Source organism: Hyla sarda, chromosome 2 (genome assembly GCF_029499605.1).
Source record: "Hyla sarda isolate aHylSar1 chromosome 2, aHylSar1.hap1, whole genome shotgun sequence".
Taxonomy (NCBI): domain Eukaryota; kingdom Metazoa; phylum Chordata; class Amphibia; order Anura; family Hylidae; genus Hyla; species Hyla sarda.
In genome coordinates, this window is record NC_079190.1 from 276,487,524 (window position 1) to 276,559,612 (window position 72,089).

The 72,089-nt window shown below is 44.1% G+C and overlaps 1 protein-coding gene across 4 annotated transcripts; it reads right to left on the bottom strand.

Annotated features, from left to right (window-relative positions):
* Positions 1–18,378: 18,378 nt before the first annotated feature.
* Positions 18,379–59,980, bottom strand: ADPRS (ADP-ribosylserine hydrolase). Of its 4 annotated transcripts, none has more exons than XM_056557182.1 (6): positions 59,791–59,980; positions 51,668–51,761; positions 51,189–51,396; positions 34,123–34,307; positions 33,279–33,379; positions 18,379–23,817 (listed from the first exon to the last, which is right to left on the bottom strand). In XM_056557182.1, exons 2-6 carry the CDS (start codon positions 51,754–51,756, stop codon positions 23,519–23,521), a joined length of 882 nt encoding a protein of 293 aa, XP_056413157.1. In that variant the 5' UTR covers positions 51,757–51,761; positions 59,791–59,980; the 3' UTR covers positions 18,379–23,518. The 4 variants fall into 4 exon arrangements, with proteins under 4 accessions (XP_056413157.1, XP_056413156.1, XP_056413154.1 ...); XM_056557181.1 differs by lacking the exon at positions 59,791–59,980 and adding an exon at positions 57,092–57,140; XM_056557179.1 differs by lacking the exon at positions 59,791–59,980 and adding an exon at positions 59,232–59,551 and having other exon boundaries at positions 18,380–23,817.
* Between the last annotated feature and the right edge of the window lie 12,109 nt (positions 59,981–72,089).

The window sequence follows — 72,089 nt, forward strand, 5'->3', positions numbered from 1 at the left end:
CAGGGGGTCCCAGCAGCTGGCTCCCCGCAATCAGACATCTTATCCCCTATCCTTTGGATAGGGGGTAAAATGTCTTTGACCGGAATACCCCTTAAACGGGTTAATCTCTTATCTGTATCTATTTACTGGCACGTACAGTATGTTATATATGGGTATGCATGGTGTGAGAGTATAATAGTCCTTGAATCTGTCCATGTGTGACTGTCAGAGTGACTGAAGCATACACCTGTCCTCGACTGTCCGTATAAATGAATTTCGCTGCAGAGTTTTTCATACGGCGTGTGATTAGGATTTCTATCAATCCTATACACTTGTATGGAAAATATTTATACAATGTGAGAACAGAAAAACTATAGTTTTCTTTTTAACCTATGGATGTCCTCTACCACCACCCTGCGGTGGGAATGGAGGAACCATTTTAAGCTTACCTCAACCAGTAGGAAAGTTACATGGACACCTGAGTGTGTATCCTATTAGTAGACAAGCTGCTAACAAAACTGTACACAAAACTGTACACCTATACACTACTGTGTTCTCACTTCATTATTTATTTTTTAAAGTTTTTTTTTCATTTTTTTATTAATGTATGAAAAAGTTCATTATTTGAAAGTTATATACACTAAATAGCCACTTTATTAGGGATGCCAATAGTAGTGCAATGGAACATCGCTGACCTTCAGAACTGCAACAATTCAGTATGGAATAGATTCAACTAGGGCAGTGGTCTCCAAACTGGGGACCTTCAGTTGCAAGACAGGCGTTGGCTGTCCGGGCATGCTGGGGTTTGTAGCTTAAAGGGGTTATCCAGAAATAGAAAAACAGAGCTACTTTCTATCAAAAAACACTCCCAGTCTGTCTCCAGGTTGGGTGTGGTTCTGCTGTTCAATTTCATTGAATGGAGCCAAGTTGTAAAACCACACCCAACCTGGAGACACACATGGAGCTGTTTTTGAAAGAAATTGTGTTTTTTCTATTCTTGGTTAAGCCCTGCAGGAATATTGGCTAATTTAGACAGGATAACTTAGTTGGAGGAACTTACAGTATATGCTTTCCCATCCATATAGCCCATCCTTTGTAAGGAACAACGAGTTGTGGAGCACCAAACTTGTATTTGGCTGTTATTTGTTTGACTGTGCACCGCCTGTTCATTAAAACAATTCTCAACATCCTCCTCTGAACCTTTTATTTGATTATTTGTTTATGAACAACACATCCCCTTTTGCTGTATGTTTTTCCTAAGTCACGTCATTCTCAATTATGACCATATCTTGTACAAAGTTGTTCAGCTCACTCACAATTATAATGTGTATTTACACTGAAACTGATCCACAGAAAACTTGTAAAAAAAAAAAATTGTATTTATTCATTTTTTTTTTATTTTTTTTTATTTTTTTTATGTACTCCAGGGTTGTGGGTCTAATTTTCATACAGGGAAGCTTAAATTGTAAAAGAGCAGGAGTTTCTAATAGCATTGCAATTTAAGGTACCTGTACTGTGTAGACTATATTATAGATGTCCTTTTCATAAAAAAAAAAAATAGTTAAAAGAAAAAAATTAATAATTAAAAATAGGAAATTAATATATATTGTTTCTAAAGATCAGTGACATATATTTTAGGAAGCCTAGAGTCTTGTCTTGTTCACAACAAATTGTTGTGTGAATGTATTTTATAGACAACAGGTACAACAAGGACATCTGCTGTTTAAAAAAGGGTACTGCTCAATTTCAGTGAACTGCTTTAAAATAAAAAAAAAAGGGGTTCCTTAACACACACATTTTTTGCAGTTTTAAACACTTGTAAAAAGAAATCCATAAATTGATGCATTTATTTATTTATTTTATTTTGTATCAAATCCTATGGGAAAATAAGTCATGGTCATATCATTGTATGGTGTTTTTTTCAAACATATATTTGATGTTACAAACAGTACTGAATAACAGTTTTAGGCAGGTGTTGAATAAATATTGAAAAGTAAGAATGATTTTTAAAAATAGAAGTGCTAATAGTTTATTTTCATCAGTTAAAAAATGTAAAGTGAATAAACAGAAGAGAAATGTAAACCAGATCAATATTTGATGTGACCACCCTTAGGTACACTTGCACAGTTTTTTAAGAAATTTAGCAGGAATGTTGTTCCAAACATCTAGGAAAACTAACCACAAATCTTTTGTGGGTGAAGGTTTGGTTAATGCCATGCACATAAAAAAAAAAAAAGGAAAAGTCCAGAACTGCATACTTTTTGTGACTTCATATATCAGAAAAAAAAATGAATAGAAACATAGAATGTGTTGGCAGATAAGAACCATTTGGCCCATCTAGTCTGCCCAATAATCTGAATACTATCAATCATCCCTGGCCCTATCTTATATGAAGGATAGCCTTATGCTTATCCCATGCATGTTTAAACTCCTTCACTGTATTGCAATAGGAGAGGAATAAAGACCCTGCAGTGCTGTAAGAAAATTTCCCGATTAATCAGATCTATAAGGCTCACTACTCTCCTCGTATTATCTCCACCCTCTCGACAGGGGATGAATCCCACTTGGTCTTTATGCACAAGGGAGGGAAGAAAACAGGAAAGGCGCCCCGCCAGGACTTTTGAAAAAAGTTGAGATCAGAGTTAAGGAGAGCAATGGGCCTATAGCTAGAGTAATCATGCAGGTCCTTATCTGGGTTAGGGATCAAAGTGATGAGTGAATGTAATAAAGATTGCGGGATCTCTCTCCCCCCCCCCCCCCCCCATGAAGGAATTACAAAGGCAAACAAGTGTAGGCAGAAGGGTAGAAGATAAAGTCTTGTAGTATAAGCAGGTGAAACCATCTTGACCAGGAGAGCACCCCACAGGGAGAGTCTTAAGGACTTCAAACAGTTCCTCCAAAGTAATAGGAGCTTTAAGTACTTCTCGATCAGACTCCGAGAGAGTCGGCAGACTGCATCGGGACAAGTAGGAGTCTAACACTGCAGCTCGCTCACCCGGGGCAGACAGAAGTTGCAAAGAGAGTGAATAAAGCTTGGAGTAATAGTCAAAAAAGGGTTGGGAAATCTTATCAGGATGATAATGTACCCCCGAGGAGTCTCTCAGAGCAGAGGGTGACTGGGCAGTCGCACAGAAATAGTCTACAAGGGTATGAAGGTTATGAAAGTGAGAATAGAAAGTAAAAGAATGATCCGTAGGGTTTTTAATACGCCAAACATCATAGAAAGAAGAGGCACAAATCATGCGCCGAAAGACAGTAGAAAGGCGCAACTGGGCAGGGGAAGGAGAGGAGGCTACAGTGGAGTAGTAGATGAAAAAACGAGATTAAAGTCCCCCCCTAGTAGCCACGCAGAGGGCGGTGAAGGCGAGAATGGAACCGATGCAAAAAAGGAATTCGGGAAGAGTTAGGGGCATAGAGATTACAGAGAAGGAGCTGCTTACCACCCAGAGAACCCTCAACTATAATAAAATCACCCAAGGGATCAGCATAATGGGAGGAAACCAGCAGAGGACAGGTGCGCGATATGAGAATAGCCACCCCAGCAACCTTCTGAGGAGCAGAAGCCATAAGGACCTGGAGATACAAGTGACGAAGGAATTGAAAGGAGCTTGAATGGTCAAAGTGTGTCTACTGAAGGTAAACAATATCGGCCAGCTGCATAACCAGCTCCCGCTGTAGAAAGCGCTGTGGAAGGCGCCGTTAAGATCCTTTACATTCAAGGAGACACACTTAGCCATGAGGAGTCAAGGGGAACAAACAAAGCATAGTTAGCACAGTACTCATGCAGAACATCAAAGGAGCCGCCCAAGATAATGAAGAGCACCACTAGCCCGACGTGATCAAGTGGCAACCACTTACATCCAATGCACCTAAAAAAGAAATAGAAAAAGAAAGGAGGAGTCATACAGAGAACACCTAGGGGGACATTTATCAATGTTTGCTTATGTATTCCTTTTTTTATTTATTTATTTTTTCTTACAATTTTTTTTGCTTATGTGCGACTTATTTATCAACTGCTTTCAGCCTGTTGATAAATGTCTTTCACGTAAGCAATCTTTCTTTTTTTGCTTTGGTAGTGGCTTTTTCTGCTCCATGTCTGAGCTGGAGTAAATTTAGTAGGTTTTTCATGCAATGCGACTTTTTAGCGACTTTCGCACTTGATAAATCTCTGACCACTGCAAGTCAAAAATCACTTTTTGCTTTGGTAAGCAAGATTTTTTTTTTTTGCTTAGGACACTGAACAAGCAAAAAGTTGCAGAAAAAAGAGCGTAGGCGCACGTGCAACTTTTTTGCGACAATTTTAAGCAAAAAAAAAACCTACTAAATGCTTTGAAAATGTCCCCCATAGAGAACACATAACTGGAGACCAGACAAAAAAAACTACGGAAATCGACAGAAAGGACAACACAAAAAGACAACATATTAAGAAACAAACCAAAGGTCAGAGTGGAGGCCAAAGAACAAAGGGGGAGTAAGGACAACAGGCATCCTAACCAAGACACAAGCATTGCCACAGGGGGAAACAGAGGAACGCACCAAAAAGAAACCACCAGGAACAAAGCGGTCCCCCCCCCCAGCCCCCTCCCTGGGGCTACACCGATGAAGCTATCAATTAACAGTGACCATGTAAAGACAAAATCAGCAAGTACAACATTAACAAGCTATTAATGTAGACATCCAATCGAACAAACACCGCCACCCCTGGGGAGTGAAAAGGACTGTCACAGCATTCCATGGAGGAAATCTTCAGGGTGGATCAGCAACAGGGCTCCGCTGATTCTGGGAGGCAATCCTCTGGCCAGTAGCAGGGCGCTTAGCTCGGACAGCCTGCCACACCAATCGACCAGTTGTGGAACAGGTAAGTCCAGGGTAGAACAGAAGGTCAGAATATGCCCGCAGAACATCAGAGCATCCATCTTTGCGGGCTTGTAGAGCAAACGTGAAGGACCACCTGTACAGAATTTGATGAGAGTGGAGGATCACTAGAAGAGGCTGGAGCATCCGTCGCTTCCGCAGGGTCACCCAAGACAAGTCCTGATATAGCTGTACAGGAGCTTCATTAAAGTCAAACTATCTCAGAGACCAGGCTTTAGCCATGATTGCCTCCTTCACCTGAAAGTCCGCAAGACAGCAAATGACATCTCTAGGGGGACCATGAGAAGGTTTATGGTGGAGGGCCCGGTGTGCACGTTCCAATTTAATCCGGTGGGACGGGGGTTCACCCAGAATCATATTGAATATTGCTTCCAGCATAGCAGGAAGGTCCTCCGATTGGGTCGCCTCAGGGAGACCACGGACCCATATGTTGTTACGTCGACCCCGATTATCCAAATCCTCCACATAATCATGAAGGTAGCTGAGAAAGTTCGACTGAGAAGCAATGGTGGACTGAAGGCGTGCAATGTAGTCTCTAGTAGTGTCATTCTCTTCTTAAAGCCCCTCAACCCTATCGGACACATGCTGGAGATCCTGACCGAGTGAGGAACACGTGTCTTTGACTTCAGAAATAAGGGAGCGAAATTCCTCTTTAGTAGGGATTTGCAAAAGGAACTGACTCCAATTAGGAGGAAAAGGCAAGGAGGCAGGCACACCCGAGCATTCCAGGCCGGGATCAGAGGCAGTATCCTGCAGAGGCCTATCCGTTGCAGGCCGGGTGGTCCCTGGGGAATGGCAAGCATCTGCGGGGCTCCTCTGCGGGGAGCCCCCATAGAATGCCTGGAGGTAATCATGAGCCTTTGGAGACACCGGGTGAAGGGGTGTCCCAGGGCAATCCCCACGGGGACAGAAGACAGGGGAGTCAGGAGTAGCTGCCCAATTCCCAGTCACTGCTGCAGGCAACAGGAGAGCGTCTGGAGCCTTAGTAGGGAAGGTAGGGGTTAATGCAGGGGTTAAGGCAGGCCCCTGAATATTCCCAGGAGCACCTTCTGCAGTGGTAGAGACGTCCCCCTTCACCAGGGCTGCCCAAGATGGTGGGGTGCAGCCCAAGAAGGATGTGGGTAGAAGACCAGTGGTATACTGAAGAGAAGGAAAATCACCCTCCAACAAAACCCCTGGAGTGCCACTCACCGGAGGTCCCAGGAGGCCAGCAGGAGAGTCCAGAGCGTGGTCCAGTGACGGAGGGGCCGCAGGGCTTGCTGGGGAGGAGAATGGCTCTGTAGTAGATGGCGGCCACACAGGGAGAGTTGCAGGAGCCGGGGGACCCTGGGAGGATGGCGAGGAGAGTTGCTGCCGGTATCCCCGTAGCAGGGCTGAGGGAGAGCCAGGAGGGATTTCATGCACGTGCATGGCCCGCGATAGCGCAGCGCCCACTCCGGGACCGGAGCAGGGGCAGCCCGCAGGTAATGGGCAATGGAGCCCGGAAACTAAGCAGCTCGAGGGCAGGCCAGGTGTTTCGGCCAACGGCAGGTGTTCCTCCCCCTGGAGGAAAGGCAGGTCCCCGCAAAATACAGCTTATAGAAGCCTCAGGGAGTTCAGCTTTCAGGTGCTCCAGTGGGATGGAAAATGTGGACACAGTCCTAGGAGAGAAAGCTGAACTCCTCTCTATTGACTACATGAAATTGCACTCTACACCTACAATACCAGATCTATTACCTGTGCAGTTAAATACAAGCTGAGCTGTGGGCCACACATTAGAGATGGGCAGTAGCTAAAGATGAAACATTTTCATGTATATATCTACAGGTCCTATCAATACCAGTGACACCTTATATTCTGGGGTTAGTGAATTGGATGATTTGATCATTTTCCCTGCTGCCTTTAGTTGTCCTTTGTATGAATATCATGTTGTTATCTCACACCTTGGATTTGGCAGCAAAATGCTAAATTTATATTATGTAAACTTGTTTTATGTTCTCCTGTTCTTAAAGAGGTACTCCGGTGGAAAACATTTCTTTTTAAACAAATGGTGCTAGAAAGTTAAACAGATTTGTACATTACTTCTATTAAAAAATCTTTATCCTTCCAGTACTTATTAGCTGCTAAATACTACAGAGAAAGTTCTTATATTTTTGGATTTCCTTTTTTTCTGTCCACAGTGTTCTCTGCTGACATCTCTGTCCGTATCAGGAACTGTCCAAAACAGGAGCAAATCCCCATAGAAAACCTATGTTGCTCTGGACAGTTCCTGATACAGACAGAGGTGTCATCAGAGAGCACGGTGGACAGAAAAAAAAAGAAATCCAAAAACAAAAGAGCTTTCTCTGTAATATGCAGCTGCTAATAAGTACTGGAAGGATAAAGATTTAATAATAGAAGTAATTTACAAATCTGTTTAACTTCCTGGCACCAGTTGATTAAAAAAAAAAGTTTTCCACCAGAGTACCCTTTAATACAGAAGTCTCTCTATGATGACAGCCTCCATCCAACTTCATGGAGCGAAAGCTTTTAGTGACTCCAAGGTTATTCCTTTTCCCTTTATAGGAAACAAATGGCAGTCAGGCAAATGCCTTAAGCGATAGAGAACCCAAAACTAGTTTGCATGTGGATGGAATCTGTTCCACCACTTGCCTTTGTTTATGTAACCCTCACTTTTATGCTTAGCCAAGTCTAGGGTCTGTCGCAATGACTTTGTGACTGTTCTGTGTTTTGTACATGTTACCAATATGTGTAACATGCATGAGCTCACAGTAATTTCATCCCTAAATATTCTACTGCCTTAAAAGGATTCTGTGGTTTAATATGACTTGAAAACCAAATGCACATAGTACTGTGTAAACAGGTCAAGGTTGAACAACAAGGTTGAAAAAGGGCAACAGTTTACGAAATCTAAACTTACTGTGTTGATCAAGTGTAAAGCAAAAAAAAAAAGTCTAATACCATGATTCCAAATATGGCTTCTTTATCCCATGCTTTAATTTGCCTCAGCAGCTGCCTGACATTGGTCACTAAAGGTTAGTTTACCTTCAAGTCTTTTTCAGTGGCAGTTTACTCAGTGTTTTACTATTTAGTGCATAGTCCCCCTGGACCCAACTGCCTAACCTTACATTTATCTACATTAAACTTAATTTGCCATTTTCTGCCAAGCCTCTGGCTTCCAGGCAGCATTAAGGTAGCACCTGTGAGGCCATGCACCTATATTGGCCAACTTAGGTGGGGCTTGCAGTTTGCCTCCCTCCTCCCATTGTTTGTGTGCTTAGCCACGCTGTAGGGTTCCTGGGAGGATGCTGTGAGTCGGCCTAATGCTGCCGTAATTGCCCACTGGCCCCTGTTTTGCTTATCACGCACAGGTAGGATTAGCGATAGGTCCCGTGCCATTTGAGAAACCTTGGCGTTGGTGTGCAGGCTCTGGTATGTCCTTCATATAAGGATATACTGGCGAATGTCTCAATTTTAACATCAGTGTTGAGGGATAGCCAATGTCATTGTATACATCTACCACAGTAGTGCACCCATATTCTTGTATTGTATTATTCTAATTGTTACACATCCACACCATCTATCTGGTGTAGGATTCTATTGTGGCACTTGTAGTCCGCTGCAGGCATCCTCCATTGAATGCATTTTTATGCTGGGGATCGCCCCTAGCAACGGACTACAAGGGCAGGATCTGCTACCCCAGTATAAATGCACAACCGCATTTGGGGTTGAGCTCCTCCAGCCATTTGAGACCACATTTTTTGTTGTTGTTTAAGCCTCTGGCTTCCCCAGATCCTACTATAGTGTGATATTATCCTCCTCTGTGATTATTTTCTTAAAGGGTTTGCCCAAGCATAAACATTAAATCACTTTTGTCGGATGACACAAAACATACATTCTTGAATTGGCACAATAGAAATGGCTTCTTCGCACCATATCTCGACACAGTGGAGAGAAATAATGGCACAAGGGCATTAATTTAGAGGGGGGAGGAATAATGGCAAAATCCCCCTGTGCTATTATTCCCCACTCCCTCTGATCCCCTTTTGCCATTATCCCTCCCCCCTCCATCTTAATGCCCTTGTGCCATTATTCCCCCCTCCCTCTGATCCCCTTTTGCCATTATCCCTCCCCCCTCCATCTTAATGCCCTTGTGCCATTATCCCCCCCTCCCTCTGATCCCCTTTTGCCATTATCCCTCCCCCCTCCATCTTAATGCCCTTGTGCCATTATTCCTCCCTCTCATCCCATTTTGTCATTATCTGATAATGGCAAAAGGGGATCAGATGGAGGTGGAAATAATAGCACAAGGGCACTAAGATGTAGGGGGAGGGGGGAATGATTATACCCCTCGATTTTAATCCCCTTGTGCCACTGTTCCCCCCTTCATCTTCATCCCCTTGTGCTGTTATTCCCCCCTCCCTCTGATCCCCTTTTGCCATATCGGATAATAATGGCCCAAGGGGATTAAGATGGAGGGGGGGAATAATGGCACAAGGGGATTATGATGGAGGGGGGTATGGGGTAATGATTACCCCCCCCCCCCCCCCCACTCCATCTTAATCCCCTTGTGTCGTTATTCCCCCCTCCCTCTGATCCCCTTTTGCCATATCGGATATTAATGGCACAAGGGGATTAAGATGGAGGGGGGAATAATGGCAAAAGGGGATCAGAGGGAGGGGGGAATAATGGCACAAGGGGATTATGTATTGCATTAGTATAAAGGTAAGCACACGCCATTATAAAAAATAAGTAATTTTATGATTTATTTTGTCTGCGGGTACTTCTCGTGCCAGGGGTACCCGTGAACATACTTTCCTATGGGGGGTACAGTCGCGAAAAAGGTTGAGAACCACTGTGATAGTCTATAATGTGAGATAGGGGACAGAAGTCTTTGTCACTGATCTATCACTTACTGCACTTATCTTGTGCTATGAGCAAGTGCAGTGATGAGGCTCTGCCTCTTTTGTCTCTGCAAAGCCAAAGTCACAAAGGGAAAAGAAAGCTGCATTAGGAAACAATATCAGTAATAACACAAAAAACGTAACCTTTAATATAAACCAAAACACAGAAAGAGCACAGAAGACACTGCACCAGTCTGTTCTGCCAGTCTGTCTGTTCAGATTGGCTGTGCGAGCTCAGGTAAGGTCATATCACAGTGGCACACCAAGGTTAGTGCAAGGTTAGTCACTAATGCATGAAATACCATTTATTTTACGAAGGGGCAGATAACTCCTGGAACGGGTGGACAGGGGACGAGAACGTCTATTGGATGATTGGCCTCTAATCCTGGTGTACCCTGTGGAATTACCCCCTATTCCTAGGCAGAGTTGTCATCATAAAAAACAATAACTTCTGTTATTGAGAACCTATAGTCAAAGCTATTCCTTTTTTTTTTAGTGTTCATTTCCTCAATAATAGACTGATAATGATGACTAAAACAGATAGCCCAGGTCCAATGTATATCCAGGTAACTTCTCCACAACACTACAAAATGGCAACCACTCTGCTAAAAATAATCCATAACACACATGTAATGAAATAAACCAAAGAACTTATTGTAGATAGGATGGCTGTCCCAAAGCACTTCACAGACCTCACTCTACAGGGGGACAATACATCCAAATTTAGATAAGACAGATGAGTGAAGCTCCTGGCATACAATTCCTGCCCACTGCAGTGAGAATCTCTGACTGTGCGCACTGTGTTTAAACCGGAAGTATAGCCCACCGGCACCCATGATATGCTAGGAAACCAGGCATAGTCATAGGAAAGGTGGGGGGGGGGGGGGGGGGGTTAATCCCCATAAGATAAGGTGATGTGCATGTGCAGAGGGATGCTGGCACACCATTTTGTTTATAGCGACATGTTGGACCACAGGAATACCACAACCATAACCAATGGACATATCCTACGGTTAAGCTCACTAAAGGTTTACCTACATAGTCCTTGGATCAGTTAGTGTTGTCATCCTATTTATTGACACCCAGCACACACCATCCGGGAGATGGTCTCAGTAGGACCATTGGTGCTTTTGATGACCAGACTTCCATGGTGTACCATTTCCTTAAAAAATAGATGATGTTGCAAGCAGATCAATGACCTTGGTAACATCATTTTTAGTTGCTCTTTAGTCACCTATCATAAGGAAAGCAGCCTCCTTGATAGTCTCGAGCACAGCCACTATACCAGACCCAAACCCCAATTCTTGGCTTCAGAAACATGTCTTGAGCAATTTTGGATTCAGTGGCTGTAGAACATGTCTGTTCATGTGTAGAACCAAGGCCAACAATAACTTGTGCAATCTTTCTTTATGAAGGACTTTGCATATTGTCACACTAAAGGTATAGTCAATCTTTATCAGTGTGGTTGCCCCAAGGACTACATAGGTAAAACTTTTAAGGAGATTAGAGGGGGATATGTGAACATGTACAGGTTTCCCTATAAACAACATGATATTTAAATTACTCTGACACTGTGTGGCAGCATCTTTCTACACACACAACACCTAATCAATATGGGGATTACCCGCCCCATATCTGAGAGACGCTCATTGTTGTAGCTGGGAATTGTATGCCAGAAGATTCACCCATTTGTACTATACATAAATGTATCATTTACTGTCCCCCTGTGGAGCGTGAAATTCATTGTGACAACCACCCTAGCTACGATGTTTTTTGTGTGTTATGGACTATTTTGAGCAGTGTAGTTACTATTTCTGTGGTGGTGCAGTTGTCGAGATATACCTTGGACCTGGGCTATCTGGTTCATGCATCATTATCTCGATTTCTGATATTTGCATTGCTTTTACAGTCTATTATTGTGGGAATGCACAGTATGCTGGAGAACACTGCGTCTTTGCTTGGCATCTATGTTGGGCCTTGTGACTTGGAATACACCTAATTGCATCACTCAATTTCTGTAATTTACTGCTGTTCTTGGCTCCAATATGGGACCTAGCCAACTGTGCTTGATATTAGCTGCCCCTACCTCAATGATGTTTCAGATCACCTAGCTACTTACGATTATCCCACCACTACCATATCTGTAACATAAGAGCTCAGCATCTATCAGGCCTGCGACACTTATGTCCATGTACCTTGATTATTGTGCCTAGACATACCACATATACCCGCATATTTAGGTTTTCTTTACTGGTTATCTATATCACCACCTTCTGTCTTTAGCTAGACAGTAGTGACACTAGCGAGACAGCTAGCCTCCTCTCTGAAAAGTGTAGGGACACCTAGGAGAGCAACGGGTGGGTCCTTTTTAAGATGACAACGCTTAAAGTAGAACAGTAGTGTGCATAAGTATAACAGTAGAGTGAGGGTCAATAATCACCTCCCCTAGGACACTCTCCTTCAAGAATTTTTAGCCCATTTGGCAAATACATGATTTTATTGTAGTGGAATATACCTTATTTGATGGATTACTCTGGTGTACTAACCTTGGTGTGCCACTGTGACTTTACCTTTTTTGTGAGCTTGCACACTCAAGCTTTTTACAATACAGGGTGTTCCCATGTTGTCTGTGCTTTGGGGTTTTGGACATTTTAAGTGGTTTATATTAAAAGGTTAAAGTTTGTTTTTATTAAAGTTTGTTTTGTTATTAAAATCTGCTATATCACTGATAACACTATCATTAGGAATGATTTTACTTTTTGTGTTAGAGAACCACATCGGAATGGCAGACAACCTAATTATGCCATTGCCACATCAACTAAAGTAGGTACAGTATAAACAAGGCATATGCTGGAGCCTCTGCTTTGTTCTAGAATAGTTAAAGGGATACTCCAGTGGTGTCAAAAAAAGTGGTGTCAGCAGAGAGCACTGTGCTCATGATGTCAGCAGAGAGCTCTGTGTAACAAAAAGAAAAGAATTTCCTTTTGTAGTGTTCAGCAACAAATAAGTACTGGAAGGATTAAGATTTTTTTAATAGAAGTAATTTACAAATCTGTTTAACTTTCTGGCACCAGTTGATTAAAAAAGAAAAAGTTTTCCACCGGAGTACCCCTTTAACCCCTTCCCGACCTATGACATACCTGTACGTCATGGGTGGCAAGGTGTTCCCGACCCATGACATACAGGTACGTCATGAACAGTACTGCCGCTACTCGCGGCATCCCGCAGCGCCCGGAAAGATGGTGGCTATCACTGATAGCCAGCCATCTTACCGTGCGACCACGGGGGGTTTCATTCCCCCACCCCCCCAGCGATCGCTGCTATCAGCTGGTCAAATCTGACTAGCTGATAGCAGCGCGGTGTGTGAGTTCCGATCACGGGGATCGGGACACACACCGCTCTGCTAAGTGTCCCTGACCCATCCTCCGGCGTCAATTACCCGTCAGAGCGGTGTCCCGAGCGTTCCCGGCGGTCCCGGCGTCCTCCATGCGGTCCCGGCTGCGCTGCGTCCCGGAGGTGAGTTTCCGGCAGCAGTGCGGCATCTTCATTGGCAGCAGCCTCTGAGAGTTTCAAAACTGCAACTCCCAGCATGCCCAGACAGCCTTTGGCTTTCTGGGCATGCTGGGAGTTGTAGTTTTGCAACATCTGGAGGCCCACAGTTTGGAGACCACTGTATAATGGTCTCCAATCTGTGCTCTTCCAGATGTTGCAAAACTACAAATCTCAGCATGCTCAGTCTGTCCAGGCATGCTGGGAGTTGTAGTTCTCTAACATCTGGAAGAGCACAGATTGGAGACCATTATACAGTGGTCTCCAAACTGTGGACCTCCAGATGTTGCAAAACTACAACTCCCAGCATGCCCAGACTGCCCAAGCATGCTGGAAGTTGTAGTTCGGCAACATCTGATCCTTCAGATATTGCCGAACTACAACTTACAGCATGCCTGGGCAGTCTAGGCATGCTGGGAGTTGTAGTTTTGCAACAACTGGAGGCACACTAGTTGGGAAACATTGTCCGTTTCCTACCTCAGTGCCTCCAGCTGTTGCAATTGTTGCGAAACTATAACTCCCAGCATGCACTGACAGACCATGCATGCTGGGAGTTGTAGTTTTGCAACAGCTGGAGGCACACTGGTTTGGAAACACTAAGTTTGGTTGCAAAACACTTGAAAGTTTATAACTTAACTTAGTGTTTCCAAACCAGTGTTCCTCCAGCTGTTGCAAAACTACAACTCCCAGCATGCACGGACAGCCAAAGGGCATGCTCGGAGTTTGCAACAGCTGGATGTTTGCCCCCTCCCCCCAATGTGAATGTACAGGGTACACTCACATGGGCGGAGGTTTACAGTGAGTGCTGCAAGTTTGAGATGGCGCAAATTTTGCGCTGCAGCTCAAACTTCCAGCTTCAAACTTGCTGTGAACCTCTGCCCATGTGACTGTACCCTAAAAACACTACACTACACTAACACTAACCTAAAATAAAAAGTAAAAAACACTACATATACACATACCCCTACACAGACCCCCCTCCCCAAAAAATGAAAAACGTCTGGTACGCTACTGTTTCCAAAACGGAGCCTCCAGCTGTTGCAAAATAATAACTCCCAGTATTGCCGGACAGCCAATGACTGTCCAGGCATGCTGGGAGTTTTGCAACAGCTGGAGGCACCCTGTTTGGGAATCATTGGCATAGAATACCCCTATGTCCACCCCTATGCAAATCCCTAATTCAGGCCTCAAATGCGCATGGCGCTCTCTCACTTTGGAGCCCTGTCATATTTCAGGGCAACAATTTTGGGACACATATGGGGTATCGCCGTACTCGGGAGAAATTGCCTTACAAATTTTGGGGGGCTTTTTCTTCTTTAACCCCTTATGAAAAGGTGAAGTTGGGGTCTACACCAGCATGTTAGTGTAAAAAAATAAATTTTTTACACTGACATGCTGGTGTTGCCCTATACTTTTCATTTTCACAAGAGGTAAAAGGGAAAAAAGACCCTCTAAATTTGTACTCCCTGAGTACGGAGATACCCCAAATGTGGGCGCAAAGTGCTCTGGGGGCGCACAACAAGGCCCAGAAGGGAGAATGCGCCATGTACATTTGAGGTGATTTGCACAGGGGTGGCTGATTGTTACAGCAGTTCTGACAAACGCAAAACAATAAATATCCATATGTGACCCCATTTTGGAAACTACACCCCTCACGGAATGTAATAAGGGGTGCAGTGAGCATTTACACCCCACTGGTGTATGACAGATTTTTGGAACAGTGGTCTGTGAAAATGAAAAATAAAATTTTTGATTTGCACAGTCCACTGTTTCAAATATCTGTCAAACACCAGTGGGGTGTAAATGCTCACTGCACCCCTTATTAAATTCCATGAGGGGTATAGTTTCCAAAATGGGGTCACATGTGGGGGGGTCCACTGTTCTGGCACCAGAGGGGCTTCCTAAATGGGACATGCCCCCCAAAAACCCTTTCAGAAAAACTCACTCTCCAAAATCCCATTGTCGCTCCTTCCCTTCTGAGCCCTCTACTGCGCCCGCCGAACACTTTACATACGCATATGAGGTATTTCCTTACTCGAGAGAAATTGGGTTACAAATTTTAGGGTGATTTCTCTCCTTTTACCCCTTGTAAAAATAAAAAAATTGGGTCTACAAGAAAATGCGAGTGTAAAAAATGAAGATTTAGAATTTTCTCCTTCACTTTGCTGCTATTCCTGTGAAACACCTAAAGGGTTAAAACACTTACTGAATGTCATTTTGAATACTTTAGGGGGTGCAGTTTTTATAATGGGGTCATTTATGGGGTATTTCTAATATGAAGACCCTTAAAATCCACTTCCAACCTGAACTGGGCCCTGAAAAATTACGATTTTGAAAATCTTGAGAAAAATTGGAAAATTGCTGCGGAACTTTGAAGCCCTCTGATGTCTTCCAAAAGTAAAAACTTGTCAATTTTTTAATGCACACATAAAGTAGACATATTGTATATGTGAATCAATATGTAATTTATTTGGAATATCCATTTTCCTTTCAAGCAGAGACTTTCAAAGTTAGAAAAATGCTAAATTTTCAAAATGTTCATGAAATTTTTAGATTTTTTACCAAGAAAGGATACAAATATCAGTGAAATTTTACCAATAACATAAAGTAGAATATGTCACGAAAAAACAATCTCGGAATCAGAATGATAAGTAAAAGCATTCCAAAGTTATTAATGTTTAAAGTGACACTGGTCAGATTTTCAAAAAATGCCCAGGTCATGAAGGTGAAAATGGGCTGGGTCATGAAGGGGTTAAAACTGCACTTTGAGTAAAAAAAATTATGGACCGTTTCTTTAAACCTAATGACCTACAGATAATGTCCTCTATTATTGTACTCTGGCCCAGATCAGCTATGACCTACTTTTACAGAGATTGCTACCCAGGCTTCTCTAGCTACTAATTTTTACATACCACATATCTCTTATGGCAGCCAGAGATTGCTCTGATAATAGACATAATGCCATCAATGTCTCTATGAGACATGCCAGCCATAATGCCACCATGCCAACCACAAAATACCATTACAGCCTTAAAGGGGTTACCCAGGAATTAAAAAACAGGTACTCTCTTTCAAAGACCGCTCCCTGTCTGTCTCAGGGTTAGGTGTGGTTCTGCAGCTCAGTTCCATTGATGTGAATGGAGCAAAGTTGTGATGCCACACCCAAAGTGGAGACAGATAGGGAGGTCTGTTTTTCAGATTCTGGATAACCCCTTATCTCTCTTGCCAGCTACATGCCATTATTGCCTTCATGCCTGCCTAAAGGTTTCTAAGGCCAGCGATAGCGCTCTCCTCTCTGCTGCCTACGTGCCAATGTCAGTCACTTAAAAAGGAAGCAACCGTGACCTAAATTAAATTGTATTAGCACTTTAAGAATGAGTGAGGCAATATTTGTCCATGTAACTGTAAACAAAGTCCTGTAGCATGGTATCCTGGTACCCAGGTCTTAGCAAGGATCCTGGAGCTTTTCACTCGTCAAATGTAGGCCAGACTTTAACCCTGCCAAACTTGCTGTGTCATAGGTTTTGACAAAAGTTGTAACTTGTTCTATTCCATATGCTGCCACTATTCACTTAATACATAAAGGGTGCGTTCACACGGCCGTTTGCCCCCGTTCCGTTTATTAAAAGAAAAACTGATTTAAAAAATGGATAGAAATGGCTGATTAAACGGGTATCCGTTTTGAACTGTTTTTAATTATTTTTTTTAATGAAAAATCAGCCACCTACAGACTCCTGCAGCCAGAACTACTACTACTCCCATCATGGAACAGACTTGTTTCCATGGTGGGAGTAGTAGTTCCTGGCTACAGGAGTCTGCCGGCGGCTGGGGAGGCTACGCTTGTACTACTACTCCCATCATGGAACAGACTCTGTTCCATTATGGGGGGGGTGGTGGTAGTAGTAGTACAGGGGCTGAGGGATTGATCGCACCGGGTCTCACTTCTGAGACCCGATGCGAACAGAAGTAGGGGAGCGGGTGGCATGGTCCGCAACCCAGCGATGTACACGATGTATTTTACTTTCATTTTTAAATTCCCCACAGGGAGCTCTGAATGGCCCATACTGAGGAGCCATTCAGGGCTCCCTGCAGGGTTTTTAAAATGGACAATGTATATTAAAAGCGCTGTGGGGGGCAAGATATATAGCGGTTTATATCTAGCCCCCCAGCGCATTTATAAAGATATAACCCCCACCAGCGCAAAAATATATACCCCCGCAGTATATATATATATATATATATATATATATATATATATCTATATATATGTTACCCCCTGCAGGCGCATTTATAATTATATACCCCCCGCCGGTGCAATTATCAATATATACCCCCCCGCCTGCGCATTTATGTCACCCCCCGCTGGCGCATATGTCATTAATGCAGTGCTATCTGTGAATAGAAGAGCATCGCACCAGCCGCCGCAATGCCGCTGATAGAATACTATTCAAACATATCGCTGCAGGGGCATATTGTATAGAAGTGCTTTGGGGGTCAGATAATACTATATATCTGGCCCCCACAGCACTTCTATATAATATGCCCCTGCAGCTCGATGTATGAATAGTATTCTATCAGCAGCATCGCGGCGGCGGCTGGTGCGATGCTCTGCGAGTAAAATACTATTCACAGATAGCGCTGCATTAATGACACATAAATGCGCTGGCGGGGGGAATATATTGATAATTGCGCCGGCTGGGGTATATAATTATAAATGCGCCTGCGGGGGGGGGGGGTCACATATATATACTGCGGGGTATATATTTTTGCATTGGCGGGGGTTATATTTTTATAAATGCTCTGGGGGGCTAGATATATAGCGCTATATATCTTGCTCCCCACAACACTTTTAATATACATTGTCCATTTTAAAAATCCCGCAGGGAGCCCTTATTGGCTCCTCAGTAGGGGCCATTCAGAGCTCCCTGCAGGGAATTTAAAAATGAAAGTAAAATACATCGTGTACATCGCAGGGTTGCGGACCATGCTGCCCGTTCCCCTGCTTTATAACTTCTGATCGCATCAGGTCTCAGAAGTGAGACCCGGTGCGATCAATCCCTCAGACCCTTTACTACTACCCCCACCATCGAACAGTCTGATCCATGATGGGGATAGTAGCACAAACACTAATGTAGTCCCCCCAGCCACCGGCAGACTCCCGCAGCTGGGGAATTACTACTCCCATCATGGAACAGACTTGTTTCCATGATGGGAGTAGTAGTAGTCCCACAACACTGTAGGAGTCTGCTGACGTCACCTCTTCTGAGCATGCTCAGATGTAATTACAGATATTTTAAACCCGGGTGCAAACGGATGACATTAAAGGTTCATCCGTTTGCCATAGACTTCAATGTTAAATGATGTCCGTGTTTTCTTCCGTTTTTTTCACGGAAGAAAAAATACTGCATGTGCCGTTTTTTTCTTCCATGAAAAAAATGGAAAGGAGTGCAAACGGGTGCACAGGGATGTAAACGGAACTGAAACGGGGATAAAAGAACAGGGACAGACAGCCATGTGAACGCACCCTTATCTGTACACTAAAGAGTCCTCTTTATTGGCACATGAAGAGCTGGATCTCTTTGATCAGCATCAAGTGTAAGTTAATAGAAAAAGATTTATTAAAACAAATGCAGTGGAAAAGTGATGCAGTTGCCCATAGCAACCAGATTGCTTTTTTTCCTCAGAGATCTTTTTGAAAAATTAAAGAAGAAAATCTGGTTGGTTGCTAAGGGCAATTGGTCAACTTTTCCACAGGTTTTGGTAAATACCCTAACGTTTATAATGAAGGAAAAAAGTTTGGTACCTTCTGGTACTATAGTACACATAGTATGTATTGTGGAACATACCTTGACTGCTACTGTATTTTAGTCCTAAGCTATATTTATGAAGAATCATAACAAATGCTAGAAAGAAAAAACATCCAATTAGAACTGTTGTTTTGAAGTACTGCTCAAAAGATAGGAAAAAAGAAACAGCTTTTCATTGCTATGGCAAGTGATTCTTAACATGGCAAAGCTGCAAGAAGCCGTAGGGAAAAATAAGGGAGGTAGCAAACTACAGACATAGCCAAACAGATTTTATTCAGCAGTCACAGATGGACAGAGGTTAGCTCAGGGCATGTGGGTGGATTACCATGTTAGGAAAGATTATTATGTCATTGTGTTCCCAGTCAGTGGCGGGGTTTAGTTGACAGTCATATGACACTCCTGAATATGCGTTACTTTTGTACCTGGTGTGCAGCCTCTTTAAATGTAATATTATAAAATAAAACATGTAATGCTATTTATCCAGAATGAGATGCTTTATAAGCAGATTCAGTTTCAAACATCTTGCCTTTTGCCCTGCAGGAACCCTCCTCCGAACACAGTACCTGATAGTATTTGGGATTGTTAAAAGGAGCCATTCAACCATACAAAATTAATGCCTATCCTCAAAATAGGTCACCAACATTAGATCAGTGGTTGTCCAATGCTTGACACCCCCACTGATCAGTGATTAACCCCTTAAGGACCAAGCTCAAATTGTAATTCTTTTATATTTTCATCCACAGACCAGTATGAGGGCTCATGTTACCATAAAATGTATAGTGCAACCAAAAATACTATTTGTGTGGGGAAATTAAAAAGTAAACCGCAAATTTGCAAAGTTTCGTTTTCACACCGTACAATTTACGGTAAAAATTACTTATTTTGTGGGTCAATACGCTTAAAATGTTACCCATGATTACATTTCTATTATTGTTGCGCTTAAATAAAAAAAATATCGCAAACTTTTTAACCAAATTAGTATGTTTAAAATCCTTCTATTTTGACGACCTATAACTTTTTCATTTTTCCATATAAGCGGCAGTATGAGGGCTCATTTTTTGCGCCATGATCTGTACATTTTATTAATACCACATTTGTATATATAAAACTTTTATACATTTTTTTATTAATATTTATTTTGAATAAAATGTGACAAGCAGCAATTTTGTGTTTTTTTTTTTACATTCACACCCTTCACCGTACGGGATCAATCACATTATATTTTAATAGCTCGGACATTTACGCACGCGGCGATATCAAATATGTGTATTTTTTTTTTTTACCCTTTATGGGGGTAAAATGGGAAAAAAGGACATTTAAAATTTTTTATTTTTACACTTTAATAGTCCCCATAGGGGACTATTTATAGCAATCCTTTGATTACTAATACTGTTCAGTGCTATGCATAGGGCATAGCACTGATCAGTGTTATCAGTCATCTTCTGCTCTTGTCTGCTCGATCTCAGACCAGAGCAGAAGACCCGTGGAAGGCGGTAGGCAGGTGAGGGAACCTTCTTGCGCCGATGTTCCATATTTCTGACCGCACTGCCGCGATCTGTATTGATCACAGCATCTGAGGGGTTAATGGCAGACACCCGTGCGATCGCGGATGTCAGCCATTACCGGCAAGTCCCTGGCTGCGATCAGGAGCCGGGACCAGCCGCGCATGATCTGAGCATCGCTTTGATGCTCGCGGTCATGTACAAGACGTAAATATACGTCCTGGTGCGCTAAGTACCGCCGCACCAGGACGTGGTTGTTAAGGGGTTGAAGGAGTATGCCGGTGGAAAACACTTTTTTTTTTGCCAGAATGTTAAACAAATTTGCAAAGTACTTCTATTTAAAAATCTTAATCCTTCCAGTATTTCTCAGCTGCTGTATGCTACAGAGGAAGTTCTTTTCTGTCTGACCACAATGCTGTCTGCTGACACCTCTGTCCTTGTCAGGAACTGTCCAGAGCAGGAGTAAATCCCCATAGCAAACCTATCCTGCTCTGGATAGTTCCTGAAATGGACAGAGGTGGCAGCAGAGAGCACTGTGATAAATGACCATTATAAAGCCAGCTTAGCCAGGATGCAGAATGTAAACTCGGCTGCATTGATTAAGCAACAGTGTTGATGCGAGTGATAAAATATCCATCCCCAATTAAATGTTTTTATCACTGCATCACAAGAATTGAAGATTTTTACGCACTATTGGTGGGAACGTTTTTTTTAGCCTCTTAAGGACACAGCCCATATTGGCCTTGAGGATGCTGCCATTTTTGCAGAAAACAAGCAACTTTTGAGGGGTTTTATTTTTACTGCGCTTGCTTCTAAGTCTGGGTACGTCCTGTGTCCTGTAGTGGTTAAGAAAAGTTAAGGGAGGGGGTTGAAACATGCTTTTTCTTGTTGACATATGATGCAATAAACCACTTTTTTTCCATCACCAATTGGAGTGTTGCAGTTTTTCTTCATTCTGTTGTGGTCCTGGGCCAAAACCCTTGACTGCGTTGGTTCTATAAGCTAGAAAGATTTTCCTCACAGCAACCAATCACAACTCGGCTTTCACTTTACCAGAGCTTGTTTAGATATGAAGCGGAGCTGTGATTGGTTCCTGTGGGAAAAATCCCTCCAGACTACATGGTTCTAAAGGCCCAAGAAGCCTAGTTAAGATGACTGCCCCTTCTTGACCTTTCATGTACCGAAAATAGAAAAATAAACAAACAGAAAATGAAAACAGATAGTGATATTAAATACCGTATTTGCTTCTTATATGCTTTTACATTAATTCATGTTTCAACTTTAATCGGGATCAGTAAACTGCTGGCCCATCAAATAGGAAAAAAATATTTTTGGCTGTATCCTGACATCAAATCTCTGAGTTTCTAGGCAAGCAGCTTACATTTTTTGTAGACTTGAAGCTTTTGACTGGCTCTATCCAACATGGGACAACTAAAAAAGACTATTTGCACAGAAAACCATTAAGTAACTATTTTTATTTAGTTTAAAGAAACGCTGTTACCTTTAACCTCCTTCTCATCAGTAAATAATAAAAGGCAATGATTTCAAATCTGTAATTTTTGTGTTACTACGTACCTGCATTCTCCCACTATAAGATTGCACATAAAGGAGGCCAAGAAGTCCCCTACTTGGCCAAGCCAAACATGCATGTGTATGGAGGGATTGGGTTTAAAAGCAATTTAAGTGTTAAAGCCATGTCCCTGGGTAGCTTTAGAATACTAGTTGCCTGCAAGAACATATTCAGACAATCTGTTGTCATTGGTCATTCCCCTTTTGTGACACAAAAGATAACGTCAGATGCTAACCAACTTTGACAGATATTTGTCAAGCGCTTGCACTGGCGTGTTGGATTTTAGGTTACTGTAATAATATATAGGTGCTTACATTATATTTGATAAATGTGCCATAATAACTGAAAATAAGTACCAATGTTCACACATTGCCACTTTCTCCACCTCATAAATATCCATTTGTTCTGCTCTAACTGACACTATGCATAGATCAAGTGGCATTTTGTAACTCTGTCAATGGCACTGTTGTCTATTAACTAGAAAGGACTAAATCAGCTGACTACTGCAGGAGCGGTACAGTGCAAATGCAATGCTATATTGAATAGATTGTTTTGCTAGCTCCAGGAAATCCCTGTCATTTAAAATTTTATATGTCTATCGAATGCAAGGTTTTCGGATTATAGACAGAAAAACAAAGGGAAATATTCCAATTCCAAATGCCAATTGACCCAGCAAGCGGAAAACCATTTACACCTAGTCAAAGCACATTTCATTTTAACTCTACACTTTTGGGAGGTAAAAGGCAGCTTGGGGGATTTTACAGTATTCCTAGAGGAACAATGGGGTGAAGGAGAAATATTTTTAGTAACGTTAAATTAAGTAAGCCTGGCAGGTAATGTTATTTAGACTGGATTCAAGTCAGCATTTTTTCTCAAGACCTGCTAAATGAAACACTGATGATATATCTTCTCTTCAGTGAGCCTGCGGTTTATGAAAGGGCAGCCAAAGCACTACTAGTCCCCTGTGCCAATTACCAGACTTCTTGATTCACAACCCTACCAAAATACAAGTCAAACCCTACCAAAATACAGACAAGATTAAATGAAAGGTCATTGTTTAATCACCTCAAAAAAGAGAAACACCACTCTGTGGTTATACAAGACCATTATCAATGGATAGTACACATTAGGTTATTAAACAGTGATTTACCAAAACCTTGGATAGCCACATATAATGTGTGGTTCAGAAACGCTTCCATATTGCCAAGAGCCAATAGGATTACACAGTACACTTTGTCAATCCCTTAACAGTACTGGCCACTGCAATATAAGAACTACTTCAGTCTTTCTTCTTCAGCTCTTTTCACCCTGTATTCAGAGGCACCAGACATTTCTAGAAGTCCCTTTGGTCACTCAGGAAGGTAGCCGAGAGTTGTACAATTCCCACAGTTGTTCACCCCAATTTTCTGCATCTTGGTACCCCTCCGAGTTCTTTTTCCATAATTCTGGAACCTGTTCTTCTCCATGGTAAGCACCAGCAATAGCTCCAGCCATTGTTGCAATAGTATCAGTGTCTCCACCTAGTGTGATGCAGTAGATAACAGTGCGTTGCAAGCTGTTCATCTCCTTGGGAAGATCATCCACTGGATCCATGCAGCGCAGGAAAGAGTAGATTGCGGTGGGAACAGATTCCAAAGCAGCAATGCCATGACCTTAGAACATATGAATCAAGAAATATATCTTATACAGTGTTGTTTCTCTACATCTTACCATTATGTAATATAAGAAGAGACATGAAGATTGCAAGTACCCACATTATTTCTAGTGAAATAGTTTGTTCACACAATTTTGGTTAAGTGTCATTTTAGTGTTGAATTGCATTAAAGGGGTTGTCCGGTAAAAAAAAAAATAATAATAATTACTTCCATTAGATCCATCTTTCCCTGTTTGCTGTTTAATAAATATACATCTAATACAACTATAGAAGGTTTTGACATTTTAAGTATGGTGAACTTGCTCGAAAAACGTATGTGTTGTGACCTCCTGTGTTGTGACATATCCGTCTCGCCTACATGTTCCTTCATCTGCAGCCCCCACATTCAGAGACAGAGACCATGTGACTTTTGTCTCGCTCGGGGGGCCTGGCTTGCAGGAGCGTCTCCTGCTTAGCCACACCCTGTAATGTTGTCAAAGCAATAGTCTGCCCTCCATGATACCCTGGTCATATACTCTTTAATACCTTAAAGGACCCGGGTTTTTTCATTTTCAATTTTTCCTCCTTAACTTTAAAAAATCATAACTCTTAAAAATTTTCCCCTAAAATTCTATATGATTGCTTATTTTTTGCTTCACTATTCTAATTTGTAATGACATTAGTCATCTTACCCAAAAATCTACAGTGAAACGGGAAAAAAAAAATCAATGTGCGACAAAATTGATGAAAAAACACTATTTTGTAAGTTTTGGGGGCTTCCGTTTTTGCGCAGTAAATTTTTCGGCAAAAACGACACCTTATCTTTATTCTGTAGGTCCATAGGGTTAAAATGATACCCTACTTATATAGATTTGATTTTGCATCACTTCAGAAAAAAATCATGAATACATGCAGGAAAATGTATACGTTTAAAATGGTCATCTTCTGACCCCTATAACTTTTTATTTTTCTGCGTTCAGGGCACTATGAGGGCTAATTGTTTGCGCCCTGATATGAAGTTTTTAGCGGTACCATTTTTGTTCTGATCAGACTTTTTGATCACTTTTCATTCACTTCTTTTGTGGTATAAAAAGTGCTCAAAAGGGCGCTATTTTGGACTTTGGAATTTTTTTGCGCGTACGTCATTGAACGTGTGGTTTAAAATGCAGTATATTTTTTTAATTCGGACATTTCTGCACACGCCGATACCACATATGTTTATTTACACAGTTTTTTTTTATTCTTGGAAATGCCGGGTGATTCAAACTTTTATTAGGGGAAGGGATAATTGAAAGGGTTAATGATTTTTTTTACACTTTTCTTATGCAATATTATAGCTCCTATAGGGGGATATAACATTGCATTACTGATCTTTAACACTGATTGATGCATCTCCATAGGAATGGATCAATCAGTGTTTTCGGCAATTGAATGCTCAAGCCTGGATCTCAGGCTTGAAGCATTCATTCGGCGATCGGACTGCAGGAAGGAAGGTGAGAAAACCTCCTCCTGTGCTACAGCTGTTCGGGATGCCGCGGTGATCCCGAACAGCTCCCTGAGCTAGCCGGGCACTTTTACTCTCGTTTTTAGCCGTGCGGCTCAGCTTTGAGCGCGCGGCTAAAGGGTTAATAGTGCGCGGCACCGCGATCAGTGCCGCGCGCTATTAGCGGCAGGTCCCGGCTTCACTATGACGACGGGCCCGCCGCGATATGATGCGGGGTCACCGTGTGACCCTGCGTTATATCGCAGGACCAGGACCCAGGACGCACCCATACGTCCTGGGTCCTTAAGAGGTTAAAAGCAGGAAAGACACTGTACTGAACAGTGACATTAGCATAGGAAACAGTAATATGCTGACTGGCCATAAAGGCAGGTTTTTAGCAGGATTGGATTAATTGTGGGGATTAGGGTAGGAGATATCCATAACACGGAAGTCAGTGGAGAGCGGAGAACAATGAATGTAAGTCCTGGTGAGCTGGTACTTAACGCACCAGGGCGTACATTTACATCCTATACATAACCGCGAGCATCGGAGCAATGCTCGGGTCATGCGCGGCAGGTCCCGGCTACTGATAGCAGCCAGGGACCCGCCGGTAATGGCCGACATCCGCGATCGCGCAGATGTCAGCCATTAACCCCTCAGATGCAGTGATCAATACAGATCTCGGCATCTGCAGCGCTGCGGTCACTAAAATGGATGATCGGATTGCCCGCAGCGCTGGCGTGGCGATCCGATTATCCAGAACGGTGCACGGAGGTCTCCCTCACCTGCCTCTGCTGCCTTCCAATGTTCTTCTGCCCTGGTCTAAGATCAAGCAGACCAGAGCAGAAGATAACCGATAACACTGATCAGTGCTATGCCCTATGCATAGCACTGAACAGTATTAGCAATCGAATGATTGCCATAAATAGTCCCCTATGGGGACTATTAAAGTGCAAAAATAAAAGTTGAAAAAAAAAACTAAATTTTTTTTTTTAAATCCCCTCCCCCAAAATGTCCCATTTTCCTAATTTCACTCCCAAAAAGTGTAAAAAAAAATAGATATATATTTTTATAAAACATACTTGGTATCGTCAAGTGCGTAAATATCCGAACTATTAAAATATGCTAATGATACCGTACGGTGAACAGCGTGAACGTAACAAAAAGAAAGGCCAATATTGCTGCTTTTTTTTTTTTTTTATAACATTTTATTCCCCCATAAATTGATAAGAAAATGTTTTAAAAGTTTTATATATGCAAATATGGTATCAATAAAAAGTACAGATCACGGCACAAAAATGAGCCCTCATACCGCTGCTTATACGGAAAAATGAAAAAGTTATAGGTCTTCAAAAATAGAGGGATTTTAAACATACAAATTTTGTTAAAAAGTTTGCGATTTTTTTTATTTTTTTTTTTTTTTTTTTTTTAGGTGCAACAGTAATAGAAAAGTATGTCATCATGGGTATCATTTTAATTGTATTGACCCAAAGAATAAAGAACACATGTCATTTTTACCGTAAATTGTATGGCGTGAAAACTAAACCTTCCAAAGTATGCAAAATTGCATTTTTCCTTCTAATTTCCCCACACAAATAGTATTTTTTTGGTTGCACCATACATTTTAAGGTAAAGTGAGTTAATGCATTACAAAGGACAACTGGTCGCGCAAAAAACAAGCCCTCATACTAGTCTGTGGATGAAAATATAAGAAAGAGTTATGAACCTGTACGTCCCGAGTCCGCTCCCGTTCTATAACGCGGGGCCACGGCGTTGCCCCGCGTCATAGCGGGTCGGGCCTGGCCTCTAACAACGGCCGGGACCCATGGCTAATAGTGTGCGAAATTGAGTGCGGTGCCGCGCACTATTAACCCTTTTGACGCGGCGTTCAAAGTTGAACGCCGCATCTAAACTTAAACTAAATCACTGCCGGTTAGCTCAAGTGGCTGTTCGGGATCGCCACGGCATCCCGAACAGCTTACAAGACAGCCGGAGAATCCCTACCTGCCTCCATGCTGTCCGATCGCCGAATGACTGCTCAGTGCCTGAGATCCAGGCATGAGCAGTCAAGCGGCAGAATCATCGATCAGTGGTTTCTTATGAGAAACCACTGATCAATGTAAAAGATCAGTGTGTGCAGTGTTATAGGTCCCTATATAAAAAAAGTGAATAAAGATCATTTAACCCCTCCCTAATAAAAGTTTGAATCACCCCCCTTTTCCAATTTAAAAAAAAAAAACCTGTGTGTTAAATAAAAATAAACATATGTGGTATCGCCGCATGACGAAATGTCCGAATTATAAAAATATACGCGCAAAAAAATTCCAAAGTCCAAAATAGTGCATTTTTGGTCACTTTTTATATAATGAAAAAATGAATAAAAAGCGATCAATAAGTCCTATCAATGCAAATTGGTACCGCTAAAAACTTCAGATCACGGCGCAAAAAATGAGCCCTCATACCGCCCCATACGCGCAAAAATAAAGTTATAGGGGTCAAAAGATGACAATTTTAAACGTATACATTTTCCTGCATGTAGTTATGATTTTTTCGAGAAGTACGACAAAATCAAACCTATATAAGTAGGGTATCATTTTAACCGTATGGACCTACAGCATAATGATAAGGTGTCATTTTTACCGAAAAATGTACTGCATAGAAACAGAAACCCCCAAAATTTACAAAATGGCGTTTTTTTCTTTAAATTTTGTCTCACAATGATTTTTTTTTCCGTTTCGCCGTAGATTTTTGGGTTAAATGACTGACGTCATTACAAAGTAGAATTGGTGGAGCAAAAAATAAGCATATGGATTTTTAGGTGCAAAATTGAAAGAGTTATTATTTTTTTAAAGGTAAGGAGGAAAAAACTAAAATGCAAAATGGAAAAACCCCGGGTCCTTAAGGGGTTAAAGGGGTATTCCGGAGGAATTTTTTTTTTTTTAATCAACTGGTGCCAGAAAGTTAAACAGATTTGTAAATTACTTCTATTAAAAAAATCTTAATCCTTCCAGTACTTACTAGCTGCTGAATACTACAGAAGAAATTATTTTCTTTTTGGAACACAGTGCTCTCTGCTGACATCACGAGCACAGTGCTCTCTGCAGACATCTCTGTCCATTTTAGGAATTTCCAAAGCAGCATATGTTTGCTAAGGGGATTTTATCCTTCTCTGCACATTTCTTAAAATGGACAGAGATGTCAGCAGAGAGCACTGTGCTCGTGATTCAGCAGAGAGCTCTATGTTCTGAAAATAATTTCTTCTGTAGTATTCAGCAGCTAATAAGTACTGGAAGGATTAAGAGATTGTTTAATAGAAGTAATGTACAAATCTGTTTAACTTTCTGGCACCAGTTGATTTAAAATAAAAAATAAAAATTTCACCGGAGTACCCCTTTAACCCCTTAAGGACTCAGCCCATTTTCACCTTAAAAGAGAACTCCAGGAATATAAAAATTGTGGCCCATACTGCCGGCAGTAAAAAAAATTAAGATGTACATACCTTCCTCCGCTCCCCCGGTAACCGGCTCCTGTCTCCGCCGCGATCCACTTCCTGGTTGCCGGTGGTCGGATAAGTCATACTGCGCTCAGCCAATAACCAGCCGCAGCGAAGTCAGACTCGGCTGGCGATAGGCTGAGCGGCAGTGTGAAAACGCTTCAGGACACAAAATTCTTTACTACACCGGCACCTGCGGCCGGGGCCGAAAACGTCATACTGCAGCTCAGCCTATCGTCGGCTGAGTCGGGACTTCACTGCGGCCGGTGATTGGCTGAGCGCAGTATGACTAATCCGACCACCGGCAACCAGGAAGTGGATCGCGGCGGAGACCGGAGCCGGTTATCGGAGGCCCCAGGGGAGCGGAGGAAGGTATGTACATCTTTATTTTTTTACTGCCGGCACTATGGGGGACAATTTTTATGTTCTGGAGTTCTCCTTTAAGGACGCAGCCAATTTTATTTTTGCGTTTTAGTTTTTTCCTCCTCGCCTTCTAAAACTCATAACTCTTTTATATTACCATTCACAGACCCATATGATGGCTTGTTTTTTGCGTGACCAGTTGTACTTTGTAATGACATCACTCATTTACCCTAAAATGTATGGTAAACCCAAAAAATGTTTTTTGTGTAAGGAAATGAAAACGAAAATCATAATTTTGCAAGTTTGGGGGACTTCGTTTTCGAACTGTACACTTTACGGTAAAAAATACATGTTTTCTTCATTCTCTGGGTCAATACAATTAAAATTATACCCATGGTTATGTACTTTTCTGTTATTGTACTGCTTATAAAAAAATCTCAAACTTTTTTTTTTACAAAATCAGTATGTTTAAAATTGCCCTATTTTGACCACCCCTAACTTTCTTATTTTACAGTATTTAGGAATCTTTTGCACCATGATCTGTAGTTTGTTTTGGTACCAGATTTGCGTATCTATGACTTTTTGATCGCTTTTTATTAAATTTCTTTGCAGTTTGATGTGACAAAAAAAGCTGATTTTTTTTTTTTTTTTACCTTTACGCCATTTGCTGTAGGGGATCATTAACATTATATTTTTATAGCTCGGACATTCATGCACGCAACAATACCAAATATGTTTATTTTTTATCTTTTTTTACGCTTTTATGTATTAATATGGGGAAAAGGGGGGGGGGGTTCACATTTTTTTTTACTTCTTTAAAAAAAATAATTTGCATTTATTTTACAATTTTTTAGTCCCCATAGGGGACTATTTACAGCAATCAGATTGCTAATACTGTTCAGTGCTATACATAGGGCATAGCAAAGATCAGTATTATCAGCAATCTTATACTCTGGTCTGCTGGAAGGCAGAGCAGTGCAGAAGACCCCGGGAGACAGAATGAGTCAGGTGAGGGCAGTGCCGCGGGTGATCAGATCAGCCGTTATAAGTGCCACACTGCCGCAGATGCCGTGATCTGTATTGATCGCAGCACCTGAGGGGTTAATGGCAGACATCAGCGCGATCGCTGCTAACAGCCACCGGAACCCGCTGGGAATGAAGCGAGCACATCTTCTGGGCTCGTATTACAGCTGCGCCGTAAATGTACCGCGCTGTGTGCCAAGAGGTGCTATGCAGCGCCATACATTTACGGCGCATGAGGTTAAGGGGTTAAAACCAGCAAACTATTATAAGAAGCAGAATAATAAAGCGTGTCAGAAAGGGACACTGGGGGCATGGAAGAACAAAAAAGGCTGTGATTGCTCCGAAGACAACAACGGAAGGCAATATATTAATTTGGGGTTTTGCTTTAACTCTGCTGGATAACCCCTTTAAGTAATAGGACAACCAGTATACTTAAAGGGGTACTCCGCCCCTGGCATCTTATCCCCTATCCAAAGGATAGGGGATAAGATGTTAGATCGCCGCAGTCCCGCTGCTGGGGACCCCGGGGATCTTCGCTGCGGCACCCCGCCATCATTACTGCACAGAGCGAGTTCGCTCTGTGCGTAATGACGGGTGATACAGGGGCTGGAGCAGCGTGACGTCATGGTTCCGCCCCTTATGACATCATGGCCCATCCCCTTAATGCAAGTCTATGGCAGGGGGCGTGACGACCACCACGCCCCCTCCAATAGACTTGTATTAACGGGGGCGGGGCGTGACGTCACGAGGGGCGGAGCCGTGACGTAACGATGCTCCTGCCCCTGTATTGCCCGTCATTACATGCAGAGCGAACTCGCTCTGTGCAGTAATGATAGCGGGGTGCTGCAGCAGCGATCCCCGGGGTCCCCAGCAGCGGGACCCCGGCGATCTGACATCTTATCCCCTATCCTTTGGATAGGGGATAAGATGTCTAGGGGCAGAGTACCCCTTTAATGTTATCACTGAAAATCATGGACTGTAACGTCCAAATTAGACTATCAAACTATCAAACTTTAGCTAACATTTATCTTTATTACAAAAATGTCTTAAAACCCTATCACGTACAAATTTGAAAGAAACAATGCAAGAATCGGTAAGAATACAACTGTGGGAATCTCACAATCAGAGATCCTCCTATGGGTTAATTCCACAAATTCCTGACTCGTTTCCCCATATATCAGATAGTATTACGGTTCATCAGGGGATTTGACAGTGTATAAAGTGTAGATTCTATGTGTTACATAGAGTGTCAACAAACAAATACAGATTGCTAATAAGCAGCAAAACATTGCTACGCAAAGTGGTACAGATGTTTTCCAGGGATGCAGCTCTCCATTAGAAGTATATAGAAGACTTCATAGATATCTTCATAATGTGATCCTCATTCCTTGTAATGTAGTGAGGATGCCTATGTAACTGTTGTATAAATATCTCATAGATAAACGTGGTAAGGGAATGGCCGTAGAGGTTTGTTAGTGATCACCCACACGTCAGATAACCAGACAAACTCTCCAGAGGTACACTCCCCAGTGAGCAAGCATAACTACTGCATATAGAACAGAAACTTCCGGCACTTCACTCCACAACCATTCATGGATAAGATCCATCAATATTAAAGAGAAATATGATAAAGATATCTTTCCAGGACCTATGGCAGTCTCAGAAAATGATAAAGCCAGGGGGTGCCACCATAACAGAAATGTTGCCATTAAATACAGCAGAGTCTCCACTGCTGTTAAACACTGTCAATGACCACTAGAAACTCCAATCCAGGTTAGTGCCCGCTAACCTGGATTGGAGTTTGTAGTGATCATTGACAGTGTTTAACAGCAGTGGAGACTCGGCTGTATTTAATGTGAGATTCCCACAGTTGTATTCTTAGGCTGGATTCACATCACGATTTGAGTGTCCGCTGTGCAGGGACAGGTACTGACAGATACGGAGCCATTAACTATTATGGGGCTGCGGACCCGATCGTAGTCTGCTAGTGACTACAATCTGGTCCTTTTCTCAGCATGTCAGATTTTTGACACAGACTGAAAATAGTGGTCTGCCACGATTTTCAGTCCCTGTCAAAAATCTGACCTGCTGAGAAAATGACCAGATCGTAGTCACTAGCAGACTACGATCGGGTCCGCAGCCCCATAATAGTTAATGGCTCCGTATCTATCAGTACCTGTCCCTGCACTGATACGATTTCATGCGATTTGAGCTTCTGAAATCGTATCTGTGCAGCGGACACTCAAATCGTGTTGTGAATCCAGCCTTACCGATTCTTGCATTGTATTTATCAAATTTGTATGTAATAGGGTTTTAAGAAATTTTTTGTAATAACGATACATTTTAGCTAAAGTTTGGATAGTTGTTTCAGTATCGTTTATGTGTGTCCTCCCACCAGCAGGTTAAAGGGGTACTCTGGACTAAGACATCTTATCCCCTATCGTTTGGATAGGGGATAAGTTGTCTTAGTGACGGAGTACCCCTTTAAATCTGCTGAGACAACTACACAGAGACAAAGCCTAAGCTGCATAGAAGCTTTGTCAGAGAAAAAAAACTGTTTGCAGTACATGATTATAGCCTAAGATATGGTCATTAAGTTAGAAAGTATTCACCTAAACTAGACTTAAAATGTACCCTTTATCAGATATCCTTAAGAAGAGGTAGAACCTCCAAACCCTTAATACACAATACAGGCCAAAAAGGAAGATTACTTCCATCAACAATGATACTACCAATCAAACAGATAACAAGGTATGTACTAGTTCTGATAAATGTGCATACAAGAGTATAATTAGTACATACTGTGATATCTGTTTGGTGGTATAATGTCTATGAATAACTTGATAAGGTAGACTGGCTACATATTTTCAGTGATTTTTCATTTCATTAGAATCTATATAATTCTCCATTATTCCTCAAATATAGAAATGTCTCCCCTAGCATGCATTAGGCACAGTAGCTGCTGGGAGTCTGAATATGTCCAACCTGTGCACATAGCGAAATTTGTGGTTACCAAATTTGAGGTTATCAAATTTTTCAATATAATAAAATTCCTCAAAGTGCTAAACTTATTACAACTTATTAAAACAATATACCCCCAAAAAAAGAAAACACTCACCAAGTTCATCCACCACTTCTTTGCAGGACACATTTCCTTTATCTAAAAATTCCTTAATCTTCTTTAGTCTGTTACAGTATGGAAACTCTCCAAGCTCCAGTCTACAATGAGAATTACATTCTAAAATAAACAGATTTAATTGAGGAGCAGCCATCATACTGAACACTGAAACACATTTTTTAAAGCATGAACTCATTTGACTAATACTCAACATTACATGGAGTTTTCTAAAGCCAATATTTATAATATGCTATCAATATCCAATAGGTAAGGGTCCAGCATCTTATAAGCTTGAATAATACTTTTGAAAAAGCTGAAACAATCATTGTTCACCAGAAACAGAACTGTACTTTTGGTAGTAGCATTGCATGGTATCACATACAGCTCACCGTGGCTTAATCACATATTACTGACCTAGTCATAATAGTATAATCTTTGTTCTACTTCGAAAAGTGAAATAAAGTCGTCTCAAGTGGTCTAACTGCCCAAGAACTTGTAGCTTACCTTCTCAAAAACAAAGGATTAAAATATAAATAACCTAGTCCTTCACGCTCATGACATCTTCTACTAGGAAGTCGAATGCCACCATAAACTATTATTTAGTCAGCCGACCCCCCCCCCCCCAAAATCGGAGGGTTCATATAATACATAAGTCATCTGTCACTTATGTATGAATGTAATGTAGTTTCTCCTAAATTAGTCTATATTCACACAATGCTAACATCAGAGCATGTTACTTCCCCAGAGAAAGCAGGATAAAGGGTCTGACAAAACATTCACATAGATAACCCCACAAACAGATCTGCATGATGTACCCATGAAATAGCATGGTGCATTAACTTACTCCATAGCATCACTCCGAGACTTTTCATCTGCTTCTACTTCCTTCATGTTTCTCAGAAGATGCTCCAGAAAAGAGTCGCGACTCAAATTCCCCTGAAGAGCATAGTGCACCGCAAGAGCCAGAAGGATGGCCCCATTGTAGCCCAGTGATGAAGCATGCGTCAGTTCTCCACTGATTTTAGAATACTGTTTAAACAAGACAAACATTTTTGTAGTGGATCCCCATCAATATTGCTTTCCTACTTTATTGATGTTACAGTATTTTTTTGTTGTTGACACTGACTGTGAGTGCACTACAGAGAAAGCCAGGTGGCACAAGTGCTGCATCACCTGCCCACAGTTATTAGGCTATGTTCAGATGCTGGAATGTCCGCACGGAAAATCTCTGTGCAGATATTTCACTGACAGCGGTGCACCGGCATAACATGCTGGCTCTAGGACCGCTTGGAAAAGTGCCGTCTTTTAGATGGCAAAGCATTTCCAAGAGAATTCTGCAGAAAAAAAATAGACATGTCTATTCTTTCTGTGGACACCGGAATGTGAATTTCCCCCCTTTGAAAAGTGAAGCAGAATCCCATTGATATTCCGCTACTGTGGAATCTCGGTGCAGAATTCTAATACAAACATCATCATGTTATAGAGCAGAAGCTTAGCAGAGATATATATCTTTGTGTGAAAAAGATTGATTATAACTTAGGCTTCCATTGATCTGTGTGCTCTGCTCTCGATTGATAAAGCAGGCTGTATCATTCAGAGTGCCAGAGCCACCGCAGCAGGAGAGGCAAGTCCTCAGGCTACCTCAGCAGTAGATCGCCCCCCCCCCCCCCCCCCGATCGCGCTGCGGGGGGGGGGGGGGGGGGGCGTGATCCACCCCACTGGACCACTAGGGACTGAATACAGGAACCTTTTGATGCCGCTGTCAACTTTGACAGGGGCGATCTAAAAGGGTTAATAGCCAGCCACGGAGATCGCCGCATGTTAGCAATTAACGCCGGCCCCCAGCTACAGGAATCAGCTGGGGGCCGGCATGACGCGGGATCGAGTCGGGAGCCCACGTCATACCCCGTTAACTGCCATTGGACGTGTATACACGTTCATGGCCGTTAAGGTGTTAAGTAGGGAAGCGGGCGGCATGCTCCGCAACCCTGCGATGTGTCGTGTGCTTTAACTTTCATTTTTGAAGCAGGGTTTTTAAAATGAATATTGTGAGTGACAGCAGGGGCCATATGTATATTAACCTCTTAAGGACCCATGACGTACGGTACGTCATGAGTCCGCTCCCGTTCTATAATAGTGGGTTGGGCCTGGCCTCTAACAACGGCCGGGAGCCGTGGCTAATAGCGCTGGGCACTGATCGCGGTGTCGCGCGCTATTAACCCTTTAGACTCGGGCATTCAAAGTTAAACGCCACGTCCAAAGTGAAAGTAAAACATTGCCAGTTAACTCTGGGGGCTGTTTGGGATAGCCGCAGCAAAATCGCGGCATCACGAACAGATCTAGGACAGCAGGAGGCTCCCTTACCTGGCCTCCTGTTGTCCGATCGCCGAATAACAAGCGGCAGAATCATTGATCAATGGTTTCCTATGAAAAACCATTGATCAATGTAAAAGATCAGTGTGTGCAGTGTTATAGCCCCCTATGGGAGCTATAACATTGCAAAAAAAAGTAAAAAAAAAAAAAAAAAAAAAAAAAAGTTAACCCCTTCCCTAATAAAAGTTTGAATCACCCCCGTTTCCCATTGAAAAAAAAAAAAAAACACAAACAGTGTAAACAAAAATAATATTAAACATATGTGGTATCGTAGCGTGTGGAAATGTCCGAGTTATAAAAATATATCATTAATTTAACCGCACGGTCAATGGCGTATGCGCAAAAAAAAATCCAAAATAGCATATTTTGGGTCACTTTTTATATCATGAAAAAATGAATAAAAAGCGATCAATAAGTCCGATCAATACAAAAATGGTACCGCTAAAAACCTTCAGATCCCGGCACAAAAATGAGCCCTCATACCGCCCCATATGCGGAAAAATAAGGAGATTTTTTATGCTTACCATAAAATCTCTTTCTCGGAGGATCCATTGGGGGACACAGACCATGGGTGCATGCTGCTGTCACTAGGAGGCTTGACACTATGGCAACAAGAAAAGTCGGCTCCTCCCAGCAGGGTATACCCGCCCACAGGCACCTGAGGTAATCAGTTTCTGTCCCAGGGCAATAGGAGAAGACCGACAGGTCAAGAGAAAACCACAAACTGTCCGAGCAATCAGAAGAAAAGGCAACTGAACACACCTTCGGTCAGATAACTGAAATAAGAACACCAGAAAAAAGGGTGGGAGCTGTGTCCCCCAATGGATCCTCCGAGAAAGAGATTTTACGGTAAGCATTAAAAAAAAATATCCTTTTCTCTATCGGCTCCATTGGGGGACACAGACCATGGGACGTACCAAAGCCGTCCCTTGGCTGGTAAGGAATCAGACAGGTGGATGGTTGGACCACAGCCGTCTGCAACATCTTACAGCCCAGAGTAGCATCAACTGATGCGAAGGTATGAATCTGGTAGCACCTTGAGAAAGAAAGCAAACACGACCACGTGGACGCCTTACAGAACTGCAAGGCCGAAGCCACGTAGTGGAGGGCCCAGGTTGCCCCGAAAAACGGGTGGAATGAGCCAAAACCCTGAAGAGTGGGATCTTCCCCTTGCAGCGGTAAGCTCCCAAAATGGTTGTCTTGTCCAACGACCACAACAGGTTGTGGAACAAACGCTTCCAGGGATGAGAAGGGGCCGGACAAAAGGACGGTAGGACGATGTTCTCATTGAGATGAAAAGGCCAAAACCATATCAGGTACGTAGGACGGACCTGGACGGAAAACAAAACAACTTGTCCTGGTATACAACCAGGAAGGGAGAACGGGCAGGAGAGAGCTGCCAGCTCTGAAACCCTCCTAACAGAGGTAAGAGCAATAAGGAATGCCACCTTCCGGGGAAGGAGGCAAAGAGAAATGCCCCTGAGAGGTTAAAAAGGGGGGCCTTGCAGGGTATCTAAGACCAAGTGCAAGTACCAAGGGAAAAAAAGGGGACTGATAAGGATGGGCAGCTTGTGCCACTCCCTGAACAAGGTTTGGACATGATAATTGAACACCAGAGAACGTTGAAAAAGAATAGAACCGGCCGAACCTTTGACCCCTAAGGGAGCTGAAAGCCAACCACGACCGGAGAAAAAGGCTGAGTTTCACACCAACAGAAATAGTATGGTGGTAAATCTTTGCAGAGGAAGGCTTGTGAGCCCTCAGCATGGTGCGAACCACTTGGGAAGAGAAAACGCGGGTCATCAGAACCACTGTCTCAACCGCCATGCCGTCAAAAGCAGAGACGGCAAATAGGGGTGGCACAGGAGACCCGATATAGGAGGTCTGGACAATAGGGAAGGTGCAGAGGTAAGTAGTTCAGGAGCCTGACCACGACGACGTACCTTGCCCGCCGGGGCCAGTCTGGGCCACGAGAATGGCGGGAACGCCCTCTGCTGTGAGTTTCCTCAGGACCCCGAAAAGAGAGGAAGGGGAGAAAATAGATAAGGTAGGGCAAAGCCCGACCAATAAACAGATAAGGTAGGGCAAAGCCCGACCAAGAGAGAGGAATGCTTAGTTGTGGTGGGACGTGCAGAGGTCTACGCCTGGAGCGCCCCAGAGGTTGCAGATCACTGCAAACACCTCCGGATGTAAGGACCACTCGCCTTAGACGGCTGAGGAACGGCTGTGAAAGACCCCATCCCAGAGACGCCCGGAATGAAGAGCGCTGAGATGGCCGGAAACCTGAGTTCCGCCCAGAAGGGAATTTCCTAAGAAGCAAGCTAAGAAAAGGATTGCCCTAGGCCCCAACATGTTGAAGGGGAAAAGGGCTTCTCGAGGGGCCAAGGCCCCAGATCGGCCGGTCCTTGAAAACACCTCCCCAGCCCGACAGACTGGCAGGGAGGGGTAGGAAGGAGCGCCCCCAAAAAAGCAGGGGGGAAACGAAGCCACCATAGAAGGGACCGACAAGACTGTCGAGAGAGAATGATCTTACGGTCGAGAGACAATGGAGACCTGTCCCACCGGAAGATAATCACCAGTTAAAGAGGTCGGTGATGAAATTGGGCAAATGGCACGGCCTCCACAGCCGCCGCTAACCAACCCAGGACATCCATGCAAAAGGGAATGGAAACTGGAGCAGGGTGCCGAATTCATCGGACTCTTGATAAGAGAGTCAGCCGATTGGTCGGCGGAGTCGAAGCGGGCAGAGGCCGTGTCAAACTGGAGCCCCAGGAGAGCGGTTGGACCATCCAACCGAAGTGAGACAAGGTCTGGAGGTTGAGACTAAGACTCTCCAGGATCTGGGCCCTGGCTGGAGCTCTGATCAGGAGGTCGTCCAAGTAAGGAATCACGGAAATAACTGTTGTCCGTAAAAGGGCCATCACAGGCGCCAGGACTTTGGTAAAGGTCTACGGAGAAGTGGTCAGACCGAAATGGAGAGCCACAATAGAAAAGGACCGTCCGGAACTGCAAAGTGGAGGTACCGCTGATGACCAGAACAATGAGATGTGGAGGCAGGCATCCTTGATGTCCACCGAGGAATGAAAATTCCCCATGAACGCCAACACCGAATGGAGAGACTCCATTCATGGATGGGAAAGCAGAAGATGCTGGCTGAGATACTCGAGAACCAAGATTGGGCGAACAGAAACGCCTTTCTTGGGGACGACAAAGAGGTTGGAATAAACCTCGAAAACGTTCCCCTGAAGGAACCGGGACAATTACTCCCTGGATAAAAAAAAGGAGCTGGATCCTGAAGAGTAAGAGGCGACCAACCACCCGAGAAAGGTCGGCGGGTGGGGGCGACCCTTCAGACCGAGGAAGGCCTACGGGTATCTGATGGGGTCGCAAAACAGCCGGAACGGATAGCCGGGAGAGATAACCTACGGGAGGGACAGGTCCGGAAGGAGGGAGCCCTCTTCCCGTGAAAGCGCCCGGCTGGACCCTTTGGTGGCACCAAAAGTCTGCAGAACCCAAAGGAGGACTTACGACGGAAAGCGGTTCTGTGAGCCTTATCCAGAGGTAATAAAGAACTCTTTTCCGCCCGTTGCCTCACTTCCTGAAGGCGGCATCCACATTCCAGGCTTTAAGCCACATGGAGGGACGGTGGCTACCAGGTAGCTTGTGGCAAAGGCAGGACAGTGGCTGCGTATGGAAGCAGAACATAGAAAATCTCCAGCTGTGGAGCATCGGAGAGCTAGATTAAATAAATCCTCCAGAGGGATCTTGAAGACTACCCTGGCAGAGATGGGAGACCATACCGAAAGGGCCCTTGACACCCAGGCTGAAGCAAAAGCAGGAAGATCCTGCTGTCTCAAAGGCAAAGTTTACCAAAGTTTCCACTTTCATGTCCGCTGGATCCTTGAAGGCAGCCGCATCAGCCAACGGCCAGGTAGGTGCCTTAGAGAGGCGAGAGACCGGCAGATCCACAGTTGGAGAGGAGGTCCACCAAGCAATGAGGTCTTGGGCGAAGGGATACCGCGCTTGAACCTTCTTCGTTTCCTGAAACTTCTTGTCAGGGTGCCTCCAGGCAGATTCCAGCAGGGCGTAAAATTCAGTGTGAGAGCTGCAGGTCTTGGACCACGTCGGAAGTTCCTGTGTCCTTTAGCAGGAAGGGGTCTCTCATGGCCGAAATCAATGAGTACACCCCATCAGACATATCTGTGCGGTCCTCTGAGTCGGAGGCCGAATCAAACCTCATCCACAAGTTCTCCGGGTAAATGGGAACGAGGTGAGGCAGCCCTGGAGGATGGGCATGATGAAAGGAAACTTCTGGAGCCACGTCCAAAATTCCTGGGTCCTCTAGATGGAAGGTGTCTCTTATGGCCGAAACCAATGAGTGCACCATGTCCGACATATCCGTGCAGTCCTCTTCTTGTCGGCTGGTGAACCAGAGTCCCAAGCGGAAACTTCATCCACAAGTTCTCCAGGTGAATGGGAACGTGTGAGGCGGCTCTGGAAGAAAGAGAGACTGACCTGGTACGCGGGTCTGGAGAGCCAGATCGGCGACCATGGGAGCGGCCTCTAGGGGAGTAACAGGACCGCCCGTGCCTGCCGGGCCGGTGTAGGGAGGACCTCTCCAAGGCAGTCACCACAGAACGGGAGACCTGAGCCAAGTCGCATAACGACTGGGAGAGGGAGGAAACCCAGGCTGGAGGGGCGGCCGAACCCTCCGGGTCAGTAGAACCAGAAATTTTTGAGTTACAGCTTTACAAGTGTAATAAGTAACTAAGGGCTAGTTATCTGTTGGGAGAGAGGAACAGTTCTGGGCATGGACCACATCTCCCAATTCTGTCCCTAAGGCAGCTGCTGCGAGTAGCATTTTTGCCCATTGAGAACTGCGGCTGATGAAGAAGAGGGGGCTGTGCTAAACACAAGGGCTCTGTGATTGGCCCTGCAATAACCCCCTTATGCGCGCACAGCGCTGATTGGGGTGCAGTTCACGCCCTTATGCAGGCTTCGGCAGCCCTGGGTGAGCGGAGCCAACACGCACCGGGCCGCCGAAGTAATATACAGCCCGATCCTTAATGGTGCCCGCTCCCGGCCCCGAGCGCATATGCAAACGCATTTGCGCCAGCGGGGGAAGGGAGGGAGCGGGCGAGACACTGTCGGCAGCCGCGCTGCCAAAACTAAAGTAAGAATGGCGCCCACAATGAAAGATATACAGCCCGGTCCCTAATGGTGCCCGCTCCTGGCCCCGAGCGCATATGCGAACGCATATGAGTCAGCGGGGGAAGGGAGGGAGCGGGCGAGAGACTGTCGGCAGCTGCACTGCCAAAACGAGAGTAAGAACGGGCGCCTGTAAAGACAGATATGCCCCGCCCTCTTGCAGCCGCGGTAATACTGTGAAACACCACACACCACACGCACATGATAACTGAAACATACATGTGCCTGCTCAGCCCCAGATATAATAAAGAACCCCCAATAAAGGAAAGGAGGGAAATCCCTCCTGGCCAGCCCCAACAGTCCCCATATAGAAGAGTGGGCCAAAAACTGGGGGTCTCCAGATGTTGAAAGTCCTCCCTAAAGAAAACAAGGGGAAAATACTCACCTTAGTCAGAAGAACTTACCTCATGAAGTCTTCCCAATGAAGTCTTCAGCCAGCTTTTGTCACCTGCATCATGCCGGGCAACCATGTGCGAGTGAGGCGAGCAGGGAGGTAGGGGGACCCGGACCCATGAGGTACAACCCCAGGCGCTGACCATTGGTGAGAGGGGGTTAACAGTACATAAATGCAATGTCTGTGCCCCCTCAATCGCAATGGGGAAACAGTGAGCCGCAGTTCCTGAGTCCCCACCTGAAAACAGGAACAAAAAAGGAATAACTAACTAACACGTCTCCTAATCCTAGGAAAATAATAAAACATAAGACCTGGTCTGGGGAGAAGTCCAGACCATGTCCACCTCCTTAAGACACTAAGCTAAAACTGATTACCTCAGATGCCTGTGGGCGGGTATACCCTGCTGGGAGGAGCCGACTCTTCTTGTTGGCATAGTGTCAAGCCTCCTAGTGACAGCAGCATACACCCATGGTCTGTGCCCCCCAATGGAGCCGATAGAGAAAAAAAAAAAGTTATAGGGGTCAGAATATGACAAGTTTAAACGTATACATTTTCCTGCATGTAGTTATGATTTTTCCCATCGACAAAATCAAACCTACATAAGTAGAGTATCATTTTAATTGTATGGACCTACAGAATAAAGATAAGGTGTCATTTTTACCGAAAAATATACTGTGTGGAAACCGAAGCCCCCAAAAGTTACAAAATTAAAATTTTCCTTCAATTTTGTCACACAATGATTTTTTTTCTGTTTTCGCCGTATATTTTTGGGTAAAATGACTGATATCATTACAAAGTAGAATTGGTGGTGCAATATATAAGCTATCATATGGATTTTTAGGTGCAAAATTGAAAGAGTTATGATTTTTCAAAGGTAAGGAGGTTAAAAAACGAAAGTGCAAAAAATGGAAAAACCCTGTGTCCTTAAGGGGTTAAAAGCGCTGTGCGGGGCAAGATATATAGTGCTGCAGGGGGCAGACATATAGCCTATATATCTAACCCCCCAGCACATTTATAATATGCCCCCCACAGCACATTTTTAAAGATATAACCCCCGCCAGCACATTAACCCCTTAAGGACATAGCGTTTTTCCATTTTTGCACTTCAGTTTTTTTCATAACCCTTTCACTTTTGCACCAAAAAATCCATATGATGGCTTATTTTTTTCTCCACCAATTATACTTTGTAATGACATCAGTCATTTTATCCAAAAAGCGACGGCAAAACGAAAAAAAAAAAATCATTGTGCGACAAAATGGAAGAAAAAAACACCATTTTGTAAATTTTGGCGGCTTCTGTTTCAACCCAGTACATCTTTCATTACAAATGACACCTTATCTTTATTCTGGAGGTCCAGACGATTAAAATGATACCGTATTTATATAGGTTTGAGTTTTTTAATACTTCGGAAAAAAAAAATCATAACTACATGCAGGAAAATGTATACGTTTAAAATTGTCCTCTTCTGACCCCTATAACTTTTTATTGTTCCATGTACCGGGCGGTATGAGGGCTCATTTGTTGCGCCGTGATCTAAAGTTTTTATTGGTACCATTTTTGTTTTAATCTGACTTTTTGATCGCTTTTTATTTATTTTTTTAGGTTATAAAAATGTAACAAAAATAAACAATTTTGGATTTGGAATTTCTTTGCGCGTACACCATTGACCGTGCAGTTTAATTAACAATATATTTTTATAGTTCGGACATTTACGCACACGGCGATATCACATGTTTATTTTTATTTACACAGTTTTTGTTTTTTTTATGGGAAAGGGGGGTGATTCAAACTTTTATTAGGGAAGGGGTTAAATGATCTTTATTAACTTTTTTTGTTCACTTTTTTTTTGCAGTGTTATAGCTCCCATAGGGGGCTATAACACTGCACACACTGACCTTTTACACAGATCACTGCAAAGAAATAGCTTTGCAATGATCAGTGTTATTGGCGGTTGATTGCTCAAGCCTGGATTTCAGGCTTGCAGCAATCAATCGTCGTTCGGATGCTCAGGAGGCAGGTAAGCCACCCTCCTGCTGTGTCCTAGTTGATCGGGACATGGCGATTTTATCGCCATGTCCTGATCAGCCCGACTGAGCTGCAGGGATGCTTTTACTTTCACTTTTATCACTTTGATTGCCGTGTCTAAAGAGTTAATGCTGGACATCTGCCGGAACGGCAATGTCCGGCATTAGCCACGGGTCCTGACTGTGGATAGCAGCAGGGACCATGCGGGTATGATGCGAGCTCAGCTCCTGAGCTTGCTTTCATAACCTTCCCGTGCCGCAGCACCGTATAAACCCGGCTTTCTGCGGCAAGGGGTTAATAAAGATATGAGCCCCCCCAGCGCGTATATATATATATATATATATATACACACACACCCTCCGCCAGCACATTAATAAAGATATGACCCCCGCCAGCACATTATATATATACCCCACCCCCCTGGAGCGCATTAACAAACATATGGCCCCTGCCAGTTTTTTATATTATATATATATATATATATATATATATATATATATCCCCTGCCAGCGCATTTATATATACCCCCCACAGTGCATTAATAAACATGACCCCTGCCAGCTCATAGATAGATAGATAGATATATCTATCTCTGTCTCCCCCACAGCACATTTGTCATAATATGCCACCACAGCGCTATGAATGAAAAAGTATATCTATCAGCAGCGCATACTTTTCATTCATAGCGCCGCAGGGGTATATGTATACAGATGTGCTGGGGGGGGAGACACATAGCGCTATCTGCCCCCCACAGCGCTTCTATATACATATGCCGCCGCAGCGATATGTATCAAAAGTATTTCTATAAGCATTATCGGCCGGCCGGCTGCTGGCATTATGCGCTGCTGATAGAAATACTTTTCATTCATATCACTGCAGTGGCATTTTATGTATATGCGCTTCTTCCAGCTGTGTGCGAAAACGGCTGTTAGCCTCTGGAGCACCCTCATCCACAGATCTCCCAGCTCCACGGATCATCCGGAAAACAGACCTCCACTAGACCGGAGAGTGCAAGTGAATTTCCTTGTTTGCTAGCATACTATTGTCTACTACCTTTGATCACTTAGCACCCCGGCAGGTAAAGGAAATATTTGCAATTACGGCCACTGACACCGCAATCACTCTCCTAAGTTCAGCAATACATTACACAATGGGACATTAAAGCAGTGCCCTCCAATTTCTCTACAAATACACACACATTATATAATATATATATTATATACATACATACATACATACATACATACATACACACAGAGTGACCCCCCCCCCCCCGACCTACGATGGCCCCGACATACGATCATTTCAAGATACTATGGCCTCTCAGAGGCCATCGCATGTTGAAGGCAGCATCAACATACGATGGACGGCGATATTCAGGGCAGCGGTGATGGTCCGGAGCGGCAGGGACACGCGAGTACAACCTTTAATACCAGTGGTCTTAAATCTGCAGACCTCCAGATGTTGCTAAACTACAACTCCCAGCATGATGGGTGTTGTAGTTTTGCAACATCTGGAGGTCTGTCGGTTGTAGACCACTGTCCTATACTTTACATTGCACGGATCCCTCAACATACGATGGTTTCATGGTATGTTGATATTACCATCGTATGTTGAGGGACCACTGTATATTATATATGCGGAAAGAGTAAGACAGCCCTACCCAGTTTCTTTAAAGATCCTTGACCTGTCTGGTGCTGTGATTTTGGACTGTCTATATATATAAAAATGTGCTGGCGGGGGTCATGTTTATTAATGCGCTGGCGGGGGGTATTTATATATGCGCTGGGGGTCATATGTTTATTAATGCGCTGCAGGGGGTGGTTTATTGACACATCTGTGGTGTGAATAAACCACAACTTTGATTCTATCAATATTGGAGTGCCGCTTCTACCTTCACACTGTGTGTGTATATATATTATATATATATATATATATATATATATATATATATATATATATATATATATATATATAAAATATAATACGCAGGCAGGGGGTCATATCTTTATTAATGCGCTGCTGGGGGCATATTATAAATGCGCTGGGGGGCTGGATATATTTACAACATGTCTGCCCCCCCCCCGCAGCGCTATATATCTTGCCCCCCACAGCGCTTTTAATATACATATGGCTTCCGCTGCCACTCAACAATGTTCATTTTAAAAACCCTGCATGTGAAAGTCAAAATACACGATACATCGAAGGGTTGTGGACCCATGCCACCCTGTAAGTTGTTTTCCGGCTTCCCTTCTTTGTTTACACTGCGGGGTTAGGCTGCATTCACACCACGTGTTTTTACATACGGGTGCCGGCAGGGGGAGGGGCAAACGCGGTTTCCTGACCGGACCTAAAACCGTAGTATACTACGGTTTTAGGTCCGGTCCAAAACCGCATACGGGTCAAAACTGAGCCAACCGGAGTAATCGTTTGACTCCGGTCGGATCATTAAAGTAAATGGAGTCACGGGCTGATCCAGCTGGGGTACGGGAGCATCCGGTTTGCCCCTCCGGATCCGGCAGCCATATGTAAAAAACGTGGTGTGAATGCAGCCTTACTCTGCACTGCCTGTGTGCACGCTCCTTGCACTTGTTCACAGGCAGTGCACGCCCATGCATAAGCTGTATGTCATAAAGCAGAAATCAGCTATACTGGATACCAGCATGCTTTATGGCTGGTATCTGGTATGCTGCAAAATGAAGACTAGTTTGTCTGGCTAAAGACAGAAGACCCCTAGTGGTGGCTATTTTTAGATTTAACTTCTGTGGAAAATTGAATTTTTTTTTAAATAAATTTATATTACAAAAAGCAATCATATGATTAGTTATATAATATATAAAAAGTTTTCAACAATGACAGTGCCTCTTTAATGTTGTGTCCCCTTAAAGGGGTACTCCGGTGGAAAACGATTTTTTTTTTTTAAATCAACTGGTGCCTGAAAGTTAAACAGATTAGTAAATTACTTCTATACAAAAATCTTAATCCTTCCAGTACTTATCAGCTGCTGTATACTCCATAGGAAGTTCATTTCTTTTTGAATTTCTTTTCTTTCTGATCACAGTGCTCTCTGCTGACACCTCTGTCCGTGTCAGGAATTGTCCAGAGCAGGAGAGGTTTGCTATAGGGATTTGCTCCTGCCCTGGACAGCTCCTGACATGGACAGAGGTGTCAGCAGATATCAATGTGGTGAGACAGAAAAGAAATTCAAAAAGAAAAGAACTTCCTCTGTAGTATACAGCAGCTGATAAGTACTGGAAGGATTACGATTTTTTAATAGAAGCAACGTACAAATAAGTTTAAATGTCTGCTGCCAGTTGATATAAAAAAATAATGTTTTCCACCGCAGTACCCCTTTAAAATAACTCAAGACACAGCCATTAATGTCTAAACCATGGCAACAAAAGTGAGTACACCCCTAAGTGGGTTAAAATTGGTCCCAAAATGTCCATATTTTGTGTGGCCACCATTATTTCCCAGCACTGCCTAGTTTACCAGAGCTTCACAGGTTGCTACTTCTCTTCCACTCCTCCATGATGACATCACGGAGCTTGTATTTCGCCCCTCCACCATTGGATTGAGGAGGCCACACAGATGCTTAATAGGGTATAGGTCAGGAGGCATGCTTGGTCAGTCACATTTACCCTCAGCTTTTTTTTTTTTTTAGCAAAGCAGTAGTCGTCTTGGAGGAGTGTTTGGGGTCATTATTTTGTTGGAATACTGCCCTGCGGCCCCAGGAAGGAGGATCATGCTTTACTCCAGTATGTGTCAGTACATGTTGGCATTTATGGTTTCCTCAATGAACTGTAGCTCCCTAGTGCCAGCAGCTCTCATGCAACCCCCAGACAATGACACTCCCACCACCATGCTTGACTGCCGGCTAGACACACTTGCCTTTGTACTCCTTGCAGTCACACATGCTTGACACCAGCTGAACCAAATAAGTTTATCTTATTTTAATCATACCACAGGACTTGGTACTAGTAATCAGTGTCCTTAAGTCTGCTTGTCTTCAGCAAACTGTTTGCTGGCTTTCTTTCTTGTGCTTAATCTTTATAAGAAGCTTCCTTCTGGGATGACAGTCATGCAGACCAATTTGATGCAGTGTGTGGCGTATGGTCTGAAGCTAAACCCCCACCCTTCAACTTCTGCAGCAATGTTGACAGCACTCATATGTCTATTCCCAAAAGACAACCTCTGGATATGACGCTGAGCATGTGTACACAACCTTTTTTGGTCGACCATGGCGAGGTCTGTTCTGAGTAGAACCTGTCCTGTGAAACCTCTATGTGGTATTTTCCCGTGCTGCAGCTCAGCTTTATGGCAATCTTCTTATAGCCTAGGCCATCTTTATGTAAAGCAACAATTCTTTTTTCAGATTACAAAACTGTAAAGGGTGTACTATAGATGCTGTATATTTATGAGAAAAGATGAGGCAATGTATATCAATCTACTCAGCTCTTTCTGCCCTATAATATGATGGCGATAGATGACATTGCATCACTGGCCAGCTTAAGACTGCCAGGTTAGGCTGATTAATGTTAGACTAGAGTTCTCTCTAAATTATTCCCAACTCTGATACCCATTTGACCTGTCATTGAAATCTACACCAGCTCAGAACTTACGCAGATTTCAGCTAAGGGTAGAGTCACACACAGCGCATCCACAGCATTAATTCACGCTGCGTATGTGCAGATGGCAGTCACAGAGCAAACTCACTGATGCAGCTGGGTAGTTCTGTGTGTCTGCTAGTGACTGCCGGTGGTAAAGTCACCACTACGAGCAGACACACAGAGCTACCCAGCGACAGTAGGGAGCTCGGTCTGCCGTCGCTGTGACTGCTGCATCCGCAACATGAAATGTGTTGTGGATGTGCGGTATGGGACCCTACCCTAAAACTTACACCTGTGTGCAGATGGCTGCTGATGGTGCATGAATAATGGTTGCTTTTCTGAAGTAAATGTGCTCGCTGCTTCCGGGTGTAGTGTGGAAGTAGTACATGCACAAGGAGGGGGGGGGGGGGGGGGGGGAGTTATACATTTTTATGAAGGGGAGGTTGTGTAGAAGTACAAGTGCACAAAGGAAAGCATCATCATATGACTATTTTTATCTATAATAAATAGTAAACCAGTCCTCAAAGGATCGTAAAGAGTGAAAAATGGATGGATAGATAGATAGATACATAGAGAGAAAAGGATGATATCCAGTGTGAATGTCACAGTAAAACGTTGTAAAATCAGTATTCTGGACCTGAGATATGGCTAATTAAGTGTACAATATTTATTATACATAAAATAAAATGGCAATCCGCTACTATCCAAGCAGGACCCTTGCTATGGAAGTAGTAAGATAATAAAATTTACAAATAGATATGACGACAGGTGTTAAATGGAATAAAACACAAATGGAATATAATAAAACCACCTATAAGGAATCAGATGTCCATAATCAAATGCCTCAGTCTCTTATGAAATTTACTCAAGATAAGTGTGGAACAAGTCTCTTAATCAGCCATATCTCAGGTCCAGAATACTGATTTACAACGTTTTACTGTGATTCACACTGGATATCATCCTTTTTTCTCTATATCTATCCATTTTTCACTCTTCACGAACCTTTTGAGGACTGGTTTACTATTTATTATTCAATTGTAGGTCTATTTAGGGTTTAGATTATACCAGTTAATCTTGGGAACATTCTTATGCTTTAGTGAGCTACACCCTCTCTTTATCCATTTATTTTTATCTATACCTCAGTCAAGTACAGAGACACCAAAAAGGACCTTGTAATCAGTATCTCCTGCATTAGCCTACAGTTCTTAACCCCTTAAAGACTCAGCCCATTTTCACCTTAAGGACGCAGGCCTTTTTTGCAAATCTGACCACTGTCACTTTAAGCATTAATAACTCTAGGATGCTTTTACTTTTCATTCCGATTCCGAGACTGTTTTTTCGTGACATTTTGTACTTTATGTTAGTGGTAAAATTACGTCGATACTTGCATCCTTTCTTGGTGAAAAATGCAAAAATTTAATGAAAAAAATTGTAAATTTAGCATTTTTTTTTTACTTTGAAACTCTCTGCTTATAAGGGAAATGGATATTCCAAATAAATTATATATTGATTCACATAAACAATGTGTCTACTTTATAACTGCATCATAAAGTTGGCATGTTTTTACTTTTGGAAGACATCAGAGGGCTTCAAAGTATAGCAGCAATTTTCCAATTTTAAAAAAAAATTTCAAAATCTGAAATTTTCAGGGACCAGTCAAGTTTTAAGTGGATTTGAAGGGCCTTCATTTTTACAAGGGGTAAAAGGAGAAAAATCTTCCTAAAATTTGTAACCCAATTTCTCTCGAGTAAGTGTTCGGCGGGCGCAGTAGAGGGCTCAGAAGGGAAGGAGCGACAGTGGGATTTTGAAGAGTGAGTTTTTCAGAAATGTTTTTGGGGGGCATGTCACATTTAGGAAGCCCCTATGGTGCCAGAACAGCAAGAAAAAAAAAAACACATGGCATACTATTATGGAAACTACACCCCTCAAGGCACGTAACAAGGGGTCCAGTGAGCCTTCACACCCCACAGGTGTTTGACGACTTTTCGTTAAAGTTGGATGTGTAAATTAAATTTTTTTTTGTTTCTTCACTAAAATGCTGTTTTTTCCCAAAATTTTACATTTCTACAAGGGGTAATAGGAGAAAATGCCCCCCAAAATTTGTAACCCCATGGAAATACCCCATGTGTGGACGTCAAGTGCTCTGCTGGCGCAATACAATGCACAGAAGAGAAGGAACCCCATTGAGCTTATGGAGAGAGAATTTGGTTGGAATAGAAGTTGGGGGCCTTGTGCATTTACAAAGCCCCCTGTGGTGCCAGAACAGTGGATCCCCCCACAAGTGACCCCATTTTGGAAACTACACCCCCCACTGGTGTGGCTGTGCAAATGAAAAATTAAATTTTTCATTTTCACAGACCACTGTTCCAAAGATCTGTCAGACACCTGTGGGGCGTAAATGCTCACTGCACTCCTTATTACATTCCGTGAGGGTGTAGTTTCCAAAATGGGGTCACGTGGAGGTGGGGTCCATTGTTCTGGCACTATGGGGGCTTTGTAAACACACATGGCCTTCAATTCCAGACAAATTTTGTCTTCAAAATGCCAATGGCGCTCCTTCTCTTCTGAGCATTGAAGTTCGCCAGTATAGCACTTTACATCCACTTACGGGGGAATTTTCTTACTCAGAAGAAATGGGGTTACAAATTTTGGGGGGCTTTTTTCCTATTTTCCCTTGTAAAAATGTAAAATTTAGGGTAACACCAGCATTTTTTTTATTTTCCCATCCAACTTTAACGAAAATTCGTCAAACACCTGTGGGGTGTTAAGTCTAAATATACCCCTTGTTACATTCTGTGAGAGGTGTAGTTTCCAAAATAGGGTCACATGTAGGTATTTATTTTTTTGCATTTATGTCAGAACCGCTGTAATATCAGCCACCCCTGATCAGCAAATCACCAATTTAGGCCTCAAAGTACATAGTGCACTCTCACTCCTTAGCCTTGTTGTGCGTCCGCAGAGCATTTTACGTCCATATATGGGGTATTTCCGTACTTTACAAATTTTGGGGGTCTTTTTTTCCTTTGACCTCTTGTGAAAATAAAAAGTATGGGGCAACACCAGCATGTTAGCGTAAAAAATGAATTGAATTGACCGGCGATTTCCTGCGATCGCCAACATATCAGCAGTCATCCCGGTCCGGTCCCCGACCGGCTAGCAGTGGGGACCGGAATTCCCACGGCCTATCCATACGCCCTACGTCCTGAAGAGGTTAAAGTTCTTAGAGTCTAAAAGTAACAAAATAATGATAATTATACAAAATCTTAACCTGTTTAAAAAAAAAAAAAAACAGTAGTAACCTTTATAATATCCTGGACATTAGGAAATGCCAGTGGAATGCCGACTACTCTCATGGCTGCCCCATTTCCGTAAGAGCCTTTTCCATTGAACTGCTCCTTAGCTGGAGTAAACACACTGTGGTACTCTCCACTCTGAAGTTTTTCAAACACATGTACTACTCCCATGCCATAACCACGGTCTGGATCATTGAAGTACTCTGTGGTGAATCTGAAAAAAAAAAAAAAAAAAAAGTTAAAAAGCATTTTAGGGAGGACAAAAGGATCAATTCGTCAGCTTCCTCCCCCACCCTGTTCCCTCCAGCGATCATGTTGTGGGTACCTGTCATTTGTTCAGTTAAAGGGTTAAATGACCGAAATTAGCAAGATCACTGACAAGGAGGATAGCTCCTGAGCTCATGTCATAGGCCCTACTGGTCATTTTCTGATGACACATTCCCTTTAGACAGTTGGTACAATTTTAAAGAAAAAAGCTGATGCACCTGTGAGCAAGATCCTTTTCATCAAATGGAGGCTTCTCCAGCAAAGACCGCACCACTGATCTGGCCATGGCGGTGTCATCTGTGTACATCAGCACTTTCAAGAAATAAAAGAGACAATGAAGTCAGATTATGGCTCACCCTCCTTATCATGCTTAGGTAGTTACTGATTTCATGAGAATCATTGACAGGATGATTCTTAAAGAGGACCTGTGGTCATTATAGGAGTTGAAGTAACCTGTAGATAGCTTAGAGAGCCATTCACATACCTGTTTACAGAATCTGAGTTCCATACAAGGGCGTGCATATTTAATGGAGGGGCGTGGGCTCACAAAGACAGCATTATCCTCCTGAACTCAAGGAGATCATTGAATATGCACAACCCGTACAGTCACCATACAAGCTCAACCGACCGCAGCCCATATAAAAATAATTGTCCTGCCCACCTGATGATTTCACTGAATAAGTCATAAGGGACTACAAAATCTACTGATTACTGCAACTCATTTTATTCAGTTCAGAGGGAACACAGGTTCTTTTAAAGCACTTTCAGATTTTTTTGAACATGCAGATTTGAAAGTTGTAAGAGTCTCCTGGTTCAGCACATGAAATAATTGTTTTGGCGATACATGAGGTTCTATTTTATTGATTTAGTTTTAAAATGGAAATAAGGGTCTGCTTTTATTTTATTTTTCTTAACCCCTTAAATGTCAGATATAAAAACATTGTATATGTTGTACATCTTGGCTAAACAATAGTTTTTCTAATATACTTAAAAAAAAATGACATTTCATTAAAGAAAACTGCTTTTGAAAATCCCACCACTAGGGGTCCCCATACCTCTTGGACACTGATGAGTCCCACAGCAGCATGAGTATGCCCAAGGGTCATGGACATGAGATGGCTGGAACACAGCCTGCAGTAACACAGAGTTTTACCAGGCAAAATTTATCAATAGAAGTAATTTACAAATCTGTTTAACTTTCTGTCACCAGTTGATTTAAAGGGGTACTCCACCCCTAGACATCTTATCCCCTATCCAAAGGATAGAGGATAAGATGTCGGATTGCGGGGGTCCCGCCGCTGGGGACTAGGGATCGACCGATATCGATTTTTTAGGGCCAGTACCGATAATCTGTCAACTTTCAGGCCAATAGCCGATAACTTATACCGATATTCCGGTATAAGTTATTGGCTATTTCAAATACCCCCCGGTGGGGCAGAAGCCATTGCAGATCAATGATTTAAAGCGGGCAAATTAAATCAATGAACTGGGGCGTGGGCGGTATGTGGCCAGAGGATGGGGAGGCAATGGAGCAGCGGCGGCGACGGTCGTCTCTGGCCGGGGGCGGGGCATTACTGGCAAGGTAATTGCCAATACCGATAATGTCCATAATGGGGAGTATCGGACGATAGTATCGGCCAACCTGATAATCGAACGATCCCTACTGGGGACCCCCGCAATATAGCATGCGGCACCCACCTGTTTCTGCTACGGAAGCGCTGGAGGGTCTGGGTCCCGACCACCGGAACGGAAGTCCGTGACATCACGAATCGGCCCCCCGTGTAACGTCACGCCCCATCCCCCCAATGCAAGTCTATGGGAGGGGGCGTGGAGTACCCCCTTTAAAAAATAATGTTTTCAAGTGGAGTACCCCTTTAAGATGTTAATAGTACAAAGTGATGCAGAAATGTTTAAAATTGCACCACTTTCCCTTACATTAATTACAATAATGGGGGTGTATGCAGGGGCAGGGTGGGGCTGGGGCAGAGTTTTACTATTTTTGATTTCCCCTGTAAGGTGGCATTCAAACCACGCTTTGGCTGTACCACAGCCAGATCCAGCGGGAGAATTTAAAAACCGGCCGCTGCCGTATGCCCGACAGACCCCATTCACTCATTGAGGGGAGCCACAGCCAGCAGGGGTGAGGTGGCACTGGTGCCACCTCACGATCGCCCTGATTCGTCGGCCGGTTTCCCGGCAGACCAATCAGGGCGCCTGCTGCGGGTGTCATTCCCGCAACCCGCTCCGCCCCTCTTCAGGAGGACGTGAGCGGGACGTGCACCCCGGGTGCTGGGGACCCCGATCCCCGGCGTTAATGTTGGGATCGGGGCCCCAGGAGCGACGGTGGCGGGACTGACCTGCGCAGCATGGATCAGCAGCAGCAGGAGGTGAGTGCAAAAAGGGCATGCTGGGAGCTGTAGTTATGCAACAGGAGGAGGCAGACCACCACAACTTCCAGCATTCCCTTATGGGCATGCTGGGACTTATGGTTTTGCAACAGCTGGAGGCACATTTTTTCTATGGAAAAGTGTACCTTCAGCTGTTGTATAACTACAACTCCCAGCTTGCACAATCAGCTAAAGTGCATGCTGGGAGTTGTAGTGGTGCATCTGGTGGTTGCATAACTACAACTCCCAGCATGCCCGTTGGCTGTCGGTAACTGCTGAGAGTTGTAGTTTTGCAACAGCTGAAGGCACACTGAGTTAAGTAGCAAACCAGTGTGTCTCCAGCTGTTGCATAACTACAATCCCCAGCATCCCCAGCCAAAGTAGTATGCCTCCAGCTGTTGCATAACTACAAGACCCAGCATGCCCTTCCGCTGTCCGTACATGCTGCGGGTTGTAGCTTTTGCAACAGCTGAAGGCACACTGGTTGCAAAACACTGAGTTTGTTACCAAACTCAGTGTTTCACAACCAGTGTGCCTCCAGCTGTTGCAAAACTACAACTCCCAGCATGCACTGATAGACCGTACATGCTGGGAGTTGTAGTTTTGCAACAGCTGGATGTTTCTCCCCCCCAATGTGAACGTACAGGGTACACTCACATGGGCGGAGGATTACAGTAAGTATCCGGCTGCAAGTTTGAGCTGCTGCAAATTTTCTGCCGCAGCTCAAACTGCCAGCGAGAAACTACTGTGAACCCCCCGCGCGTGCGACTGTACCCTAAAAACACTACACTACCACAAAATAAAATAAAAAGTAAAAAACACTACATATACACATTCCCCTACACAGCCCCCCTCCCCTCCCCAATAAAAATGAAAAACGTCTGGTACGCCACTGTTTCCAAAACGGAGCCTCCAGCTGTTGCAAAACAACTACTCCCAGTATTGCCAGATAGCCGTTGACTGTCCAGGCATGCTGGGAGTTTTACAACAGCTGGAGGCACGCTGTTTGGGAATCACTGGCGTAGAATACCCCTATGTCCACCCCTATGCAAGTCCCTAATTTAGGCCTCAAATGCGCATGGCGCTCTCACTTTGGAGCCCTGTCATATTTCAAGGCAACAGTTTAGGGTCACAATTTTGGGGGGTATTTTCTGCTATTACCCTTTTTAAAAAATGTAAAATTTTTGGGAAACCAAGCATTTTAGGTAAAAATTATTTTTTTTTTTACATATGCAAAAGTCGTGAATCACCTGTGGGGTATTAAGGTTCAAATTACCCCTTGTTACGTTCCCCGAGGGGTCTAGTTTCCAAAATGGTATGCCATGTGTTTTTTTTTTTTTTTTGCTGTTCTGGCACCATAGGGGCTTCCTAAATGCGGCATGCCCCCAGAGCAAAATTTGCTTTCAAAAAGCCAAATGTGACTCCTTCTCTTCTGAGACCTGTAGTGCGCCAGCAGAGCACTTTTCACCCCCATATGGGGTGTTTTCTGAATCGGGAGAAATTGGGCTTCAAATTTTGGAGGGCATTTTCTGCTATTACCCTTTTTAAAAATGTAAATTTTTTGGGAAACCAAGCATTTTAGGTTAAAAAAATATATATATTTTTTTTTTACATATGCAAAAGTCGTGAATTACCTGTGGGGTATTAAGGTTCACTTTACCCCTTGTTACGTTCCCCGAGGGGTCTAGTTTCCAAAATGGTATGCCATGTGTTTTTTTTTTTGCTGTCCTGGCACCATAGGGGCTTCCTAAAGGTGACATGCCCCCCAAAAATAATTTGTCGCTCCTTCCCTTCTGAGCCCTCTACTGCGCCCGCTGAACAATTAACATAGACATATGAGGTATGTGCTTACTCGAGAGAAATTGGGTTTCAAATACAAGTAAAAATGTTCTCCTTTTTACCCCTTGCAAAAATTCAAAAATTGGGTCTACAAGAACATGCGAGTGTAAAAAATGAAGATTGTGAATTTTCTCCTTCACTTTGCTGCTATTCCTGTGAAACACCTAAAGGGTTAATACACTTATTGAATGTCATTTTGAATACTTTGGGGGGTTTAGTTTTTATAATGGGGTCATTTGTGGGGTATTTCTAATATGAAAGCCCTTCAAATCCACTTCAAACCTGAACTGGTCCATGAAAAATAGCGAGTTTGAAAATTTTGTGAAAAATTTCAAAATTGCTGCTGAACTTTGAAGCCCTCTGGTGTCTTCCAAAAGTAAAAACTCATAAATTTTATGATGCAAACATAAAGTAGACATATTGTATATATGAATCAAAAAAAAAATTATTTTGAATATCCATTTTCCTTACAAGCAGAGAGCTTCAAAGTTAGAAAAATGCAAAATTTTCATTTTTTTCATCAAATTTGGGGATTTTTCCACCAAGAAAGGATGCAAGTTACCATAAAATTTTACCACTAAGTTAAAGTAGAATATCTCACGAAAAAACAATCTCGGAATCAGAATGATAACTAAAAGCATTCCAGAGTTATTAATGTTTAAAGTGACAGTGGTCAGAATTCCAAAAAACGCTCTGGTCCTTAAGGTGTAAAATGGCCTGGTCCTTAAGGGGTTAAACGGTATCAGTTTTGATGGAAGACTATTAACCCGGGCAGAGCACGGTTTTTAGTTCGGCAACAAAACCGGATGCAGTTCAAAAATGAGCCCACCAGAGTCACTAGCTGACTCCGTCCGGCTAGAATCAGGAATTTTCATGGCGGAAATTCAGTAGTGTGAACAGGTCAAAGGAAAAACCCATTCACACCAATGTTGTCTTCATGCAAAAGTCTGTAATGTGAATGGATCCTTAGCCATGATTTCTATAAAAAGGAAAGATAATTTTCTTATAAAAAGGTATGTTAGAAAGGTTAACTACTTGTACAAATATGGTCTTCATGGAAGAGTCATCAGAAGAAAACCTCTTCTACGTCCTAATCACAAAAATCAGCGTTTGGACTTTGCAAATGAACATATAGACAAGCTCTGTGGATTCAATAAAATTTCAGCAAATTTTGGATGCTAACTTGATGCCATCTGTGAAAATGCTGAAGTTAAAGAGAGGATGGCTTCTAACAAATGGATAATGATCCTAAACACACCTCGAAATCCACAGGGGGATTACATCAAGAGGCGTAAACTGAAGGTTTTGCCATGGCCTTCACAATCTCCTGACCTCAACATAATTGAAAATCTATGGATAGACCTTAAAAGAGCAGTGTGTGACAGACATCCCAGAAATCTCAAAGCATTAGAACACCTGGCAAGGGCAGGCCTTCCTCTTCATAGTGCATCTGGTAGTGGCAGCCTGCCCTTCTTATAGTACAGCTGTCAGTGGCAGCCTGCCCTTCTTATAGTACAGCTGTCAGTGGCAGGCTGCCCTCCTCATAGCATTAGAACACCTGGCAGGGGATCCTCTTCATAGTACCCAGGCAGGGGCAGCCCGCCCTTCTCATAATACAGCTGTCAGCGGCAGGCCGCCCTTCTCATAGTACAGCTGTCAGCGGCAGGCCGCCCTTCTCATAGTACAGCTGTCAGTGGCAGGCCGCCCTTCTCATAGTACAGCTGTCAGCGGCAGGCCGCCCTTCTCATAGTACAGCTGTCAGCGGCAGGCCGCCCTTCTCATAGTACAGCTGTCAGTGGCAGGCCGCCCTTCTCATAGTACAGCTGTCAGTGGCAGGCCGCCCTTCTCATAGTACAGCTGTCAGTGGCAGCCTTCCCTTCTCATAGTACAGCTGTCAGTGGCAGCCTTCCCTTCTCATAGTACAGCTGTCAGTGGCAGCCTTCCCTTCTCATAGTACAGCTGTCAGTGGCAGCCTTCCCTTCTCATAGTACAGCTGTCAGTGGCAGCCTTCCCTTCTCATAGTACAGCTGTCAGTGGCAGCCCGCCCTTCTCATAGTACAGCTGTCAGTGGCAGCCTTCCCTTCTAATAGTACAGCTGTCAGTGGCAGCCTTCCCTTCTCATAGTACAGCTGTCAGTGGCAGCCTTCCCTTCTCATAGTACAGCTGTCAGTGGCAGCCCGCCCTTCTCATAGTACAGCTGTCAGTGGCAGCCTTCCCTTCTAATAGTACAGCTGTCAGTGGCAGGCCGCCCTTCTCATAGTACAGCTGTCAGTGGCAGCCTTCCCTTCTCATAGTACAGCTGTCAGTGGCAGCCCGCCCTTCTCATAGTACAGCTGTCAGTGGCAGCCCGTCCTTCTCATAGTACAGCTGTCAGTGGCAGGCCGCCCTTCTCATAGTACAGCTGTCAGTGGCAGCCCGCCCTCCTCATAGTACAGCTGTCAGTGGCAGCCCGCCCTTCTCATAGTACAGCTGTCAGTGGCAGCCCGCCCTTCTCATAGTACAGCTGTCAGTGGCAGCCTTCCCATAGTACAGCTGTCAGTGGCAGCCTTCCCTTCTCATAGTACAGCTGTCAGTGGCAGCCTTCCCTTCTCATAGTACAGCTGTCAGTGGCAGGCCGCCCTTCTCATAGTACAGCTGTCAGTGGCAGGCCGCCCTTCTCATAGTACAGCTGTCAGTGGCAGGCCGCCCTTCTCATAGTACAGCTGTCAGTGGCAGCCTTCCCTTCTCATAGTACAGCTGTCAGTGGCAGCCTTCCCTTCTCATAGTACAGCTGTCAGTGGCAGCCTTCCCTTCTCATAGTACAGCTGTCAGTGGCAGGCCGCCCTTCTCATAGTACAGCTGTCAGTGGCAGGCCGCCCTTCTCATAGTACAGCTGTCAGTGGCAGGCCGCCCTTCTCATAGTACAGCTGTCAGTGGCAGGCCGCCCTTCTCATAGTACAGCTGTCAGTGGCAGCCTTCCCTTCTCATAGTACAGCTGTCAGTGGCAGCCTTCCCATAGTACAGCTGTCAGTGGCAGCCTTCCCTTCTCATAGTACAGCTGTCAGTGGCAGGCCGCCCTTCTCATAGTACAGCTGTCAGTGGCAGGCCGCCCTTCTCATAGTACAGCTGTCAGTGGCAGGCCGCCCTTCTCATAGTACAGCTGTCAGTGGCAGCCTTCCCTTCTCATAGTACAGCTGTCAGTGGCAGCCTTCCCTTCTCATAGTACAGCTGTCAGTGGCAGGCCGCCCTTCTCATAGTACAGCTGTCAGTGGCAGCCTTCCCTTCTCATAGTACAGCTGTCAGTGGCAGCCTTCCCTTCTCATAGTATAGCTGTCAGTGGCAGGCCGCCCTTCTCATAGTACAGCTGTCAGTGGCAGGCCGCCCTTCTCATAGTACAGCTGTCAGTGGCAGCCCGCCCTTCTCATAGTACAGCTGTCAGTGGCAGCCTTCCCTTCTCATAGTACAGCTGTCAGTGGCAGCCTTCCCTTCTAATAGTACAGCTGTCAGTGGCAGGCCGCCCTTCTCATAGTACAGCTGTCAGTGGCAGGCCGCCCTTCTCATAGTAATTACTTCCTACCTTCACTCTTCTGAATATTATTCCTCTCCAGGCCCCGCAGGAAACCGAGCACAGCCCGGACAGCCACCGACTTCCTGGTCTCAAACACGGCCCCTATGCAGTCTCCGACTAGAGCCCCCAGCAGGGCACCCCGGAAACGAGACAAAAGCATGGCACAGAGGGAGCTGCGGTACAGGACCGCACTCGGCGAACCGCTACACAACGCAGTACACAAGACGCAGTGCCAGTATCGGAAGCGGCTCTTCTAAAGCGAACTCGACCTCGGTAAACAGAACAGACTGTGCGGGCTCTCGTTATCAATAAAGCTTTAAAAAAAAAAAAAAAAAAGCAGCGTCCTTTCCAGTTGCCAGTTCCAGTTCCAGTGAGCGCTTACCGTCCGTCCTGGTCTCCAGGCCGCGCAGGAACGTGAGCACAAATTCAAGGGAGACGTTGTAATGTCCCTCGAAGAAGGCCCCCAGACAGTCCCCGAGCAGAGCACCGAGCAGCGAGCCCCGGAACCGACTTCTGGCCACTGAAGCCATGACTACTGTGTGTAATGTAATGTAAGCTAACGACTCACAGCGCAGTATGACAGGAAATGCCCCGCGCTCCACACCAATCACACGGCTAGGCCGCGCCTCAATTATCTGCACTGCTCAGAAGACGAGGCTGAACTTGGTTTCTTATTCGTCCAGGTTCTTATTCACTGAAGTTGGTTTCTTATTCGAGCATTGTCTTATAGAGGACTATGACAAATAAACCTTTCCCCCTCTTATTTCTCTGCAGTAAATCAGTTTTTTTATACATAAATGTTGAATATTATTTGGGAACAATCAGGTTCAGAATAAAAAATCTACATTGTATTTTTCCTGAAAAAAAATTATATTAAAAAAAGGATGAAAAAATATGCTTTTGAATAAGTAACTGATGAATTTAAGGGGTTAAACGTGGTTGAGCCACTGACCTAAGTGTTGAAAAATAAAGAGTGAGGCCCCTCCATAAAACCCAACTGCATCCACCCTGGCCCAAAATGTGGATTGGCATTAAAACAGGTGCCAACTAGAGATGAGCGAACTTACAGTAAATTCGATTCGTCACAAACTTCTCGGCTTGGCAGTTGATGTCTTATCCTGCATAAATTAGTTCAGCTTTCAGGTGCTCCCGTGGGCTGGAAAAGGTGGATACAGTCCTAGGAGACTCTTTCCTAGGAATGTATCCACCTTTTCCAGCCCACCGGAGCACCTGAAGGCTGAACTAATATATGCAGGATAAGTCATCAACTGCCGAGCCGAGAAGTTTGTGACGAATCGAATTTACTGTAAGTTCGCTCATCTCTACTGCCAACCTTGCCAACTTAATATATTTTCAGCATTTTGAATAAGTAACTGGTGATTTCAAGGGGTTAAACGCTTTTGGGCCACTGACCTAATGGTAGGGGTATAAAGGGTAAGGGCCCCTCCATAATACCCAACTGTATCCAGCCTGGCCCAAACAGCGGATTTGCAAGAAAACAGGTGCCACCTTGCCAACTTTATACATTTTCTACATTTTGAATAAGTAACTGGCGATTTCAAGGGGTTAAACGCTGTTGGGCCCTTGAACTGAGGGTTGAAAAATAAAGGGTAAGGGTCCCTCCATAATACCCAACTGTATCCAGCCTGGCCCAAACAGCGGATTTGCAAGAAAACAGGTGCCACCTTGCCAACTTTATACATTTTCTACATTTTGAATAAGTAACTGGTGATTTTAAGGGGTTAAACGCTGTTGGGCCACTTGTAAGGGCCTGTCCATAATACCCAACTGTATCCAGCCTGGCCCAAACAGTGGATTGGCATTAAAACAGGTGCCAACCTTTCCAACTATATACATTTTCTACATTTTGAATAAGTAACTGATGAATTTAAGGGGTTAAATGCTGTTGGGCCACTGACCTTAGGATTGAAAATAAACAGTAAGGACCCCTCCATAATACCCAACTGTATACAGCCTGGTCCAAACAGTGGATTGGCATTAAAACAGGTGCCAACCTTGCTAACTTTATACATTTTCTGCATTTTGAATAAGTAACTGATGAATTTAAGGGGTTAAACGCGGTTGGGCCACTGACCTAAGGGTTGGAAAATAAAGAGTGAGGGCCCCTCCATAATACCCAACTGTATCCAGCCTGGCCCAAACAGTGGATTGGCATTAAAATAGGTGCCAACCTTGCCATTTATATACATTTTTTACATTTTGAATAAGTAACTGATGAATTTAAGGTTAAATGCCATTGGGCCACTGAATTAAGGGTGGAAATATAAGGAGTAAGGGCTCCTCCATAATAGCCAACTGTATCCAGCCTGGCCCAAACAGTGGATTGGCATTAAAACAGGGGCAAAGTTTACAAACTATATACATTTTCAGTATTTGAATAAGTAACTGAGGAATGTAAGGGGTTAAACGCTGTTGGACCACTGACTTAAGGATGGAAATAGAAAAAGTAAGGACCCTTCCATAATACCCAACTGTATCCAGCCTGGCCCACACTGTGGATTGGCAGGAAAACAGGTGCCAACTTTGCCAACCGTATACATTTTCAGTAATTTAATAAATAACTGAGGAATTTAACCCCTTCCCGACCTATGACATACCTGTACGTCATGAGTGGGAAGGTGTTCCCGACCCATGACCTACCAGGTACGACATGAACATTTTTGCCGCTACTCGCGGCATTCCGCAGCGCCCGGTAAGATTGTGGCTATCACTGATAGCCAGCCATCTTACCATGTGACCACGGGGGGTTTCATCCCCCACCCATCCCCAGCGATCGCTGCTATCAGCTGGTCAAATCTGACTAGCTGATAGCAGCGCGGTGTGTGAGTCCGGATCACGGGGATCGGGACACACACCACTCTGCTAAGTGTCCCTTACCCGTCCCCCGGCGTCACTTACACGGCCATGCGGTGTACCGAGCGGTCTTGGCGGTGGTGCGTCCCCGCGGTGAGTTTGCAGCAGCAGGGTGGGATCTTCATTGGCAGCAGTGAGATCGCCGTAAAGCGATCTCACCGCTGCCTCTGGGAGTTTCAAAACTGCAACTCCCAGCATGCCCAAACAGCCTTTGGCTTTCTGTGCATGCTGGGAGTTGCAGTTTTGCAACATCTGGAGGTCCACAGTTTGGAGACCACTGTATAATGGTTGTTGCAAAACTACAAATCTCAGCATGCTAAGTCTGTCCCGGCATGCTGGGAGTTGTAGTTCTGTAACATCTGGAAGAGCACAGATTGGAGACCATTATACAGTGGTCCCCAAACTGTGGACTTCCAGATGTTGCAAAACTACAACCCCCAGAATACCAGACTGCCCAAGAATGCTGGAAGTTGTAGTTCGGTAACATCTGATCCTTCAGATATTGCCAAACTGCAACTTCCAGCATGCCTGGGCAGTCTGGGCATGCTGGGAGTTGTAGTTTTGCAACAACTGGAGGAACACTGGTTTGGAAACACCAAGTTAAGTAATAAACTTTCAAGTGTTTTGCAACCAGTGTGCCTTCAGCTGTTAGATAACTACAACCCCCAGCATGCATGGACAGCCAAAGGGCATGCTGGGAGTTGTAGCAGTATGCCTCTAGCTGTTGCATAACTACAAGTCCCAGCATGCCCTTCTGCTGTAACTGCATGCTGAGATTTGTAGTTTTTGCGACAGCTGAAGGCACACTGGTTGCGAAAAACCAGTTTGTTATCTAACTCCGTGTTGCGCAACCAGTGTTCCTCCAGCTGTTGCAAAACTACAACTCCCAGCATGCACGGACAGCCAAAGGGCATGCTCGGAGTTGTAGTTTTGCAACAGCTGGATGTTTGCCCCCCCCCCTCTCCCCCCAATGTGAATGTACAGGGTACACTCACATGGGTGGAGGTTTACAGTGAGTGCTGCAAGTTTGAGAAGGCGCAAATTTTGCGCTGCAGCTCAAGCTCCCTGCGGCAAACTTGCTGTGAACCTCTGCCCGTGTGACTGTACCCTAAAAACACTACACTACACTGACACTAACCTAAAATAAAAAGTAAAAAACACTACATATACACATACCCCTACACAGCCCCCCCTCCCCAATAAAAATGAAAAACGTCTGGTACGCTACTGTTTCCAAAACGGAGCCTCCAGCTGTTGCAAAACAACAACTCCCAGTATTGCCGGACAGCCATTGACTGTCCAGACATGCTGGGAGTTTTGCAACAGCTGGAGGCACCTTGTTTGGGAATCACTGGCGTAGAAATCCCCTATGTCCACCCCTATGCAAATCCCTAATTCAGGCCTCAAATGCGCATGGCGCTCTCTCACTTTGGAGCCCTGTCGTATTTCAGGGCAACAGTTTTGGGACACATATGGGGTATCTCCGTACTCGGGAGAAATTGTGTAACAAATTTTGGGGGGCTTTTTCTTCTTTAACCCCTATGAAAAGGTGAAGTTGGGGTCTACACCAGCATGTTAGTGTATAAAAATTAAATTTTTTACACTGACATGCTGGTGTTGCCGCATACTTTTCATTTTCACAAGAGGTAAAAGGGAAAAAAGACCCTCAAAATTTGTAATGCAATTTCTCCCGAGTACGGAGATACCCCATATGTGGGCGCAAAGTGCTCTGGGGGCGCACAACAAGGCCCAGAAGGGAGAGTGCGCCATGTACATTTGAGGTGATTTGCACAGGGGTGGCTGATTGTTACAGCGGTTCTGACATAAACGCAAAACAATAAATATCCATATGTGACCCCATTTTGGAAACTACACCCCTCACGGAATGTAATAAGGGGTACAGTGAGCATTTACACCCCACTGGTGTATGACAGATTTTTGGAACAGTGGTCCGTGAACATGAAAAATACAATTTTTCATTTGCACAGTCCACTGATTCAAATATCTGTCAAACGCTTAATCTGTCTCAGCTTAATCTCTTTTCTGGCTGGGTACAATGTAAACAACGTCCCAACCATAGCTGTGTGCTATGCCAGGCTGTATACAGCACATAGGGCCACATGTCTCCTTCCATGCACCATTCATGGAATGATAAATATGTGCACAGCCCCAGCCACAACAACGCGTCTTTTATATATACCAGGTCTGGACTGGCCTTTATATATACCAGGTCTGGACTGGCTTTTATATATACCAGGTCTGGACTGGCCTTTATATATACCAGGTCTGGACTGGCTTTTATATATACCAGGTCTGGACTGGCTTTTATATATACCAGGTCTGGACTGGCTTTTATATATACCAGGTCTGGACTGGCTTTTATATATACCAGGTCTGGACTGGCTTTTATATATACCAGGTCTGGACTGGCTTTTATATATACCAGGTCTGGACTGGCTTTTATATATACCAGGTCTGGACTGGCTTTTATATATACCAGGTCTGGACTGGCTTTTATATATACCAGGTCTGGACTGGCTTTTATATATACCAGGTCTGGACTGGCTTTTATATATACCAGGTCTGGACTGGCTTTTATATATACCAGGTCTGGACTGGCTTTTATATATACCAGGTCTGGACTGGCTTTTATATATACCAGGTCTGGACTGGCTTTTATATATACCAGGTCTGGACTGGCTTTTATATATACCAGGTCTGGACTGGCTTTTATATATACCAGGTCTGGACTGGCTTTTATATATACCAGGTCTGGACTGGCTTTTATATATACCAGGTCTGGACTGGCTTTTATATATACCAGGTCTGGACTGGCTTTTATATATACCAGGTCTGGACTGGCTTTTATATATACCAGGTCTGGACTGGCTTTTATATATACCAGGTCTGGACTGGCTTTTATATATACCAGGTCTGGACTGGCTTTTATATATACCAGGTCTGGACTGGCTTTTATATATACCAGGTCTGGACTGGCTTTTATATATACCAGGTCTGGACTGGCTTTTATATATACCAGGTCTGGACTGGCTTTTATATATACCAGGTCTGGACTGGCTTTTATATATACCAGGTCTGGACTGGCTTTTATATATACCAGGTCTGGACTGGCTTTTATATATACCAGGTCCGGACTGGCTTTTATATATACCAGGTCCGGACTGGCCTTTATATATACCAGGTCCGGACTGGCTTTTATATATACCAGGTCCGGACTGGCTTTTATATATACCAGGTCCGGACTGGCTTTTATATATACCAGGTCTGGACTGGCTTTTATATATACCAGGTCTGGACTGGCTTTTATATATACCAGGTCTGGACTGGCTTTTATATATACCAGGTCTGGACTGGCTTTTATATATACCAGGTCTGGACTGGCCTTTATATATACCAGGTCCGGACTGGCCTTTATATATACCAGGTCCGGACTGGCTTTTATATATACCAGGTCCGGACTGGCTTTTATATATACCAGGTCCGGACTGGCTTTTATATATACCAGGTCTGGACTGGCTTTTATATATACCAGGTCTGGACTGGCTTTTATATATACCAGGTCTGGACTGGCTTTTATATATACCAGGTCTGGACTGGCTTTTATATATACCAGGTCTGGACTGGCTTTTATATATACCAGGTCTGGACTGGCTTTTATATATACCAGGTCTGGACTGGCTTTTATATATACCAGGTCTGGACTGGCTTTTATATATACCAGGTCTGGACTGGCTTTTATATATACCAGGTCTGGACTGGCTTTTATATATACCAGGTCTGGACTGGCTTTTATATATACCAGGTCTGGACTGGCTTTTATATATACCAGGTCTGGACTGGCCTTTATATATACCAGGTCTGGACTGGCTTTTATATATACCAGGTCTGGACTGGCTTTTATATATACCAGGTCTGGACTGGCTTTTATATATACCAGGTCTGGACTGGCTTTTATATATACCAGGTCTGGACTGGCTTTTATATATACCAGGTCTGGACTGGCTTTTATATATACCAGAAGTATAGGAGGAAAAAAGCTGCGATGGCGCTCCCAAGGAAGTAACCCAAGTCGTGGGTATTGATGCAAAATAATTTATTCTTACAGCATAAGAAATCAAAGAAAATAATAAATAAATATAAAGCAAGACACGTTTCGGAAGTCACAGCTCCCTTTTTCAATTGCAGGTGGTTGCTGCATGGCAAGGTATACGTGTTTAAATACATGAAAAAATGGAGCCAAAACCAGGTGAGCTGGTGACGTTATGTGGGGTAGATGCCGGGGCCAGGTAAGGGCCGGGCATTAAAGACCTAAATAATAAAACATATTCAAAGAAGGGGCATGAAAACCACATAAAACATGTAAAAAATCATAGGTATAGTCTTTTACAGGAGTATTTGGAAGTTCAAACTGAACCGCGAGAAATGTCCGTGGTGGCGACCAATCAGAAAGCTGCCGGCGTCCGTGGGACCAATCAGGAGGCAGTAGGAGGAGGCTGTCATCGTTGTGCAGGGTTGCCGCTGTGGGGAATGAATGGAGACGAGCCTCTTGAAGCTGATTGGCCGCTTGCTGCGAGAGGTGAAGATGTGGCCAATCAGGAGCGAGCCGTACAATGCTGTGTACAGTTACGATGTCATAGGGGAACATAGGCCATATGGGGATAAGTCCAAAGATAGTGGGCAGGATGCTGATTGGCTGTCCGAGATCTTAGATGAGCCAATCAGAGGTGGGACGTATAAGTCCGGGTTGCAAGTCTTTGTCGCTGGTGGCGGTAGAATAAAGTAAAAAAATGTCAGCCAATCGCTGTTGGATCGGTCCGGGTGGTGGCCAATCAGATTGAAGACGTGTATATCCTCTACGGGAGATTCCTGGAGGCGTCGGCGGCAAATCCATTTTGAATAATACGACCAATAGCTGCTGGGCAGGTCCCGGCGGCGACCAATCATGAAGAAGGATGTGTTGTAGTGCTGTCAGGATGCCGGTGTCAGACTTTATCATCGTCCAGGCGGGATGTCATCTAATCTCGAAGTCCGGAGCACACTCGGAACTTGTCATGGAAACCTGTAAGGGAGTAAAGAGGTAGACGGGGAAGGGAGAGACAGGAGGTATTGGCGGCGGCTTGCTGTCAGCTTGTCCTGCAGTGAGGAGGCATCTGGTACGGCTGTGAGGAGGCATCTGGTACGGCTGTCATCGAGGTCCGGAACACACTTGGAACCTGTCATGGAGGAGCTGTAAACCTATAGGGGAGTAAAGCGGTAGAAGGGGAGGGGAGAGACAGGTGGTTATGGCGGCGGCTTGCTGTCAGCTTGTCCCGCAGTGAGGAGGCATCTGGTGCGGATGTCATTATGTCATCGGGACGTATGTATTACGTGACGTTTTCGATGTATTCATTCTCCTTGTCTCCTGTCTTAGGTTTGGCACCCTGCCTATAGAAGGATTGTGTCACCTATGGTGATCTACCAGGACAAATACAGGCACCTTATAATAAAGGGCAAGGGAATTAGAAGACCGTGCAGCACTGCGTCATCACCATTGGAGTCTATTCAGCGCTCGCGGACTTCCGCACAAAGAAAGAACATGTTTCTTCTTTGCTCTGAATGGACACCCGTTAACACTGATGCTATGTTCACTGTGCGGAATTAAACTCACAGAATTCAGTAGTGTGAACATACCCTAAATGTACTAACCCATTTTCTGTTTGTTTCATTTTTCTTCTCATTTCAGATCCGTGTATTCTGTTGACTACTTCAGATTCTGTGGACTACAGTGACCAGAGTTTTTTTGGTTTAATAATAATGAAATGGTTAACAAGGGCTTGTGGGGGAGTGTTTTTTTTTTTTTAATAAAAGTTTTTTAAACGTGTTGTGTTTTTTTAAAATTTACTTTACAGGCTGAGAAGTGGAATTCGTCTTATAGAGTCCATTACTAAGCCAGGGCTTAGCGTTAGCCCCAAAACAGCTGGCGCTAATCCCCAATTATTACCCAGGTACCCACCGCCACAGGGGTACTGGAAAGAGCCGGTACCAACAGGACCGGATCGTCAAAAATGGAGCTCCTGGGCCTAGGCGGTAACAGGCTGGCATTATTTAGGCTGGGGAGAGCCATTAACAATGGTCCTCGCCCACCCTGGTAATGTCAGGCTGTTGCTGCTTGGTTGGTATCTGGCTGAGAATGAAAATACAGGGAACCTCATGTGTTTCTTTTTAATAAAAATAAATAAATAAAATAGGTTCCCCATGTTTTAATTCTCAGCCAGATACCAAAAAAGCAGCAACAGCCTGACGTTACCAGCGTGGGTTAGGACCATTGTTACTGGCCCTCCCCAGCCTAAATAACGCCAGCCTGTTACTGCCTAGGCCCAGTAGCGCCATTTTTGATGCTCCGGGTGTGTTGTTACCGACTCTTCCCGGAAGCCCTGTGGTGGTGGGTACTGGGGTAATAATTGGGGGTTAGTTTTTGGGGCTAACTTTAAGCCTGCCTTAGTAATGGATTACGTCTATAAGACAGCTTCCACTACTAAGCCTGTAAAGGAATAAAAACACAACATATTAAAAAAATTTTATTCCAAAAACCTCATTAACAATTTTATTAACATTAAAAAAATAAAAATAAAAAAAGCTGTCATCAATGTAGTCCACCAAATCTGAAGTAGTCCACAGAATACACAGATCCAGTGGCGTTGCGACCCGGGTGCGGGGGGTGCGGCCCGCACCGGGTGACACCAACCTAATGGGGTGACACCAAGAGGCTCCGCAGCACCCACACCCCCTCCCCAGCTACACTGACACCCCCCTATGTGCCCGACCGGCCTCCCATCCGTCAGCACACCCCCCCCCCTGTGCTGCGTGTGCGGTGCGCCCGTCCGTTAGCAACCCCCCCCCCTTTCAGTGCGCCCGTCCGTCATCACGCCCCCCCCTCACCTTCACCAGTACTGTGCCCGGCCTCCGCTCCCACGTCTGCGCCGGCCTGACGTCACACCGCATGGCCGCGCAGGGGGACGTCAGTTACGTCACTCGCATTGCGCCCGGTGAGAAGGATCGCTGCGCTGGATGGGTGAGTGTGTGTGTCTGTCTCTATCTATGTTTGTGTGTGTGACTCTGTGTGTGTGTGTGTGACTGTGTGTGTTTGTGTGACTCTCTGAGTGTGTGTGTGACTGTGTGTGTTTGTGTGACTCTCTGAGTGTGTGTGTGACTCTGTGTGTTTGTGTGACTCTGTGTGTGACTCTGTGTGTGTGTGACTGTGTGTCTGTCTGTGAGTGTGTGTCTCTCTGACAGTGTGTGTTTGTGTGTGTGTCTCTCTGTGTTGTATGTGTTTTTTTTTGTGTGTGTGTGTGTGTGTGTGTGTGTGTGGGGAGACTTTGACGCATTGTGGGGAACCTGCAAGGTAACCTGCGGCCTAATGTGGGGAGTCTATGCTACCTAATGTGGGGAGTCTATGCTACCTAATGTGCGGAGTATATGCTACCTAATGTGCGGAGTATATGCTACCTAATGTGCGGAGTCTATGATACCTAATGTGCGGAGTCTATGCTACCTAATGTGGGGAGTCTATGCTAGCTAATGTGGGGAATCTGTGCTACCGAATGTGGGCAAACTGCTACCTAATGTGGGGAATCTGTGCTACCTAATATGGGGAAATTGCTACCTAATGTGGGGTAACTGGTACCTACCTAATGTGGGGAAACTGGTACCAAATGTGGGGAATCTATGCTGCCTAATGTGGGGAAAAGATGCTACCTAATGTGGGGAAACTGCTACCTACCTAATGTGGGGGAACTGCTGCCTACCTAATGCTCCCCCCCCCTGGCAGTAGCACCCTCATCATCCGCCAGCAACTACCCCCCCCCCCCCCAGCAGCACCTCCATCAGCAGATCCTGATGGTGGATGATGGCGGTGCTCCTGCCAGGAGGATGATCCTGCCGATGGATGATGGGGGTGATACTGCCAGGGGGGATGGCCAGTAGCACCCTCATCATCCTTCAGCAACACCCCCCCCCCCCAGTAGTAGCACCCCGATCATCCACTAGCAACACCACCAATACCCCCCTCCCGTGGTAATAGCATCAGCTAACGGATGTTGAGGGGTGTTACTGCGGTTGTGGTATTATATTCAGAGGGTGCACTGTATGGCAACGTTATATTCAGAGAGCGCAGTTTGTGGTAGTGTTATATTCAGAGGGCACAGTGGGTGGTAGTATTATATTCAGAGGGCGCAGTTTGTGGTAGTATTATTAGAGATGAGCGAAGTTACAGTAAATTCGATTCGTCACGAACTTGTCGGCTCAGCAGTTGATGACTTATCCTGCGTAAATTAGTTCAGCCTTCAGGTGCTCCGGTGGGCTGGAAAAGGTGGATACATTCATAGGAAAGATTCTCCTAGGACTGTATCCACCTTTTCCAGCCCACGGGAGCACCTGAAAGCTGAACTAATTTATGCAGGAAAAGCCATCAACTGCCGAGCCGAGAAGTTTGTGACGAGTTGAATTTACTGTAGTTTGCTCATCTCTAAGTATTATATTCAGAGGGCGCAGTGGGTGGTAGTAATATATTCAGAGTGTACAGTATGTGTTGGTATTATATTCAGAGGGTACAGTATGTGATAGTATTATATTCAGGGGTACAGTATGTGATAGTATTATATTCAGGGGTACAGTATGTGGCAGATTTATATTCAGAGGGTACAGTATATGGTAGTATTATATTCAGAGGGTACAGTATGTGGTAGTATTATATTCAGGGGTACAGTATGTGGCAGATTTATATTCAGAGTGTACAGTATGTGTTGGTATTATATTCAGAATGTACAGTGTGTGGTATTATTATATTCAGTGGGTATGGTGTATGGAAGGTTTATAATCAAAGAGTATAGAGTATAGTAGTATTATATTTAGAGGATACATTGTCTGGCAGGTTTATAATAATAATTGTTTTCATATAGAGGATGAGAATGCACTGACTTAGTGAGGAGACGTCTGGGCGTCACATTCTACAGACAGAAGTTTTAGCTGGACCAGGCGGTATGTACCATCTGAATTAGATAAGGGAAGACTATAGAGAAGACGTCACTGATATCATTGTACATTCTTCTCTCTATGTCCTATCAGAGCTGTAGTCACTTGTCAGTTCTACAGTTATGGTCAGTGAAACCACAACTCCCAGCATAACCTCACCACTGCATAAAGGGGTACTCTACTGGAAAACATTTTTTTTTTATCAACTGGTGCTACAAAGTTAAACAGAACTGGTGCTACAAAGTTAAACAGATTTGTAAATTACTTCTATTTAAAAATCTTAATCCTTCCAGTACTTATTAGCTGCTGTATAAGCGATTCACAGGAAGTTATTTTCTTTTTTAATTTCTTTTCTGTCTGACCACAGTGCTCTGTGCTGACACCTCTGTCCATGTTAAGAACTGTCAATAATAGTAGGAGCAAATCCCCATAGCAAACCTATCCTGCTCTGGACAGTTCCTGACATGGACAGAGGTGTCAGCAAATAGCACTGTGGTCAGATTGGAAAGAACTACGCAACTTCCTGTGGAGCATACACCAGCTTATAAGTACTGTAAGTATTAAGATTTTAAATAGAAGTAATTTAAAAATCTGTTTAACTTTCTGGCACCAGTTGATATAAAAGTAAATGTTTTCCAGTGAAGTACCCCTTTAAGTAATTCTGGGAGCTGTATATTTCAATGGTGAAAACTTCTTTAACACTTTCCCATTCTGTGGCAACTGGTATATCTGATTATTATACTGGAATTTCTCACAATGCGCTACAACAGTGGTGTCTGTCACAACAGGCTAAAAACTTACTGGGGGGAGGGGGTAGGTATGGGGGTGACACCATTTTCTACCGCATCGGGTGACACCAACCCTAGCAACGCCACTGCACAGATCTGAAATGAGAGGGAAAAAAACACAGAAAATAGGTGAGAAGATTTATTGTCACCTGTCTGCACATCTCCTGCCTGTGCA

Coding starts and splice junctions, on each gene's coding strand:
- ADPRS (XM_056557179.1), bottom strand. CDS start 59,382: ATGCTTTTGTCTCGTTTCCGGGGTGCCCTGCTGGGGGCTCTAGTCGGA. Junction 51,762..59,231: donor TAATATTCAGAAGAGTGAAG/GTAGGAAGTAAT, acceptor ATTTCTTGAAAG/TGCTGATGTACACAGATGAC. Junction 33,380..34,122: donor TCTCGGAGTGATGCTATGGA/GTAAGTTAATGC, acceptor TTCTCATTGTAG/ACTGGAGCTTGGAGAGTTTC.